The 59,974-nt window shown below is 41.7% G+C and overlaps 1 protein-coding gene across 2 annotated transcripts; it reads right to left on the bottom strand.

Moving 5' to 3' along the window:
• Positions 1-2,340: 2,340 nt before the first annotated feature.
• LOC135504971 (angiotensin-converting enzyme-like) lies at positions 2,341-33,553 on the bottom strand. Of its 2 annotated transcripts, XM_064923952.1 has the most exons (26): positions 33,168-33,257; positions 30,580-30,668; positions 24,830-24,997; positions 24,545-24,632; positions 21,698-21,841; positions 21,344-21,535; positions 20,697-20,794; positions 20,246-20,415; positions 19,926-20,149; positions 18,599-18,743; positions 18,378-18,476; positions 18,032-18,154; positions 17,563-17,774; positions 15,383-15,519; positions 15,001-15,159; positions 14,707-14,794; positions 13,881-14,024; positions 13,480-13,671; positions 13,076-13,173; positions 12,808-12,980; positions 12,342-12,565; positions 11,919-12,063; positions 11,455-11,553; positions 11,042-11,164; positions 10,683-10,867; positions 2,341-3,304 (listed from the first exon to the last, which is right to left on the bottom strand). In XM_064923952.1, exons 3-26 carry the CDS (start codon positions 24,980-24,982, stop codon positions 3,078-3,080), a joined length of 3,642 nt encoding a protein of 1,213 aa, XP_064780024.1. In that variant the 5' UTR covers positions 24,983-24,997; positions 30,580-30,668; positions 33,168-33,257; the 3' UTR covers positions 2,341-3,077. The 2 variants fall into 2 exon arrangements, with proteins under 2 accessions (XP_064780024.1, XP_064780023.1); XM_064923951.1 differs by lacking the exon at positions 30,580-30,668 and having other exon boundaries at positions 33,168-33,553.
• Between the last annotated feature and the right edge of the window lie 26,421 nt (positions 33,554-59,974).

Below are 59,974 nucleotides of genomic sequence, written 5' to 3'. Positions count from 1 at the left end.
GGAAAATGGTCCAATTCCCGCACTTGTCAACAGAACATCCCTGGTCATCCCTACTGCCTCTGATCTGGCAGACTCATTAAGCACACATGCTTCGTTTGTAAATTATGTCTAAATGTTGGAGTGTGCCCCTGGCTATCCGTAAATTTTAAAAACAAGAAAATGGTGCCATCTGGTTTGCTTAATATAAGGAATTTGAAATGATTTATACTTTTACTTTTAATACTTAGGTACATATTTGCGATGACAGTTACTTTTGATACTAAATTATATTGAAAACCAAACACTTTTAGACTTTTAGTCAAGTACTATTTTACTGGATGACTTTCACTTTTACTTGAGTCCTTTTTTATTAAGGTATCTTTACCTTTAATCAAGAATGACAATTAGGTACTTTTTCCATCACTGCTTATGGGCCCTTTTCAAAAGTAATGCAATAAATAGGAGATAGGGTGCCATTTGGTCTGCAGCAGACAGTTGTGTAACCACTCCAGTAGCCATCACCTGAGGCAGCAGAGATATTCTGCAAAGAGATTCTTTAACCGGTCATCTGTAGCCGTTGCTACAGACATTCCATTGACTCACAAAATGGCTGGGGACGGAGGGGGGATGTCAAATCAAACTTTATTTGTCACATGCGCCGAATACAACAAGTGTAGACCTTACCGTGAAATGCTTACTTACAAGCCCTGTATAGCGACAGTGGCGAACTGCTAGGGCCTACATAAAGCTGTCCCAACAGCAGTCCCAACGCCTTACCACTGCTACAACTGGCTATCAACGGAGCTTCATTTACTGCCTATTTTTAAAAAAAACATAGCTGATATGGCTGACTTGTTAAAAAATGTGGGTTCTACTGACAATTGAGATGTACAAACTATGGCATTAGGGGACGACAAGCGGATGAGACAATCCATAATTTCGATTAAGACATTAATGAGCGAGCTAGGACGTCCGTTGTCAATATAACTATTTGTTCAGCACTTTTGAAATGTACAACGACAGAATTTAGAACATGGGCTGTTCTTACAGTGTTCTCCCTGTACACCAAGTCAGAACCATAGGATAAATAAAGGGGACATATAAGCAGACGATGAAAGCGCTTACAATAGTCGATAATTACATTTCTCAAAAACAGGTTAAAGGCTACATGTGCACCACCAAGTCAGAACAGTAGGCGAAATTAAGAGGTGAAAATATACCAAATTATTAGGGTAAGGCACATGGCCTACTAACAGCTTACTGCACAACATACACTTAGTATTACTTTCTTAGCTACAGTATACATAGCTCCCTGGCATGTTACATAATTTATGCAGCAGCATACAATACATTTTTGGACACACCTTGTTTGCTGTGCTCACTTGAACAGGAAGGTGGCGAAGTAGTTTTCGTGGGCAAATTTTGTCATTAGTCTTTGTCATCAAAGTCTGTCATTCTCTGGATGTATAGTTCGTTCAAGACAACTGGAAAAATAAAAATGAAAGTAGAATCATGATGATGTCAGTGATCTTCAGGTCGTAGCTCTAGTAAGAGGCCCTAGTTCCGAATTTACAATTACGAGTTGGATGAAAGTTCAAAACTTACTTTCCCAGTCGTAGCTCATTTTTCCTGAGTTCCCCAGTTGTCTTGAACTTACTAAAAGTCAGATTTTGCAGTTGTTTTGAGCGCGGCACAAATCATGCTTCATTGACAGCACAGCCAATGTTGAATGTTTATCATTTTAAACTTGGAAAAGAGACTTGGGACCACACAGCCACTCCACTGAATAGCAGGCTAGTGATTGCTATGCAATGCTTGCAGTTACCGACTAATTCCTTCCAAACCGCTCATTGTTGAATTTCCGATTTCCTTCTTGTTGGATAATGTTTATGTCTAATGGCCGATGAGCACCGATACATTTTATCTATAATTTCTCATTATTTCTCTTCATATGACAAGGATTAAAAATGATTAGCCAGTAGATTGTCTACTTGATTCATGGGGATGACTGCTAAGATTTTGAAAGTCTGATGTTGACATGATCAGTCCAATCAAAACTACTGTAGATATAACGTGATTTGACGTAATTTTATCTATGGCCAATGACCTTGAGCCTTCTTGGATGGGCACTCCTAATGTAACTCTATGGCAGCACCCAAGGAGCTTGATTTTTCTTGCTCTACCTTTAGACTTGGAGGTGACGTAGTGTCCCCATGAGTGACAGAACACTTAGCCATTCACGGCGCAGCGCTCCATATTTTCTGCTGGCTTGCCCCACCACCACAGAAAGCACTGAGCTAGGCTGAAACACCTGCATTTGAGCTGCTTTACTCAAGAAAAAAATATATAAAAGAGACCATGTTTGCATGCAGCTTTATTAACACAATGATATATATATTTTTACAGTGTTTGGAAACTGATATGTGATACCTATTAATGCCAAAATAACATACAAAACAGGCAAGTCCCCTCCCAAAAATATATAAAAATATAATTATTTTTTTTTGCTTAAAATGTGGGACTCAAAACAGGTGGGGCTCTGCCTGAAAGACGGGTCGCCACTGCAATGTAGTGTTATTTTATACCATGCTGTGTCAATGGATTGTAATTAAACAGTTTTTACCCGTTATTAATACCCATTATTTGATTGAATATACAACTTGTTATTACCTGCTCGATTAAACACATTGCTATTAATTGTTTTATCCCATCTTGCCACACAGAACCTCATTGACCAATGAATAGAGAGCAAATGGACATTCTTCTCTTTATTCTCAAAAGGCAAAGTATTGAATGAAAAAAATCTAATATTTCCAAAAACAATGCATACACAATGACTTTACAAACAATCAATTGAAACATGTTCAGTGTTTCAACTATTACAAATAAATTACATAACTGTTAGATTCTTTGTTCTTTGCATAGTAAAAATGATTTTGATTCCAAATTTATACAATAAATATACAAGACATCCAACATGAGAGAAGCAGACCAAAATAAACAAAACCAATCAGGATGCATGGAACAAACAAACACTGATGATGACACTGCTGTTACCGGGGGAATGTGATTTTCCCAAGAGAGTAGTACGTGCAGCCTTACTTCAGCTCCAGCTCAGATGAGGACAGATTTCTTCGTTTTGATTTCTTGTACTTGTAGCCCAGGAGGATGGTGGCCACAAGGAGCATCAGGCCCAGGACCAGGAGGACCCACTGGCCTGCTGCAGCCGCTGCACCATCCAGACTCATGCCCAGAAAGTTCACTTTACCATTAACTAGAACTGGGATTGGGGTTGGGGCTGGGGGAGATGTTTCTGAGCCGTCACCTGGAAACACAGAGGTGAGTGATGCGAATCAGAAGACATACTCTTATCCTATTTCAATCTAGTACTAGGCTTAAATGAACGAACAAGAGACGGAATTAAATAAAATGATTATTTATTAAATAGTTTACTGATGAGGAGTTCCAATGACAGGCCTTAAAGGGAAAGATTCACCCATTTTGAACGTTATATCGTATTTGTGCATCTGAGTGAAATTCTATTGATTTCCAGGGTATTTTAATGTTTGTGTATCTGAGCTATTCGTTATTCAAGCAGGCAGCGATACAGCAGTTATGACGAGTTTTGCGTCACATGAAAATTACCACAGGAATGACAGAACGTCACTCAGATGAATAAATAATACTTAACATAAAAAAAGGTTCATCTTTTATTTTAAAAAAAGGTAGAAAACGATATGACATAGATGCGGAACGAAAACAGCATAGTGGGTACATTTTTCTGCAACAACTAAGAACGTTGAAGCGTGAGTCTCAATTTCTCTGCTGTTTGCTGCCCTGGCTACCACGCTGTGAACAGCATGAAGCGAACTCGTGCACATGCACAGCTCCTGTGTGGAAGTCTTGTATCTCGCTCATCTCAATATCTGCGGTGTTGCTCTTGGCAACGTCGTTTCGCTGAGTCAACCTTTAAGGTTATTATAGCTGGTGGTGGTTGTTGTTAACTTTTGTTGTAACACGCAAGTGAAATAACTTGTGTACGTTTGACATATAAATACATCCCAAGATGTATGCCCATTGGTTGAGAGAGGAAGGGGGTGATTGCAAGTGTACCCTTTTGTCATTAAACAACAAGCATAAGGAATATGCATTATTGTGCCGTGCTCATAGTCTAAAAAGGTAAATGGGGTAATGACATTCCACACATGGCAAAGTAGAAAAGAGAACATGAAACAAGACCCATGCTGATGATACCTTTGTATACATTCCCACTATGCCCGTAGAATAGGAAACAATGTGAATGACGTTGTACTTAATGGATAAAGTTTTTTTTAAAGAGCATTCAGACCAGCCTTACTGATTGAAAATTCAGAAACTACACTGAACAAAAATATAAAAACACAACATGCAATCATTTCAAAGATTTTACTGAGTTGCAGTTCATAAGGAAATCAGTCAATTAAAATAAATAAATGTGTGGTTTATGGTAGAGAAATGAACATTCAATTCTCTGGCAACAGCTATGGTGGATATTCCTGCAGTCAGCATGCAAATTGCACTCTCCCTCAAAACTTGATACATCTGTGGCATTGTATTGTGTAACAAAACTGCACATTTTAGAGTGGCCTTTTATTGGCCCCAGCACAAGGTGCACCTATGTAATGATCATGCCATTTAGGCTTCTTGATAATCCATACACCTGACAGGTGTGACATATCTTGACAAAGGACAAATGCTCACTAACAGGGATGTAACCAAATTTGTGCACAAAATTTGAGAGAAATAAGCTTTTTGTACGCATGGAAAATTTCTGGGATGTTTTATTTCAGCTCATAAAACATGGGACCAACACTTTATATTTTTTGTTCAGTGTACATTGCTTGTGTCAAAACTGAGAACATTGAGACCAAGTCTTAATCTCAGAAAAACGTGTTTAATGCATAATTAGAAAGGAAAGAATTGATCCTTTTTGCCATTTCATCTTTGTTCAGTCAGTGTGGTCAGAGAACAGAGGTCTCTTCTGCGCTCCCCCACTTTTTTGACATTCCAGTTCCCCTCTATCGTGTTCTTTCCCCCTGTCTTTGACATCCCAGTCCATCTCTCGCCATTGTTCTCCACCTGTCTCCTCACTCTAATCTCAAACTCCTCCTTTCAGCAGGAACTCATCATAAAGGATTGGAGGTATTGATTTCATTGCTAGGAGCCTCTAAACCCACTAAAAACAATGCTTCAGGCCTGACAGTTGTTTCTCTGCAGAGGGATTGGTTTCAGCTTAAGTACATTGGAATTTTAGTGGCTCTAATCATTGACCTATAAAAGAACTGGAGACACCGTCAAAAATGGCCGACTGTTGTTGTCAACGTAATCTACTCAAATTCGCATATGCAGTTTTGTGGTGGCTGCCATCTGCTTTACAGAGCCCATAACGCTTGCGCACCAGCACTTAGTGTGCACTGGAGGTCAGCATGAGCAGCGATGATGTCATCACAATTTCCAAAAACACGGCAGACATCAGTTGAATATAAAATGTTAATATCGTCGGCTATGAGTAAAATATCATTAAAAAAAAAAATGATAAACGGCCCCAGCACAATGGTGATAATGAAAGTGTATTTTTAGGAATGTTCTAATTGGACTTCTCTATGGGGCTGGGCTGTCTTTTTTTGGCTCGACTTCAGCTAAACTACAGTACTGAAACACTGCCCTCTGGGTACATTGGAAAGAGGGCTATTGGAAAAAAATATTTAAGGAAATGTGTACTTCCATCTTGTTATCATAATGCCAATATTGAGCTTTAGGTTCTTCTGGCTTTGGTCCCAAAACTGTGCTGAGTCAGCTGAACTGCTACTCTGATAAAGTGTCATTAAAAATAAGACGCTACAAGGTCATAGTAGTTGTTTTTTTTCACACAACACACGTCTCCAAGTCAAATCGTCAAGCTTAACTACGACTCGTAATTTAGTAATTCAGTTAAATTAATTAACCCAAAAAAGTGTCATTAGGGGTCCATTTTGACCAAGAGGTTAAACAATGTCCTAATTTCGAAAAGCTTTTCTGATCCTTCGGAAATGTTAGGAGTTTGCCAAGCAACTATATACACCAACAATAAAACATATCATAAATGTATTTATCCACTTTACCTTTATTTAACTAGGCACCGAAAGGACTCTCAGACCATGACAAATAAAATTCTCTGGTCTGATGAAACCAAGATTGAACTCTTTGGCCTGAATAACAAGCGTCACGTCTGGAGGAAACCTGGCACTATCCCTACGGTGAAGCATGGTGGTGGCAGCACCATGTTGTGGAGATGTTTTTCAGGGACTGGGAGACTTGTCAGGGTTGATGGAAAGATGAACGGAGCAAAGTACAGAGAGATCGTTGATGAAAACCTGCTCCAGAGCTCTCAGGACCTCAGCTTGGGGCGAAAGCTCACCTTCCAACAGGACAACGACACTAAGCACACAGCCAAGGCAACATAGGAGTGGCTTCGGGACAACTCTGAATGTCCTTCAGTGGACTTGCCAGAGCCCAGACTTGAACATCTTTGGAGAGACCTGAAAATAGCTGTGCAGCGACGCTCCCCATCAAACCTGAGAGAAACTCCCCAAATACAGCTGTGACAAGCTTGTAGCGTAAATTGCTGCCAAAGTTGCTTCAAAGTACTGAGGAAAGAGTCTGAATACTTACATAAATATATTTCAGTTTTGTATTTAATACATTTCCAAAAACCTGTTTTTGCTTTGTCATAATGGGTTATTGTGTGTAGATTGATGCACTGTATAATCTCTCTTTAGTATACTATTGGTGCACGCAAGTAGGAAAATGTGCTGAAAATGTGGAATCAATAGTCAACTGTACAAAATTTGGCACAAAGTACAGTTGAAGTCGGAAGTTTACATCCACTTAGGTTGGAGTCATTAAAACTCGTTTTTCAACAACGCCACAAATGTCTTGTTAACGAACTATAGTTTTGGCAAGTCATGACGCGAGTCATTTTTCCAACGATTGTTTACAGACAGATTATTTCACTGTATCATAATTCCAGTGGGTCAGAAGTTTACATCCACTAAGTTGACTGTGCCTTTAAACAGCTTGGGAAATTCCAGAAAATTATGTCATGGCTTTAGAAACTTCTGATAGGCTAATTGACATCATTTGAGTCAATTGGAGGTGTACCTGTAGATGTATTTCAAGGCCTGCCTTCAAACTCAGTGACTCTTTGCTTGACATCATGAGAAAATCAAAAGAAATCAGCCAAGACCACAGAAAAAAAATGTAGACCTCCACAAGTCTGGTTCATCCTTGGGAGCAATTTCCAAACTCCTGAAGGTACAAATATCGTACTTTTTGGAGAAATGTCCTCTGGTCTGATGAAACAAAAATAGAACTGTTTGGCCATAATGACCATCGTTATTTTTGGAGGAAAAAGGGTGAGGCTTGCAAGCCAAAGAACACCATCCCAACCATGAATCACGGGGGTGGCAGCACGTTGTGGGGGTGCTTTGGTACAGGAGGGCCTGGTGGCATCATGAGGAAAATTATGTGGATATATTGAAGCACCATCTCAAGACATCTGTTAGGAAGTTAAAGCTTGGTCGCAAATGGGTCTTCCAAATGGACAATGACCCCAAGCATACTTCCAAAGTTGTGGCAACATGGCTTAAGGACAACAAAGTCAAGGTATTGGAGTGGCCATCACAAAGCCCTGACCTCAATCCTATAGAAAATGTGGGCGGAACTGAAAAAGCATGTGCGTGCAAGGAGGCCTACAAACCCAACTCGGTTACACCAGCTCTGTCAGGAGGAATTGGCCAAAATTCACCCAACTTATTGTGGGAAGCTTGTGGAAGGCTACCTGAAACGTTTGACCAAAGTTAAACAATTTGAAGGTAATGCTACCAAATACTAATTGAGTGTATGTAAACTTCTGACCCACTGGGAATGTGGTGAAAGAAATAAAAGCTGAAATAAAGCTATTTTTTTTACATTTCACATTCTTAAAATAAAGTGGTGATCTAACTGACCTAAGGCAGGGGATTTTTACTTGGATTAAATGTCAGGAATTGTGAAACTGAGTTTAAATGTGTTTGGCTAAGGTGTATGTAAACTTCTGACTTCATACTGTAGATATCTTTTCAGGGTACATATATAGATCAACATCAGTTATGGCCCCTGGGGAGGGGGCGTGGCAACCACTATAAGTACAAAAGTTTGCCTCTCAGCTACAGATATTCCTCTTAGCTGTTGGAACCTCAGGATATTCCACCCTGAAACCATATAATTGTATGGAATTGATTAGAATGTATACAATTATAATCAATACATTTGTAGTTCTAGTCAGAATTAGGGTAAAACAAGGGGTAGCCTTCTGTGGTTGCCTCGATAAGCGCACAACCACAAATCCTACCTCCCCCCCCCCCTCTAACTGGACCTGTGATCATTGCCTCAACACTTCATTGTCTTGCAAAAGCCACAATGCATGGTAAGTTTCCTCACTAATTAGTGAACATCTAGAGCCTGGGTCTGTCCTCCATTACATGCTCCAGACACAGTTGGAGAAGGACCAGGCCTTCAGGGTGAAGTAGGCTGTGAAAGTGGCATTGTATTGCATTCAATGCATCTTTACTTATACCTTTTTCAAATGTGATTGTTACTTGTTTTTTTATTTGGGTCCAAAACAGTTTCATTATTCAACCCATTCCATATATGTATACTACTGTAGGTTGGTGGCAGCTTAATTGTGGAGGATGGGCTCATAGTAACGGCTGGAACAGAGTAAGTGGAGTGGTATTGAACTCAAACACATGGTTTCCATGTTTGATACCATTCCATTTACTCCATTCCAGACATTATTGTGAGCTTTCCTCTCCTCAGCAGCCTCCTGTGATGTACACATTACCATCAACTTCATCCTCAACAGTCAGTAGTTTATCTTGTCAATTTCAGAGAGTTCAAGTGTGTTGGCCATTGCTAGTAATTGGCCATACCTGATCTTAATTGGTTGAGCTCTTGAAAGGTGGTCTGTTTGAACAGTAGGAAAAGAAATACTTGGAAGAGGTAGACATGCTATATACTCTGCAGGAAAGGTTTTTGTTATCTTAATTAAGCTTTTAGCATGGCCTGTGTTTTAACCTCTGAACCCATCTGTTTTATAAGCCTAAAATATTTATTCAATTCTGACAATCTTCATCAGTTCAGTTATTATTTTAACATCTTGATGTGCACGGGATATGGCCAGCTCTGTCACAGGTGGGCATCATCAAAACTCTCTGCAGTAGGTAGGTCTGCACTCAGCAGCACAGCTCATTTATTTTCACCATTATCAATTTCATTAGCCTCAAAACATTCCAGCCTTTCAACGTACTCCTCCCAGGAGCTATCATTTTCATCAACAAACTCCACCATGATTGCAACGAAAGAGGAAACTCCACTTTGGCATTTTACTCATGAATCTTCTTCCATTCTAGTCCGTATCCACTTCGTCGCCAGTATTCTGTACGTGACATGAAAGTACAATCCAATAACGAGGAAGCAACAGGGTAAGTTTAGGTGATTTGCTAGATTGCAAACGTGGCTGCCATGTCGACAGGTGACTGAACTTCAACACCCACGGTGTGTGCACCCCTTAACGTGCCCATCAACACTAAATTTAATCCTTAAGAGTCTGATTCACCCGTCTGTCAATCTAAGTAACATAAAACCACCCCCATCAAAATCTGTCAGTTTAAAATAGGCGGATGCACCATGAAAAAATTATAATCTGTCAGCATTCTGCATCTGTGGTGGAAGGTGACATAGCGGTGGTCTAGCATCCAAATGGTTTGGCCTAAACTAATATGACGTGTCACGGGACTCGTCTGAGGGTAACCCATACAAATTAATGGAAGTATGGAGGTAGTTGTGCCAACGAAAATAAGGGGCGAAATGTGTCAAATCAAAATGAATTTCTGAACTTTCTTATCTGGCCATAATTTTTTGGGAGGATACCTCAAATTGTAAATCAAATACCAAATGATTCATGGCATGACCATCTTAAAACAATTCCATGTTAGCTTAGTAGACCCCCCCCAATTTTTTTTTTTTTTTAATAAAAAAAAAAGAAAAAAAATCAGCTGATGCGTTGATCAGCTGATTGACAGGTGTAATGTAGAACGATAAACTTATCGTCCCTGCTGTGGATGGCCCTTAACACAATTGATTGTGAGACAAATTACGACGAACTTGACATTCGAACACTTTACCTAACGCTCCACTCACTATTCATTTGAATCAGTAAAAAGTAACCTAACGTAGCAGGTTTAAAAGAAACGCCTGAAACCTTTGAGGAGGAGTTAAGATGGAGTGTCGCCTTAACGTCCAAAAGCAGAAGTCACGTTACAAGCTCTTTCTACTTACCCAGAAAACTGGATGCATCCGTTTTGGTTCAGCCCCGCTGAGGGTGGGTAAGAGACGTGTACTTCACGATAGGTCTAAAACCGTTCGTCATAATTACGAGTTGTATTTCATTTAACAATTCAATATTTTTGGAGGGTAATTTTATTTTAAATGGGCTAAAAATACATAGCTTAAGTGTCATAGTAACAACTGATTCAGTCATGCTAAATTGTATTTAACCATTTTATTTGGATAAAGGAGGTACGGTAGGGCAGGCACGGCCCCCTAAGCCCCCCCACAACACTGGGCCTGGCTATCAGACTTACTTGGTGGTTTCCAGTCATATTCCGGCCAGCCTCTGACCTCGCCATTCTTGTTGTTCTCTACCTCCAGCCAATCAGTGAGAGGTTTGAAGTACTGTACCAGTGGCTTGGCGGACATGGTAGGCTCTCCAGTGATCATAGCCATCGCTTCAGGCCAGGGCTTACTAAAACCCAGCTTCATCACATCACTGCAAAACACAGGAAATGGATGAAACAGTCATTCAAAAGTCTATGAGAAAGACACTTCCACATATCTGAACGACAACGAACACATTTACGTAAATAACATTATCACAAAAAAAGATTGACAGTGATTGTCATGGCGATAGAATGCTACTGGTTTGAGGGTGTACATTACTGACCCTAGAAGTTTCCCTGCCTCTTTGGAGCGGTAGATATCACATTGGTGGAGAGGGCCTACATGCCCGGCGGTGTTACACAGAGCCTGATGAAACTGGAACTGGATGATGAAGCTCACGAAGTACCTGATAGGAAGACACTCCGTCACATGACGTTCCCACCGCATCCCACATACAAAACGCTCTGTTTTTATGAATGCCATCTAAATCTACTGATCGACACGGTAAGAGTATCAGTAAACGCAATGTAGGCCCACTTGTGTTTTTATGAACAAGACAAAAAAGTGATCAAATGAAAGTTCGGTGGTTTACAGTTGAATGTTTGGTTCACTTTTCTGCAAGTGCGTTGCGCCACTGATTTCATCAAACGTTCCTTGAGATTCCTCTAGTTAAAGAGTAATAAACGTCAGACACACCTGACATAGGGCACATTAGCAGGGATGTGGAACTTTGCACCTGGGTCAAAGTCCTGCTCAGTACGGGCCACAGGTGGACACACGCCCTGGTACTTCACTCTGGAAGGGACAGACAGTATAAAGAAATTGTATTTGTTACTTTTACATAGCTGGAAAATAACCCCCTTCTCCATCCTCCCCTAAAAGTTTTTTTTGTAGCAGTCAAATCAAATTGTATTTGTCACATACACATGGTTAGCAGATGTTAATGCGAGTGTGGCAAAATGCTTGTGTCTCTAGTTCCAACAATGCAGTAATAACCAACGAGTAATCTAAGAATTTCACAACTACTACCATATACACACACACACGTGATGGTACAGAACGGCGTAGGCAAGATGCAGTAGATGGTATCGAGTGCAGTATATACATATGAGATGAGTAATGTAGGGTATGTAAACATAAGTGACAAAAGTGGTCTTTACCTCATGTTCCACCATTCCTTGTTGTACTCCCCCTGAGAGATGCGTCCATCAAACACTTTCCACCTCCACTGGTCCATCAAGTAGCCGAAGGGCAGGAAGGCAATTTTGTCCAGGGCGATGCTCATGAGGTAATTGATCGTACTCTCTGGAAATGAACAGACACATTCATGTTTAGAGTGGTATAGTGCAATCACAGCATATAGCTAGTTCATTTATGTTCATCACACAGCTTGCTTTAAAATAAATGTTTTGTTAATGCTATGGCTGAAGCTGCACTGTCACCACATAACCCTTTTTGTCCTGTTTGGCAGAAGGTCTTAGTAGTGAATTGAAAATTGTCAAAAAAAAAAGTTGTTATTTTCCTCATTTATAAGAGCGAAAAAATCTGGCCAGAGTCAAAACGAATCATTAGTATGCGCTCACCTGGGTTGTCCTCCACCACATCCAGTAAACCAATCTCCTTTAGATGCTTGGGAGTGGCGACGGACAGGGCCAGCACATCACCAATGGCCTCGTGGAAGCCCGGGTTGGCGCCGTCGCGGAAGGAGATAGGTTGGTCCTTGTACTGCAGGAAGTACTGCACATGACCCATCTCATGGTGCACTGTGATGAGGTCATCCATCGTTATCACGGTGCACTGTTTGATCCTGGAAATGAAGGATAAGAATTCATCATTTTAATGGCCAAAAGGGGCTGTCATCTTTATTTTTCATAGAAAATGTAAACATCTTGGAAGGTAAAAAAACAAAGACTACGGGTGTGTGTGGGGGGGGGGTAGCTTGGTTGGGACTCAAACCTGCAGCCAAGTACATGAGCTCCAAAGCCCTTGACAAGGTTTCTGGCGTTGTAATGTTCTGAGGAAGCTAGACTCTACGTCCCTCCAAAGTACCTGACGTCTTTGCGGTTGTAGAAGTCCCAGGCGGAGGCATGGCATACCACATTGCGTCCATCATTGGGTTTCTCTAGCATGGACTTGACCCAGAACTCTGGAGGCATGGGCAATAGCCCCAGAGAAGTGAAGAAGTTGTCTGACTCTTGGAACATCCTGGTGGCATTCCAGCCCTGTGGAGAAAACCCCAAAAAGGTTTTCCTGGTCACATGGAGACTCAACATACAGCCCTTTAAAAAAACACCTGCAGTGGTGACGGTCTTCTTACCTTGGCTATCATGGCTGGTGTCGCGTCTACTTGAGTGGCATCGGGGTACGGAATGGCCAAGTCCATGATGCCAGACCAGGTCTGCGCCCACATGTTGCCTGATAGGACAAGAGAAACATGGCTGTGCTGTTTTATCCATAACTAAACGAAATGTTCAGAAACTACTGTATATTCCAGCCTTGCACCACCAACAGAGCTCAAACCAGTGGATTTAGATTCAAAGCCAGGTCAATCTCTAGCCTGTCACTGTCACGTGCAATGCTTCTGAAAGCAAATGAAATCCAGTTGATTCCCAAAAAAAACATCCACAAATCAGCAGAACATCAATGTGCAGTGGTCATGCAGAACGTAAAAGGAGTTTTGGCCTTTGGTGCTGAATCCATGCTGGATTCTGACAGTCTCACCTAGAAGATGTGCAGGGATGGGTCCCTTCAGATTGATGCGTTTGCCTCCATACTTCCTGTAAAGAGACCTGCGCACATAGGCGTGCACATTGAGATAGAGGGGCTCCAGCTCCTTCCACAGATGCTCCAGATCCTCTTCAAAGGAGTGGGTCTCGTACATGGAGCGCCAGAACGCCCCATTGTCAGAATGTCCTACAGTATGAACAGACAGCATTAGGGTGAGGGTAATTCAGTGCCTGAATAGCACACAAGTAATTTGCGGAAACTGACAAGGCTTCCCATCACTTATTTTATTTGTGTTAGCACTTGAAACCGGCCTGCACCAATTAGAAGACAGATGCTGGCAGTTGGGGAGGTTGAAATGTCTTTAGGAATGGGTCTGTAATTTTTAAAGACCTTACCGTTAAGAGCGGCAGCTTTGTTGGCCAGTTGCACATATCGCTTGTAGTCCTGTCGCAGTTCTCTGCCAGAGGCATTTCTCCAGCCCTGCCAGGCGAACAACAGCTCATTGTAGTCTCTGGACTCAGCCATGATCTTCTGGAGGTCTGAAACGAGAGAAACCAGAGATGGAGTCAAGACCAGAGCACGGTTTCCCAAAATTATCTTAAGACTAAGTTTATTGCAAGAACCTTCATAGGAGCATCATTAAATCTCAGAGATATTTCCCAAAACCCTCGTTATTACACTTAAACACTTGTAGAACAGCGTCATTAGATACATCTTTGCCTTTATGTAATTTTATACAGAGAAGATCTCCATTAAAAATAAAATCAAGTTTTGTCTGTGACCGCTGATAATTTCAGAACGAAGTTGACTACAAATACAAAGTTGCCAATGTCAAGACCTGGACCAACTATTTTTTTTAAATGTTCTTGCATCTTGACTACATGAGTTAAGACTATAGAAACTATGGTTTTGTCTGAGACCAAGACCCAGTGTATTGGGACCGGGACCAGGCAAGATCAAGACTCCATCTGATTCAAATCCCCTGGGAAAGTGGAATTCCTTATGAGTTAGTCATGTCACCTCGTCAAATTTTTCTCCAGATAGTTTTTATATTGGATGTAAATAAAATAAAAAATAATCACATTGACTAATAATACAAACCAGTTATATATATATATATATATATATATATAAAAACGACAGATGGACCTTTCAATTAGGTAAGTGTTTTAGGGCCCTGAACCAGGCATGGGATTGGGCAAATATATTGTGGGATCTTACCTGGGTCCAGTGGATGGCAGGTCCCATTGGCTCTGCACACCTCAGCCACACTGTACTTGGTGTCCATGTTGGCCAGCAAATTGTTGTACTAAGCAAAAAACAATGACCAACGGCATAAGAATTTGCAACTGCCCAATGCAGATTCAAGTTGTTAAATAGGCCTACTTATTAAATCGCTTTAGAATAATTTAATTAAAGGTCAATATAATATGTGATTTTTGCTCTTGTTTTGGTGTGTGAATAGGAGATTATTTGAAGGTCTTGTGTCAATAAAAGCATTCAGCTAATTCTTACCTCTTTCAGTTCCTCGTCGGGAAGTCCGGCCCTTTCAATGTCACCGAGTTTATTCAAGATACGCTTCAAGGCCCCATCCTGGAAGTCTGTGGTGTCATACTTGCGGGCTTCCTTTCCGTAGGTCAGTGTGTGGTTAGACATGTCCAAATTCTTCTGCAGCTGGAGACAGAGTAAACACACTTGTCAAAATTGGTTTGTCCAAGTGCAAGAAAAGATGCAGGTTGAGCTGTAGAATCAAGTGTGTTAGTGGTGGGCTAGAACAAAAGCCTGCTCATCCTGTAGCTCCTCTGAACCATGTTTCAGAAATACAGAGAGGAATTTGTGGGTTAGTTGCCTGTGTACAGTATAAATATGAGAGATGCTCCATTCAGACAACTGTTACCATGTTCTGCCTGTTCTTCTCATTGATATCGGTGTTGAAGGCCCATGATGCCTCAGTGTAGGCATTCCAGACCACTTCCGCAGTGCTGTTGTACTCCTCCAGGAAATTCTTCGCCTGCACCTCATCTGCAATCATGTCTAGGTATAGAAAGAAAGGTACAAGTAAAGTAGAATAGCTTTCATAGCTCAAGCTACAGTGGGGCAAAAAAGTATTTAGTCAGCCACCAATTGTGCAAGTTCTCCCACTTAAAAATATGAGAGGCCTGTAATCTAGCATTATTTAGGTACACTTCAACTATGCCAGACAAAATAAGAAAAAAAATCCAGAAAAATCACATTGTAGGATTTTTTATGAATTTATTTGCAAATTATGGTGGAAAATAAGTATTTGGTCACCTACAAACAAGATTTCTGGCTCTCACAGACCTGTAACAACTTCTTTAAGAGGCTCCTCTGTCCTCCACTCGTTACCTGTATTAATGTCACCTGTTTGAACTTGTTATCAGTATAAAAGACACCTGTCCACAACCGCAAACAGTCACACTCCAAACTCCACTATGGCCAAGACCAAAGAGCTGTCAAAGGACACCAGAAACAAAATTGTAAACCTGCACCAGGCTGGGAAGACTGAATCTGCAATAGGTAAGTAGCTTGGTTTGAAGAAATCAACTGTGGGAGCAATTATTAGGAAATAGAAGACATACAAGACCACTGATAATCTCCCTCGATCTGGGGCTCCACGCAAGATCTCACCCCGTGGGGTCAAAATGATCACAAGAACGGTGAGCAAAAATCCCAGAACCACACAGGGGGGACCTAGTGAATGACCTGCAGAGAGCTGGGACCAAAGTAACAAAGCCTACCATCAGTAACACACTACGCTGCCAGGGACTCAAATCCTGCTGTGCCAGACGTGTCCCCCTGCTTCAGCCAGTACATGTCCAGGCCCGTCTGAAGTTTGCTAGAGAGCATTTGGATGATCCAGAAGATTGGGAGAATGTCATATGGTCAGATGAAACCAAAATAGACCTTTTTGTAAAAACTCAACTCATCGTGTTTGGAGGACAAAGAATGCTGAGTTGCAGCCAAAGAACACCATACCTACTGTGAAGCATGGGGGTGGAAACATCATGCTTTGGGGCTGTTTTTCTGCAAAGGGACCCGGACGACTGATCCTTGTAAAGGAAAGAATGAATGGGGCCATGTATCGTGAGATTTTGAGTGAAAACCTCCTTCCATCAGCAAGGGCATTGAAGATGAAACATGGCTGGGTCTTTCAGCATGACAATGATCCCAAACACAACACCCGGGCAACGAAGGAGTGGCTTCGTAAGAAGTATTTCAAGGTCCTGGAATGGCCTAGCATGTCTCCAGATCTCAACCCCATAGAAAATCTTTGGAGGGAGTTGAAAGTCCATGTTGCCCAGCAACAGCCCCAAAACATCACTGTTCTAGAGGAGATCTGCGTGTAGGAATGGGCCAAAATACCAGCAACAGTGTGAAAACCTCGTGAAGACTTACAGAAAACGTTTGACCTCTGTCATTGCCAACAAAGGGTATATAACAAAGTATTGAGATAAGCAAGTTCATCTTTCAATGTCACCATACACAATTTAAGAGAGAAGTACATATATTTGTATTGATTTTTCCCATGTTTCAATGCACATTTATAACAATGAGTTCTAAATGTAATGTCCAAACAAGGGAAAAAAAAATACCCATCACTAATAATAATGATTACAACAATCACAAGAATTGCAGTCTACAATTTCATCAAATTTAAGTGGATTCAATCAACAAAGACATTCATGACCAACAATTAAGTGTTCATATTATCATTACAGATTTTTGTAATGCCATAATTAGTCAGAAAAGGAAGATTTAATGAAAAATGAACAAAATGAATTCATAAATACGTTTTTTTTTAAAGATTAACGTACAAACAGAACAAAAATTAATAGATTTAAGACGGGTTTTCCTGAATTTGTCCTGCAAATTCTAAGCTGAATTGGATATTTTCTTGTTTAAAGTGGATACATTATTTTTTTAAATCCATTTGCCAAAAGTAGGGGGACAGACATTCAATGCAAAAGAACCATGTTGAAAATTATTATTGAAATATCCATTATTTTATTGAAATATCATCCTCCTTCAGTTAAACCCGTTTGTTTACTGGCTCACCAATATCCTCGGGGTAGCCCTCTGGTATGGGTGGAACCCAGTTAAAGTCAGGCCAGCCCAAGGTCTCATTCATTGCTGCATTCTGTTCCTTCAACCATGTGATGATGGGACCAAAGTATTCCATCAGGGAGCTGGCGTCAATCTTGTTTGTCCCTACTGCTTCCTGGAGCACCTGTTCCCAGGGCTTGGATTCTCCGGATTTAAGGACTGTCCTGTAAAAGTCAACAGAGGCACTTAGTAAATTGTGCATGACACATTTCCCTATAACTTTGTATAGTTTAGCAAGTCTAGAGACAATGCTTGATGGTTGATTCAGGTAGGGGGGAAAATACCACAGTTCAAATTAGTCTAAAATGTGAAAAGATCAACTTATTTCTTAGGGTCACTAAGAGATTCAAAGGCCATATTTTGTGTTCCATCTCACTTGATCAGGTAACACCATAGTGTAGGTGACTAACAGTGTACATACTCTAAAATTTGTCCAGCCTCCTTGGACTGGTAGATGTCACATGTGTGCAGGGGTCCTGTCTGATTGGCTGCCTGACACAGCTTCTTGTGGAACTGGAACTGCAGAATGAAGCTCACAAAGTACCTGCAGGAGAGAAAAACGACTGTTAATCAAAGATGTTGTCAAATTGATTTTGATGGTGTTTGAGGATTGATTTTGTATTGATGTGTATTTGAAATATTAATATTCCCTCAGTGTCCTTTATTCTTTGTGTTTTTTTTGAGAAATGACTATCCATCGCCCATTATAATACTGCTGTATATGGATTTGAGAAAAAGTAGTGAGATGGTTTGAAAGAGAATTCTACCTGATGTATGGGGTGTTTCCTGGAATGTGATATTTGGCTCCAGCGTCCATGTGCTCCTCTGTGCGTTTGGTGGGTGGACATATACCCTGGTATTTTGTCCTTGAAAAGTGAACAAGGGAAGGCAAATTGACAGTGTTTTCTGAAACAGTGCATTTTATATAATGAAACTTATTTTGGATATTAACAATTTCCCTCATGTTAAATATTTTCGTGCCACTCACCTGAGGTGCCACCAGTCTGCGTTGTATCGCTCTGGGGGGGTGCGCCCACTAAACACACTCCATCTCCACTGGTCAATGAGATAGCCAAAGGGAAGGAAGGCCATCTTGTCCAGAGCCATCTTCAGCAGGTAGTTGATGTCACTCTCTAAAATCAACAAGCCAATTAACAAAACAAAAAAAATCACACACAAAAGAATAACCACAACAATAAGTAACTAAGCACCTTAGTTACTAACACGCTGACAAAACTGGACACGGGCACACTTTGATTTTGTTCACCCAAACCAGAAGCATTCAGGACACTCAGGTTGAAATATCAAAACAAACTGAACCAATTATATTCATTTGGGGACAGGTCAAAAACAATGAAACATTTATGGCAATTTAGCTAGCTAGCTTGCTGTTGCTAGCTAATTTGTCCCGGTATATAAACATTGGGTTGTTATTTTACCTGAAATGCACAAGGTTGACAGTTTTTACTCCAACAATTAATCCACAGATAAGACACTAATTCAGTTTACTGTTCTCTCCTTCCATCAGGCTTTCTTACTTTGGACTTTGTGGCGGTTGGCAACCAACTTCACAACATTACTACAACCAACCTGAGTGTGGACCTAAATTCCTCTTCCAATCACCCACGTGGGTATGTGCTCCTAAAAACCAATGAGGAGATGGGAGAGGCCGGACTTGCAGCGCATTGAGCGTCACAAATAGAACCAATTTCTATTTTACCGCCTGACCATGCAGACGCTCGCTAGGAGTGTGGGTGCAATGATTGAATAACATGCATGTGTACATTTATTTTGCAACACGAGCGGTGTGGCCAGCATGTAAGAAATTAACTAACTTACTCAGTTACATAATAACTTAAGCTACTTACTTATGAACTTTCTTACACTCCTAATGTGAGAGAGAAATGACGTATTTACCCGATTTCTTTGATATTAATAGTTAACAGATAAGACATTTCTGTTCTACTAATGCTGTGTCTTTATGGTCTCCACTCTAGCTCCCTGCAGCTAGTCTGGGTGTATAAGAAGCAGGATTCCTCTGTAAAGGTCAGGCTCAAAAGTGCAGGGTCAACCAGCCTCATTATTGAAGAGCACTCACTCTATTCACTTGTGTTTGTGACCTGCTTCTTATTAATACGTTTTGAATGAAGTAACATCCTGATAGGTGATTACCCTGGTCTCTCCTCATTATTCATTAGAATTTCTGTGACAAATTTTATTTACTTAGAAACACTACCGACTAACCACAAAAGGAAATTGTTTTATGAATTGTATTATACACTTCAAAACAAGGTAGCAAATAAATTGGAGCATACCGTTGTCATTGGTTGCGTTAGACAATAGGCCGATGCTGGCCAGATGCTTAGGTGTGGACACAGAGAGGGACATGACATCACCAATGGCCTCGTGGAAGCCTGGGTTAGCACCGCGGCGGAAGTTTATAGGTTGTTCCTTGTACTGCAGGTAATATTCAACATGGCCCATCTCGTGGTGCACTGTGAAAAGCTGCTGCATGTTGACTGTGGTGCACTGTTTGATCCTGAATGTGAGGAGACATCACATATGAAGACACCGGAACCTTCTTTTGCATCCCCTCTCTTTTCTCCACTCCTTGAGTTCATTTCCACTTGCTCACCTGAAGTCCTTTCTATTGTAGAAGTCCCAGGCAGATGCATGACACACCACCTCGCGACCTTCTGGCTTCTCAAACATAGACTTGTCCCAGAACTCTTGGGGCATTTTGATGAGGCCGAGGGAGGTGAAGAACTCCTCAGCCACCCGGAACATGTGAGTAGCATTCCAGTTCTATGAGGAAAATCGTTGTATTTCAGGTATATACGGCCAAGCTAATGTTAACAGACCTCCAATGGACGAACTTGGACTTTTACCTGAGTTAAAGTGATTAGGAATAATTTGGGTAAAGGGAGTTCAACTAGGCTAGATAAAAATAAAATCCCAAAGTTAAGAGTTTTTGGATGTAGTTTGATATACAGTAATGTAATTCCTTAACTTCCAACTAACAATTTCTCACAGTTCTACATGTAAACTGATCTACAGTAATAAAATCTCATATTTCACCAGCTTACTTTGGCCACCATTTCATCGGTCACGTCCACATTGGGTTTGCCGGGGAAGGGGATCATCATGCCATAGATGTTGTTCCAGGTTTGCGACCACATGTTTCCTGAGGAAATGAAGCCCAGGCACTTAGCATTAGCCAGAGGCTTGATACATCTATTGGTTGAGCCTTCCTAGTCACAGACACTGAGCAAATACCGCTATTGCATTATAGCTAGCAGGGGGGGGTTCCTGGCGCACGTTTCTGTTTATTGTCATGAATCTTGCCCTGGAGGCAGAACTGAGAGATTTCTGCTAGATGGGCTGGCTGCAATGTAAAAATTGTAAAAATTCATGAAAAAAGTGGATTTTTGGTCTTCATTTTAGGTTAGGGTTAGCACTAGCAGTGTGGTTAAGGTTAGGTTAAAAATCAGATTTTATGACTTTGTGGCTGTGCCAGCTAGTGACCACTCTGCAGAGCTGCCTCCAGGGCAGGATTCATGACAATAAATGCCAACCTACCCCCAGATCAGGGGTCAAGTAATAATGAAAAACTCAGGGCCCTAGCTAAAGCTAAGCTACGATGGAATGAGTTAGTTTGAAAAATGGCTGATAAATCAGTGACTGGACATCGTGCATTGGCTATAAGTTAACAGACTTGTAAAGGTAAACTCACCTAGCAGGTGAGCAGGGATAGGTCCTTTAAGATTGATGTATTTCGGTCCGTAATGGTCGTAGAGCTTGCGGCGCACAAAGGCGTGAAGATTCTGGTAGAGCGGTTGCACCTGTTTGTAAATAGCCTCCAGGTCATTCGCAAAAGTCTTTGACTTGTACAACGAACGCCAGTATGCTCCCGTGTCATCGAAACCTATAGAGGACATAACCATAATATTTATCAACAATGACATTTCACCTCGTCCACTTCTCCTCTTTCACTACAGCCATAACTTACAATACCTGTGAAACACTGTGTTAGAAATGGTGACATTCACAGTGATACACATATGTAAGGTGAACGTGACATTCTTACCATCAGCTTTATAGGCCTTGTTGCTAAGCTCCACAAACTTTGTATACTCTGCCCTGAGTGGCACACCCGATGCATTGTGCCAACCCTCCCAAGCATACAGCAGTGTCTTGTAGCTCCGTGAGTTGGCCATGATCTCTGTCAGCTCTGTGGAGCCAAAGTCAAACACCCTCAGTTAGAATACAGAAACTGCTAGAGCACGTAGGGGACTACTGGTTTTCCAAACGTTGCCAACGAAGAGAGAACAATAGTTGTAACTTTCCTAAAACAATGAGGCATTTAAGTGTTCAAATGACTTCCTGATCTCCTCTCCGTTTGACAGGTGGGTTACAGATACATTTAAGAGATTAGCCTTGAGTTATGATGACGCAACAGCGGCAGTGGCCAAAAAACACACATATGCCTTCAGAAAGTATTCACACACTTTTTGCACATTTTGTTGTGTTACAGCCTAAGTTAAAAATGGATTCAATTGAGATTGTGTGACTGGTCTACATTTTACACACACAACCCCAGAATGTCAATGTGGAAGTATTCATAAGTATTTCAAAAATTAAGTATTCAACCCCTTTGTTCGGGAGTAAAATTTGCTTAACAATTCACATAATAAGTTGCATGGACTCACTCTGTGTTCAATAATAGTGGTTAACATACTTGTTGAATGACTACCCCATCTCTGTACCCCACACATACAGATAATTGTAAGGTCTCTCAATCGACCAGGGAGGTTTTTTAATGCCTTCCAAAGAAGGGCACCGATTGGTAGATGTATAAAAATATATATATTTTACAAAGTCGACATTGAATTTCCCTTTGAGCATTGTGAAGATATTAAATAGGCTTTGGATTGTGTATCAATACACCCAGTCACTACAAAGATACAGGCATCCTTCCTAACTCAGTTGCCGGAGAGGAAGGAAACTGCTCAGGGATTTCACCATGAGGCCAATGGTGATTTTAAAACAGTTAAAGAGTTTAATGATTCTGATATGAGAACTGAGGATGGATCAACGACATTGTAAATACTCCACAATACTAACCTAAATGACAAAGTGGAAAGAAGGAAGCCTGTATAGAATATGAATATTCCATAACATGCATCGGTTTTGCAACAAGGCACTTAAGTAATGTGGCAAAGAAATGAACTTTTTGTCCTGAATTCAAAGTGTTATATTTGGGGCAAATCACTGAGTACCACTTTTCATATTTTCAAGCATGGTGGTGGCTGCATCATGTTATGGGTATGCTTGTCCTTAGGATCAAAATAAACAGAATACAGATAAGCACAGACTAAATCCTAGAGGAAAACCTGGTTCAGTCTGCTTTGACACTGGGAAACAAATTCACCTTTCAGCAGGACAATAATCTAAACCCCCAAGCCAAATCTACACTGGAGTTGCTTACCAAGACGACATTGAATGTTTGAGTGGCCAAGTTACAGTTTTGACTTAATCGTCTTGAAAAGCTATGGTAAGGCTTGAAAATGGCTTTCTAGCAATGATCAACAACAAACTTGACAGAGCTTGAAGAATTGTAAAATTAATAAATGGGCAAATATTGTACAATCCAGGTGTGCAAAGCTCTTAGTGACTTACCCAAAAGGTGTTTCTAACATGCACTATCTAATCATAGTGTTTTACTTTTTATGAATGTTAGATGTTTTCTTCCACTTTGACATTAAAATATTTTGTGTACTGTAGATTTCAATTTTCATCCCACTTTGTAGCACAAAATGTGGAAGAAGTCAAGGCACTGCATTTTACAGGCTGAGCATAGGAAGTGAAGGGTGAAGGTGAGGAAAGTTGAAGGCCACTGAATAAAATGAGTTTGGTGGGGGGGGGGAGCAATGATCCAATGGCTGGGGTCCCTGTTTGTTATTATAATACAACCTAAAGTGTTGTTTTGCGACACTCAACACCGGTCAGATTCTTTAGTTACCCAGGACCACCCAATGTTTACTTTAGTAGATTGTGAAATGAGGAATCATCTGGGGTGGAAGTGGACTCTCATTTTGGAGTGTAAACACATTAGCAGAAACCGTTTCCATGAACTGGGTTTGAAATGTATATTAGGGCGTCAAAATGTACACAGTGTAGCAGGCCTGTAAGAGAGTTTTTGTTGACGTTTGATTTACGTCCACTACACTGTATAACATTGCACTTACTGTAAGTAATTTGCAAAGGGGATTGTTTGGGTGCATTACTGAATGTTGCATTGGAAATGGCTCTCACACAATCTTCTCACACATCTACTGTCTTTTGGCAATCATGATAGTTCACAATTATTTTTTGGGCGGGCACAGCACACAAAGCACAGGCCAGGGTTTAAACCAACACGTAGATAATTGGGAATGACTGATGAAGTCGACGTGCTCTGCACTGTAGTCTGATGACCAGTAGCAGGACGTTTCAACGTTCCTAAAGAGCTGAAATTTAACCACTTCCCCCAGAGACCTCTTCAAAGTAATTGCCCTCATCCTGTTGCTTTTTCTAACTTGATATATTTACCGCTTCTCTTGTCTTTCTTATTTTGGACAACTATACCCCTCTTTGTTAATACGTTTCCCTACTTTAAAAACAAAAATGTTTTACTTTTTGTCTTAGAGATTCTCTGGTACTTTTGTAGTTCTGAAAGCAGCACTCACTAGCCAAAAGTATAGTCCGTCTGTCGCTATAATGACACCTTGTCTCATGCAAGCCATTGCTAATTGAGGTAAGACAGTAAATCTGCTCATAGATTATGCATGTAAGAACTACACATGGACACATTCGGCCCAAAGCGGGAGGTTTCTTAGTCGCCAAAGTACCAGAGCATGTCTTTAACTGTAATTACATGAAGACAGCCACTCACCTGGCTCAATAGACCAGCATTCATTAGTCTTTGGACACACTTTGGCGGTAGAGTATATTTCAGACATCTTGCTTAGTATGACGTTGTACTGGGGAAATAAGGAGATTGTGAAAAGACTCAATTACTCTGACTTCATTCAGACCTTGCTGACGCCGTCCTTCAACAGCTGAAATAAACGTATTATGTTTTATAACATCTGATACAGAGTCTGACATTTCAGTATCACATTATACACCACATCTGAGTCGGACTCATCTGATAAGATGTAGACAATAGGAGACTGACCTCATTTCTTTCTCCTGCAGGTAGGTTAGCCGCTCCCAGGATGTTGATCTTCTTGAGACGCCTCTGCAGAGTCGTGTTGAAGGTGGCCAACACAGTAGGAGAGAAGTTATCTTTGGCCTTCTTCCCCCAGGCTTCTATGAAGGCCTGCTTCATCCCATCAGATTCCACCTGTAGACACAGACCGGTGATCAGGTTATATAATCTAGCTGCCCAACAGCCCTCGCTTCACAGCATCCCGTAAGTAGCACACGTAACTAGTAGTCACAGTCCAAGGTGAAAATAGTACACACAGGTACCATTGACATCAAAACATATCAATGTCCCAAATGATTGGTTCAGAAAACGATTAATAACCCTACCAAAACGACTTGCCAGACTCAAGGAACCCATTAACTGTAGTTGCCCTTTTTATACAATGGCCAATCACAATCATTTTCCTACTGTATTTTTTTCTTATTCCCTACTTCTGGTCTAGTGTTGTTAGACTGATTGCACCAATCACAGGCAAAGGCCCACAGCATATTGAATGTTAATGTGGATGGTGGCAATTAGCTGTGGGGCCAGAAGGCCCTCATTCTGGTAACAGTTAAAGCACAGGGGTTGAGTGGGAGAACAAAGCTAGAGAACCCTGACCGCCGGATCAACAAATAATACATAAGTAGTGAAGACGACTACTGCACTGGGAAAGCACCATCGCTCACAGTTCAAGGATGGCATACACACATATTGTTCTCTTACTACTGAATTATAACGATGACAAAAATGGGTGACACTGGAAGGCAAGGCCGCTCAGAATGTCACACACAGTACATAACATGTTATCCTTTCAGTTCTGACACAGACTGAAGCACATTGAAGATGTATCAAAGGGTTGAGAAGCTCTAGCTAAGCCGCCTCAGCTTCCTGCTTCTGACAGCTGATTTTTACCAATACTGACAAAAACTAGACTGTCACAAACATATTAAATAGGGTTGTTTTTATTATCAGTTTAGGGTGTTTTTACAGTATAGTGAACTTCGCCTAATGCACACAGTCACACATGCTAAAATTACAATGTTTCCCTTACTGTGAATATGCCACCAGCTACAGTAGTTTGGGGTTTCTGAATAGTCTACCCAGTAGTCTATTATCACATTTGGGGAAAACAAAGCCACTCCTTTCCCTCTTGTTTGTTCCTAAACTGAGTAGACGGACCTTAGGTAACTTGCCTTTGTGTACTTTTGGGTGCTCTCAATGCATTGTTAATTTAACCCATTTGGGTACCCTTGTTTTTTTTGTGCTATTAAAAACAAATCACCTATTGCCTTTCTCACTTTGTTTTCCTACAGGGAATCTGTCTACATCCACTGTGTTAGGGGTTGAAGAAGGTCCAGTAGTTGTGTTCTTAACCACAGAACAGAGCCACTGTCAGGACACTGACTACACTGGGGCTGTCTGCAGTCACAGCCCAGGACATAGACATCCTGTCAGGAAAGTAGCTTCTGTTACTGTGATGTTTTCATTGAGTTCCAGCTTAGCTGATGTGTATCTAACACCACTGATTAACAATGGGCTGAACGGAAAACTGGTAACAGTGTTGAGGCCTTAACTCTGACCTTTCTCCTCCCTATTTTTCTCCTCTGTCTCTTAACCTCGGTTTTGCTATACCACACCCAACTACAGTGGGGCAAAAAAGTATTAAGTCAGCTACCAATTGTGCAAGTTCTCCCACTTAAAGAGATGAGAGGCCTGTAATTATCATAGATATGACAGACAAAATGAGAAAAGAAAAATCCAGAAAATCACATTGTAGGATTTTTAATGAATTTATTTGCAAATTATGGTGGAAAATAAGTATTTGGTCACCTACAAACAAGCAAGATTTCTGGCTCTTCTTTAAGAGGCTCCTCTGTCCTCCACTCGTTACCTGTATTAATAGCACCTGTTTGAACTTGTTATCAGTATAAAAGACAGCTGTCCACAACCTCAAACAGTCACACTCCAAACTCCACCATGGCTAAGACCAAAGAGCTGTCAAAGGACACCAGAAACAAAATTGTAGACCTGCACCATGCTGGGAAGACTGAATCTGCATTAAGTAAGCAGCTTGGTTTGAAGAAATCAACTGTGGGAGCAATTATTAGGAAATGGAAGACATACAAGACCACTGATAATCTCCCTCGATCTGGGGCTCCACGCAAGATCTCACCCCGTGGGGTCAAAATGATCACAAGAACGGTGAGCAAAAATACCAGAACATGGGGGACCTAGTGAATAACCTGCAGAGAGCTGGGACCAAAGTAACAAAGCCAACCATCAGTAACACATTACGCCAACAGGGACTCAAATCCTGCAGTGCCAGACGTGTCCCCCTGCTTAAGCCAGTACATGTCCTGGCCCTTCTGAAGTTTGCTAGAGAGAATTTGGATGATCCAGAAGATTGGGAGAATGTCATATGATCAGATGAAACCAAAAATATAAATTTTTGGTAAAAACTCACCTCATCGTGTTTGGAGGACAAAGAATGCTGAGTTGCATCCAAAGAACACCATACCTACTGTGAAACATGGGGTGGAAACATCCTGCTTTGGGGCTGTTTTTTTGCAAAGGGACCAGGACGACTGATCTGTGTAAAGGAAAGAATGGGGCCATGTATCGTGAGATTGAGTGAAAACCTCCTTCCATCAGCAAGAGCATTGAAGATGAAACGTGGCTGGGTCTTTCAGCATGACAATGATCCCAAACACACCGCCTGGGCAACGAAGGAGTGGCTTCGTAAGAAGCATTTCAAGGTCCTGGAGTGGCCTAGCCAGTCTCCAGATCTCAACCCCATAGAAAATCTTTGGAGGGAGTTGAAAGTCCGTGTTGCCCAGCAACAGTCCCAAAACATCACTGCTCTATAGGAGCTCTACATGGAGGAATGGGCCAAAATACCAGCAACAGTGTGTGAAAACCTTGTGAAGACTTACAGAAAACGTTTGACCTCTGTCATTGCCAACAAAGGGTATATAAAGTATTGAGATAAACTTTTGTTATTGACCAAATACTTATTTTCCACCATAATTTGCAAATCAATTAATTAAAAATCCTACAATGTGATTTTCTTTCTCATTTTGTCTGTCATAGTTGAAGTGTACCTATGATGAAAATTACAAGCCTCATCATCTTTAAGTGGGAGAACTTGCACAATTGGTGGCTGACTAAATACTTGTTTGCCCCACTGTATATTTCTATTTTTTTCTATAGGATAATAAAGATAAGGTGAAAAGCTGTTGACTGCCCTCCTCTCTCTCTCAAGGCCATTGAATGTGTTCACTCGCTTATGAAAGTTGGCCTCTAATTCGAAGGCCCTGACTGTATAGTGTATCCAGCAAACAGGGGATGTCCTAAGGCAATTCGGCGACGTTTCCACCAGGTACCTTAACGGTTTTGGCACTACGTTATCCCTCTGACACTGAGAACGTTTTAAGAACATTGCATAAGGGTTCCAAGGAAATGTTATGAAAGGGATCTTTGTCTAGTTCCCTGTAAGTTCCCAGGATGACATAGAGGACTGTGTCAGGACCTTTTTGTAGGACATTCTCAGGAAGTTTACATTTTACTGTCCTTGGGACGTCGCGTGAAGTTGGGAACGTTCTCTGGGGGACCTTTTTTCTAGTTCCCTTTGACATTTGAAGACGTTTTTTAGGACGTTCTTGGGACGTTGTATCATGGTCCTCTGGAGGTTTTGTCTAATTCCTTGTGTGTCCCTTGGACATCCCTTAGGATGTTTTTAGGACAGTCTTGTTACGTTGTGTTATTGTCTCAAAGCTCCCCTGATTGTCCCAAACCATTATAAGTAAAGTAAAAATGGTATCAGGGTTGTAAGGTACTACGCTGTTCAGCTAAAAATAGTGTAAAGATATTGAAGCAATGACAATATAATTGATTACATTTGAAATAATCACTTAGTCAGTACTATGTACCCCAATATGATATGCTGATCTGCTGTGCCACAAAGTCCTACCTATATTAAATAATTGCACTTAACAAAAGAATGCCATCTGCACTGCTATTTAAATGATCAGTTCATCTGACTATTCTCTCATTGACTTATTTCAACAATGATGGTGGGCCATATTCTTTATTAAATGTTAATCCTGAATCACTATGTAAATATAATAGTTTGTATTCCGTGTATTTTTAACATAGCCGAGATTTACTTTTAAGTGCAAAGTGTAGGAATTGGCCGATAGGTGAAATCAGTCATTGATATCAGTCATTGATACAGATGGTGTAGCAGCCAAGAGGTTGTGAGGACGTCACAACACCATGGATTTGGACCTGCTTTGACAGCCGTGGGTGCACACGCTTCATGTACTTTCTGGGTAGTTGATATTCCATCGGCGTTTCAAAGTAACTGATGGTTGCCCAAAACCAGCGGTGCTCTTTGAGAGTTTCGTTTTCAGAGCCTAATTGAGATTTGTCCGAAGGCTTAATATATCCCCCGTTTGATCCTTTGCTCTCCTCGGCTAATTTGCACTGAGATTGAATAATGTGTTCTGAGACTGCGAGGTTATCATAGGTGTGTGCATGCGTGCGTCCCTACGTGTGTCTACATAGAGATGAGGGGGGGGATATCTACCCAAATTCAACTACCTAACACGCTTTACTATGGAACAGTACAGGAGTAGATTTCGCCTCAGATTCTGCACATCAGCCTAATCCACTAGGACAAAGCTCATGTCTGAGACAAGGACTGGGACAAAGATGAACTCAGTGACGCGGTAATCCCAGCCCAAGTTGAATGGAATGTTGGGGTTAACTCTTCAGTACATCCCCCGCCAGTCAATGTGACGGTCATGCCAATTCAGTGTCGGGGCCTGTGGGGAGGAGACTCGGAGAGAGACCTGGCAGGCTCCCCTCTGCCTGCCAGATCTTATAGAACGCAAAGCCCCTGATTCCCTTTGATCCCATCTTTGATGTGTAAGGAAGAATAGCGCTCATAACTGGCAACCTACCAGTCAGACCAGAGCTTGCTTTTCTTTCACCTCACATCCTCGGCTCGCTGTTGGATAGAGGAAAGCAGCAGGCATTGTGTAAGTTGACACTGGTGACACGGGCTGGGTTCCGGAGAGGTTACACCTGTTGTGGCCAACATGGGGTGGAGCCATCGTTCCATTCTAAGCCTGGCTAGTGGAGGAAAACCCTGTTGAGACAGCCGTCTGGCTAGGGAGAATAACTTTGAGGCATAGACACTCAACGCCTGGTGTTGTGTGTGTGCTTTTGTCTCTCAGCGCTACATAAAAGTGCCTCACACCTCTGCAGTTTCATTGATCCCTCCAAATGCCTGTGTGGCTCTACTTTCTCATTTTTCAGTCTCCAGCAAACATAACCAGCCCATACGATTATGCAAATGTTCTCCTGCTATCATATGGTGAGACGGGAGGAGCAGTAAAAGATAAGCTGGTGGCAGTAGCATGCAAATGTCTCATTACTCCACTCTGAAAAGTCCCATTTAAACCGCACTACAGTCTTTTATTGTTTATCTTTGGAAATCCATGTTATAAAATGTCAAGTGCATCAACCTGTGAAATTGCATTTTGTACAATGCTTGGAAAATAAGCAGGCTTCTGAACTTAATAAAAATAACTTGGCCAATCCCCCCCCCCCAGGCTGTCTGGCTGGTGTTGGTTAGCTAGGAGAGGCAGGAAGTAGAATATCCAATACATGGTTTTTATTTTAAAGGGATAGTTCACCCACATTACAAAATGACTTGTTGGTTTCCTTACCCTGTAAGCAGTCCATGTACAAGGTATGACAGCAATCCATCCATTGGTTTAGCTTCCCTGGCAGTGGCTGGAACTGTGGCACAAATCCCCTTCAAGCCATAGGACTGATATTAGGATTTTTTTGCGCATAATGTTTAAATAATCTTTGAGTGACATTGGTAAGCTTCACAATACAAAGGAGATCATTTCGGATTATTTGGACATGATGCACGAAACATTTAAATATCAGTCTGATTACTTGAATGGGATTTGGTCCACAAATGCTAAACATTAGCATTTGGAAGCAATGCCAGGGAAACTAGACCAAATCATGGTTTTCGGTCATTCCTTGTCCATAGACTGCTTACAGAGTAAGGAAGCCAATATCTAATTTGGGTGAACCATCCCTTTAAAGCTCTTGGAGCAAGTGCAGGTATTTACTAAAGGTTCAATTCATCCAACAAGATGCTGGACCAGGCTCAAAGTAAAGTAATGAAACTGATAGAAACTAGTCAAAAGAAGATGACTGATCGATTGTCAGGCTGGGACTAGCCCTAGGACTCACAGCAGAGACAGACGGACATTTTGAATTCAATCTCTCAAAGGCCTACACCTGAGCATTTATACTTTCCAGCCACTGGAAACAGTTGGGTTAATAAGACAATGTTTTAAAAAGTTATTCCTTTCCATTTTATTCACTTGTAAGAAAGCCTGTCCCTTTAAGAGTGACTGTTGTCACAGCTAACGGTGTTAATTAGCCTTACTCCCAAATTCAGTTTGCCACCTGTGGTTATGCAGAGAATCTCTGGTTTGCTAACATTATTATATTATCTGTTTTATCCTTTACTGTGTGTGAATGCAAGAACTGTGAGTACATCATTTGTTTCCTGACGAAGTTGTCAATGTTTTAGTCATATTTTCATCATTGTACAGAATTGTATGCTAACTAAGAAACAACTGTTCGCCACATTTTGACTGTTATTAGACGAGTTGGAGCCATGTGTATTTTTGAGTCACTGGATTGTTATCTCAGAGGATAAATGTTCTCTTGTTTGTCATTGCTAAATAAAGTAGATGTGCCTTTTATAGGCAAGTCAACCCCGTTTTCATGATTTCTGGTAGCTCATCAAAATCACGTTTTTGGACTCATACAGCAGTTTTGAGCAGTTTTTAACTAGGTAGAATGCTATTGGAAATGAATGTTGAAAGTTCTATTCTAAAACATGCTGTAAGTTAAATGATACTGTTGCTGCTTCCCATTGACAATAACTTTTGATAAATAGCCCAGTGTCAAAACACCGTTGTGAAGTGTCTGAATCAATAACCGTTTGTGAGATCTTAAACATAAAATGTACTACATACACGTGCCACAATAGTAATCATATTTATTTTTACGAGCACCTTAATATGCATATGCACCACTCATATTGATTAGGGGGAAAATCAAGTTATATGCGCTGTTGAAATTAACAATTCAACAACCACATGGAACTGGAAATATTGTGTATCACTCGTTAGAGGACAACATGCCGAAGACAACCAGCATGTATGACAAAATCTAAAGGGTAAAAAAATGATATTGATCTGTTTTAAGCAATCGATTTTATGTCATTAATCACTATAAAACGTACATACTTAACATCACTGACCAGAGGTAAAAAGGATGTGGTCAAAACATGAGGTTATGTAACGTAGTAACACGTACTGTCCAAATAAATCAACATTTCAATTTAGGCGGATTGTGTACACACGTCTCACCAGTTTAACCATTCACAGAGTTAAAACATACTCTTCATGCACAATTTTAACCAGGCGCTCTAGAAAGAGCTCCCATAGTGAGCGTGCAGCAAGCCTGTTCAGTCGTCCTGCTTACTTTATTAGAACCCATAGTATTCTATTCATTGTTATTTCAGACCACAATTGGATACATACAGCTTTATTGGACAATCTCACAGCTAAATATTGCACAGAAACCTGCACATTTATGTTCAACTGTAATCAAGGTTAAAGACCAGCAAACTGAAGAACAGCCCCTCTCCTGTGTCTCCAGAGCACAATCTCCATATATTTGCCTACTCCCACCAGTGATGGTTCCCTGAGGTTCTCACACACCATCGTAATATTGGAGGGATTCCAGGCTGCAAGTTAATTTGCAGTGTGACCAACTGAGAAATCCTATCAGATTTTGGATCCAGTCCTAATGGACTCCTATGCGATTCTAACCTATAGAATTGTATTTTATAGGATTCCAATCATTATAATCCAATATAAATCTGATAGCATTTTCTATAGGATTTTTTTGACTAGGGTTGAGCCATGGGATAAGTTAAGCAAATTTAAAGTGTTTTCTTCAATGTTCAGGAACGATTTAGTTTAGATTATAGGTATAACCTACTCAACCAAAATGAATGTTTGGTGAGGTGACCAAGCAATATCAACATGTGTAATGCGACTAGTGAGGAAGCACAGTTAGCTTTCACAGTTACTCACAACAAAACATGGCCATAGTGGTTAGTTTTGGACTGAAGAGGCCAACAACTAAGTAATTAAACAACTGTCAACATTTAATTCAAACACCTCTGTGTGCTGAGTGGGGGGAAGGGTCCTACCTTTTTCTCTGCGTTGTGGGGCGTAATGTTGGTTTGGTATGTCCAGCTTGCCTCTTGGTTTTGGTAGATGACCAGCTCAGCGGCGGTATTGTAGGCAGTGACAAAGTCGTTGGCCCCGGCCTCTGTTGCAGGGAAGGTCCCTGGCCCCCACTCGGGCGGCAGGACAAAATGACAGAGTCCCAAGAGTGGCAGTAGCACCACCACCGCTCCCCAAAGCATTCTGGCCATTCCGACCCTAGAGAGAAGTAGAGAAGGCTAAAAATACACTTGTTGCTGTGAGAGTAGAGTAACTAACACCTTCCCTGGGTTTTTCTCATCCAAGTCTCCCTCCTGCTTCTCTTCTCCTACTGCCTCTGTCGGTTCCTTAAATGCTGAGCCGCCACAGCCGGCTCCTTTTTAAGTGGCTAGCAGTCTAACCCAGCCCACACTTTTCTGCAGCCTTCCCCTTTCCACTTTCCAGCACTGCCTGCCTGCACACTTACTTTACTAACAGTGGGGGAGAGTGGGGTAAGTTAGGCCAAAGGGTTAGTTGAGCCACCCCTTGGGAAGATCTCAATCACATACTCCTCGCATGCTCTCGCCTTGTCTCCTTCTCAAAACCCATTGGAGGAGAAGGTCAGAGGGAAGGGACCTCTGGTGCTCTCACCCAATGGGTTTTGAGAAGGAGACAAGGAGAGAGGATGCGAGGAGTATGGAATTGAGATCTTCCCCTACTTTCTAGGAAACCATACACATGTTTTCATGTGATATTTAGGAAGAGGTCATCATGTAATGGAGTCTGTGAAGGAAGAAACCACATGGAAAAATGTGTTATAGGTTTCATGATGCTTGTATCTAAACCAAAGTATATAGATCGTTTTAAGATTGTTTTATACATCTGTTGGGGGTCTCTATAAGCTACAATAAACCTAGGATGAAAGTGTGTCCTTGTGGCTGTGTGGGCAAATATAGTCAAAATGTTTGCATTGGGGTTGAGCCATTGGCCACCATACCCCATACAAATGATGAGTACATTGTCAGTTTTATGCAGTTATTTTAGTATTTTTTGATTTCTGCATATGAACACAATCATGCCCCTTAAAAAATAAAAAGTAAAACAAGCAGGGATCTAGCCCCCCTTGAGCTTCTTGAGAGCGGCCAAGGAAGAATTCCATTTGAGCATCAGCAAGGGGTGAAAAAATGTGACTGAATGACACTGAAGAGGTACATTGATAACAAAAGAGCCAATGTTCCTGTGTGAAAGAGAAGCTATGACAGAGTAGCAGAGGCACACAAGATCTCATCTGATGACATGGAGTCTGAGCTTGCTGAACATATCAAGAATCTTGCAAACCAGTATCATGCGTAGCCTCAAATGCTGAGAACTCACAAATTGGCACATCGAAACAAAATCCCTGTCCCAGACAACTGGTCAAGAAATGGAAAATGAACAGAGGGCTCTATATCTGAAGGTAAGCATACATACCACATCCCCGTTCCATGAATTCAACCTTGACCAACCAGCACATTCACCCACTTACCCCAAGGTGGCTTAACTTTAGCCTGACGACTCCCAGTAAATTCTTCCCCTGCTCTTTCATTTGCTCCATACTGAAGTCTGAGAGTGCCATAATTGAACTAGTTTGTGGTCACGAGGGGCATTGTAAAAAAGAAAGTCATCAGTAATTGGATCATCTCTAAGCAATAGAAGAATCAAAGCCAATGATTCATTTTTTAACTGCCAATTTACCCATGTGTGTTCCCGCTCTGGCCCAAAACATTGGTTTCTGGACCAATCAGACAGCCCAAATGTGTTCATGTTCCAGAGATACTCAGATCCAGACTTATTACGGAGAAGAAACTAACGTCTGTGGGCGTGGCGTAGCGTTTGGCCAGAGCAAGGAATCTGGGTAGCCAGGCAAGCTAACTTACTCTGTCCCTATGCTCAATTTACTCCATACCCGGTGGGCAATGTTTTCAGATTTTTCAGATTATTTCCAGGGATACATAATAGCATGAAATACACTGAACTAAAATATTAATACAACATGTAAAGTGTTGGTAACATGTTTCATGAGTTGTGGGGCGACGCGCAATTGGCCTAGTGTCATTCCAGGTTAGGGAGGGCTTGACCGGTAGGGATGTCCTTGTCTCATCACGCACCAGCGACTCCTGTGGCGGGCCGGGCGCAGTGCGAGCTAACCAAGGTTGCCAGGTGCACGGTGTTTCCTCCGACACTTTGGTGCGGCTGGCTTCCGGGTTGGATGCGCACTGTGTTAAGAAGCAGTACGGCTTGGTTGGGTTGTTTATCGGAGGACACATGACTTTCAACCTTCGTCTCTCCCGAGCCCGTACAGGAGTTGTAGCGATGAGACAAGATAGTAGCTACCAAAACAATTGGATACCACGAAATTGGGGAGAAAAAGTGTAAAAAAAAAAAATAGAATAATAAAAAAAAAAAAGCTTATTTCTCTCAAATGTTGTACACAAACTTGTTTACATCACTGTTAGTGAACATTTCTCTTTTGCCAAGATAATCCATCCACCTGATAAGGTGTGGCATACCAAGAAGCTGATTAAACACAGGTGCAACTTGTGCTGGGGACAATAAGGCCACTCTAAGTTTTGTCTACCATAAGTAGCCTCTAAAATAATTTTAGAGAATTTGGCCTTGTGGCCTCAGACCACGTTTAACCACGCTATCCCAGGACCTCCACATCCGGCTTCTTCACCTGTGGGATCATCTGAGGCCAGCCACCCGGACAGCTGATGAAACTGTGAGTTTGCACAACTGAATAATTTCTGCACAAACTGTCTCAAGGAGGCTCATCTGCATGCTTGTCATCCTCACCAGGGTCTTGACCTGACTACAGTTTGGCGTCGCAACCGACATCAGTTGGAAAATGCTCACCTTCGATGGCCACTGGCACACTGGAGAAGTGTGCTCTTCATGGATGAATCCCTGTTTTAACTGTACCGAGCAGTATGGCGTTGTGTGGGCGAGTGGTTTGCTTATGTCAACGTTGTGAACAGAGTGCCCCATAGTGGCGGTGGGGTTGTGGCATGGGCAGGCATAAGCTACGGACAATGAACACAATTGCATTTTATCGATGGCAATTTGAATTCAGAGCGATACCATGACTAGATCTTGAGGCCCATTGTCATGCCGTTCATCCACCGCCATCACCTCATGTTTCAGCATGATAATGCACGGCCACACGTCGCAAGGATATGTACACAGCTCATGGAAGCTGAGCATGTCCCAATTCTTCCATGGCTTGCATACTCACCGGACATGTCACCCATAGAGCATGTTTGGGTTGCTCTGGATCAACATGTATGACAGTTCCAGTTCCCACCAAAATTCAGCAACTTCGCACAGCCATTGAAGATGAGTGGGACAACATCTCACAGGCCACAATCAACAGCCTGATGAACTCTATGAGAAGGAGATGTCGTGCTGCATGAGGCAAATGGTGGTCACACTGACTGGTTACTGACTGGTTTTCTGATCCACTCCCCTACCTTTAAAAAAAAGTATCTGTGACCAACAGATGCATATCTGTATTCCCAGTCATGTGAAATCCATAGTTAGGGGCTTAATGCGTTTATTTCCATTGAATGATTTCCTTATATGAAGTGTAACTTAGTAAAGTCTTTGAAATTGTTGCATGTTCATTTATATTTGTGTTCAGTGTACTTGTTCGCAGTTTTGGGGAAGCTACTATGAAAACCTAGTTGGCCAATTACCTCACACTGGAAGAATGTATGCTACACTAAAGCCACCCTTAAGAAATATGTAGTTTACATAAAAACCTCTACGGGATCGGTGTCACCCCCCCTCTTATATGGGCAGAAAGCATAAATTCTTGTTAAACTAACTGCACTGTCCAATTTACAGTAGCTATTACAATGAAAAAATACCATGCTATTGTTTGAGGAGAGTGCACAACAAAGCACTTCTAACTGCTACTGGTTTGCAACATTCACCTCTGAAGGTAAATAATGTACAGTCGTGGCCAAAACTTGAGAATGACACAAATATTCATTTTCACAAAGTCTGCTGCCTCGGTTTGTATGATGGAAATTTGCATATACTCCAGAATGTTATGAAGAGTGATCAGATCCCTATTTGCCATGCAAATGAACTGAATCACCCAAAAAACATTTCCACTGCATTTCAGCCCTGCCACAAAAGGACCAGCCGACATCATGTCAGTGATTCTCTCCTTAACACAGGTGTGAGTGTTGACGAGGACAAGGCTGGAAATCACTCTGTTATGCTGATTGAGTTCGAATAACAGACTGGAAGCTTCGAAAGGAGGGTGGTGCTTGGAAGCATTGTTCTTCCTCTATCAAACATGGTTACCTCCAAGGAAACACGTGCTGTCATCATTGCTTTGCACAAAAATGGCTTCAAAGGCAAGGATATTGCTGCCAGTAAGATTGCACCTAAATCAACCATTTATCGGATCATCAAGAACTTCAAGGAGAGCGGTTCAATTGTTGTGAAGAAGGCTTTAGGTCGCCCAAGAAAGTCCAGCAAGCGCCAGGACCGTCTCCTAAAGTTGATTCAGCTGCAGGATCCGGAAACCACCAGTACAGAGCTTGCTCAGGAATGGCAGCAGGCAGGTGTGAGTGCATCTGCACGCACAGTGAGGCGAAGACTTTTGGAGGATGGCCTGGTGTCAAGTAGGGCAGCAAAGAAGCCACTTCTTTCCAGAAAAAACATCAGGGACAGACTGATATCCTGCAAAAGCTACAGGGAATGGACTGCTGAGGACTGGGGTAAAGTCATTTTCTCTGATGAATCCCCTTTCCGATTGTTTGGGGCATCCGGAAAAAAGCTTGTCCGGAGAAGACAAGGTGAGCGCCACCATCAGTCCTGTGTCATGCCAACAGTAAAGCATCCTGAGACCATTCATGAGCTTCTCAGCCAGGGAGTGAGCTCACTCCCAATTTTGCCTAAGAACACAGCCATGAATAAAGAATGGTACCAACACATCCTCCGAGAGCATCTTCTCCCAACCATCCAGGAACAGTTTGGTGACAAAAAAATGCATGATGGAGCACCTTGCCATAAGGGAAAAGTGATAACTAAATTTCTCGGGGAACAAAACTTTGATATTTTGGGTCCATGGCCAGGAAACTCCCCAGACCTTAATCTCACTGAGAACTTGTGGTCAATCCTCAAGAGGCGGGTGGATAAACAAAAAAAAAAACAATTCTGACAAACTCCAAGCATTGATTATGCAAGAATGGGCTGCCATCAGTCAGGATGTGGCCCAGAAGTTAATTGACAGCATGCCAGGGCGGATTGCAGAGGTCTTGAAAAATAAGGGTCAACACTGCAAATATTGACTCTGCATCAACTTCATGTTATTGTCAATAAAAGCCTTTGACACTTATGAAATGCTTGTAATTATACTTCAGTATTCCATAGTAACATCTGACAAAAATACCTAAAAAGACACTGAACCGGCAAACTTTGGAAATTAATATTTGTGTCATTCTCAAAACTTTTGGCCACGACTGTACTTACATTCAGTAATCTTTGTCATCCTGTGGGTCCCAGAGATAAAATGTAGCTTAGTTTTGTTTGATAAAACCCATTTTATATTCAAATATTGGAACTGGGTTCAACAGTTTGAACCTCTGTGGTGAAAGGTGACAGAGGTAGAGTGATGTTAGTCAGACCATGAGACATCCCGAAAATCGGTCTTCTCACAAACAATTTGGCCTACACAATATTATGAGCCCTCAATGGAAAGATGAGACTCTCATGAGCACGATGGTGCTCTCCGTTTTGGTCTACAACAAGCGTCTTGGGACACGTCTGAAGTTTGTACAGCCGATCTGCCAACATCTGTCTGTATAGTAGCGTCCGAACAGTGGCCTACACACTAATATGACCCCTCTGTGGAAAGGTGAGACTACAAATACCGACATCTCGGTTTTGCTCTAAGATGCCCACAGGCCTCACAAGACTCGTCTGAAGTTCCCGTGACACCAGTTGAAAAAATGTATGGAAGTATATATGAAGACTGTTTAGTGACAAAAATAAGGGGTTAAATAAATGTAAAAAAAAAAAAAAAAAGGTTTCCTTTCTAATATCTGACAGATATAGGACAGACACTCCAGAACAAACTTCATTTAGATTTCTTTGGAACAACTACATGTTGTTCCAAAGCCAAAACCAAAAAAAATTGAATTCAAGATGTCTTAATTCAGATTCATAAAGCTAAATGGTCTTTGGTATGACCTTCATAAAACAATTCCATATAGCTCAGTAGAACCCCCCCCCCTATCTATCTATCTATCTATCTATCTATCTATCTATCTATCTATCTATCTATCTATCTATCTATCTATCTATCTATCTATCTATCTATCTATCTATCTATCTATCTATCTATAAAACTGTCCATTTTATATAAATTGACAGTTATGATGGAAGCCTGGAGGGTTTTTTTCTAGGCATGAAGACACAGGTATTTCAACAAATCAGGGCGATAACTGGCTACACTGATAACTCGACCTTGGTTCCCAAGTTTGTAAACCATCTTTGGAATAGTGTCGCCATCATTTTTTAATTGAGGAAGTGATATGATATTTTAGCGGTCCGCAGTTTAAGACGTCCTAAAAGCCCCCCAACCTTCAGATGTGAGCTCAACAGCTCATTTGAACTTCATATACATTTTCAGGCTATGAATGAGAAAGTGAACTTGTCATTTCCAAGCGTTTAGCTCAGTTGTGTACTGCTTTGTGGTCTATTAACAGCAAGGGTTGCATTAAATAGGCGCAATATTTGTTTTATGATGCATTTGGCGATGTTCAATTCATTCGCACACAAAATGTATAAACAAAAGCATACGCTGAGAAAGTTGATACACGTAGGCCCCAGTCAGGGCTTTATGGTAGAGTGGGCAGACGGAAGCCACTCCTCACTAAAAGGTAAATGACAGTCTGCTTGGAGTTTGCCAAAAGGCACCTAAAGGACTTTCAGACCATGAGAAACATGATTATCTGGTCTGGTCTAAATGCCATGCGTCACATCTGGAGGAAACCTGGCACCATCCCTACGGTGAAGCATGGTGATGGCAGCATGATGCTGTGGGGATGTTTTTCAGAGGCAGGGACTGGGAGACTCGTCAGGGTTGAGGGAAAGATGAACAGAGCACAGAGAGATCCTTAATTAAAATCTGCTCCAGATTGCTCAGGACCTCAGACTGGGGCGAAGGTTCACCTTCTAACAGGACAATGACCTTAAGCACACAGCCAAGACAATGCAGGAGTGGCTTCAGGACAAGTCTCTGACTCTCCTTGAGTGGCCTAGCCTGAGCCCGGACTTGAACCCGATTGAACATCTCTGGAGAGACCTGAAAGTAACTGTGCAGCAGCGCTCCCCATCCTACCGGACAGAGCTTGAAAGTATCTGCAGAGAAGAATAGGAGGAACTCCCCAAATACAAGTGTGCCAAGCTAAGAATACTTGAGGCTGTAATCGCTGCCAAGGTGCTTCAACAAAGTACTGAGCAAAGAGTCTGAATACTGAATACTGTATGTAAATGTGATATTTCAGTTTACATTTTTTTATACATTTGCAAAATATTCTAAAAACCTGATTTTGCTTTGTCATTATGGGGTATTGTGTGTAGATTGGGGGGGGACAATTTCATCCATTTTAGAATAATGCTGTATGTAACGTAACAAAATGTGGAAAAGTCAAGGGTTCTGAATACTTTCCGGATGCACTGTCTGTTTCAAGTGAGAATTCGGCAGGTCTGATACCAAAGAAGAAGTGTAAAGTTGGCAAGAATTTCCTGTGTTTTATTTTCATTTTGCAAAAATAGTGTGCAGTTCCAGTAGTTAGCTATACCACTACATGGCAGAAAAGTTATTCACAACAGAAAACACAACCAAGATTTGACTTTAAACTACCACCAAGCTACAGAAAAATGTAATTCAATTACTAGTTGAACTACATGAAGTTCACTACTCCTCAACACTGTTAGAACGAATACTATATTTCCCTTGGCGTAGTGTTGCTGAATGTAAAAAAAAATGGCTCAACATACCCCACTCTCCCCCATCTCTTTTTCGTTTTATCTATCCCTTTCCACCCCCTCTTTTCTTCTCTCCCTCCCACCCTTCTTTCTGTCTCTCTCTTTCTTTATTCAACTCTTCCTGGTTTGTCAGCAATAGTAATGATTGGAATGGAAAGCACTCACTCCTTTGCCCAAAGCCAAATCCTGCACCACTGCTGTTGCAGATAGCTCAATAACCTACTGCACAGCGAGCTCGAGGTCTGTAAGGCACTCCACACACTTCTCTCTCTCTTTATCTCTTCTGCTTCCTCTTTCTCTCTACAGTAAGCTGGGGATGGGGAAAGAGAGAAAGGAGAGGGGAGCAGAGGAAGGGGAAAGAGAGAGGGAAGAAAGCAGTGGAGGCTCTTGAGAGGAGGAAGGGGTCTACAGTAGCCTCAACAGCACTGTGTAGGGCAGCAACATGGTATAGCCGGAGGACAGCTAGTTTCCGTCCTCCTCTGGGTACATTGACTTCAATACAAAACCTAGGAGGCTCATGGTTCTCACCCTCTTCCATAGACTTACACAGTAATTATGACAACTTCCGGAGGATGCCCTCTAACCTAGCAGAGCTCTTGCAGCATGAACTGACATGTTATCCACCTAAACAAAGAATCAGAGAATGAATCTAGTACTGAAAGCATAAGCTACATCTAGCTAGCACTGCAGTGCATAAATTATGGTGAGTAGTTGACTCAAAGTGAGAGAAAGACAATAGTTCAACAGTTTTGAACAAATTAATTTCTTCAAAAATTAAGGAGAAGCAAGAGAGAGAGCTATATTTTCTATTTCACTTTCACTTACTTAGCAAATGCATCTAGCTAGTTTAGCCTACTCAAACAGAGAGGGATGGTATATTACCTAGCTGGCTATGGCTATCCAAAATGTGAACTCTTCCAAGTCAAGGTAAGCTTTTGGTTTGATTAATTAATTGCCAACAAGGCCCATCTGTGTAACTGATAAACTGCTTCCTAACTGTACACTGCACTGCATGATTGCAGTGGGTTTACTAACACGTTAGTTGTAGTAGCTATATTGACTTAACATTAGCTAATACGGTGACAAACATGTAGGCTTGGTGTAGTGGTTATGATATGAAGATTTGGTCTGGAAAGTTTTTTTCGCCTGGTCACAGACAGCTGATGTTGTGCACTGAACTCCACAAGTGAAGGGAAAAGGTGAGAGGAGGAGAGAGCATAGATGTTGATAGTCGAATCGGATGATACTCATGATCAGAACAAACTGTGTTTTAACAGGCTTAAAATAGATGTTGGCAAAATACCTCCCTGCATGTTCTCACTGCAAAGAAAGTTGTAGATTAGGAGAAGCGCCAAGGGTCGGGTGTGTATGTGCGCTCCTCTGTGTCTGTGTGTCCTCAACTTTCCCTACCCTTGCTCCACCTGTTAGATATTATGCACATTGTTAGCTTGATACATCAAATCAAATTGTTTTGGTCACATGCAATACCATCTGCTAACCATGTGTGAGTGTAGTGAAACGCTTGTGCTTCTAGTTCGAACAGTGCAGTAATATCTAACAAGTCATTTAACAATTCCACAACAACTACCTAATACACACAAATCTGTAAAGGGATGGAATAATAATATATAAATATATGGATGAGTGATGACCGAGTGGCATAGGCAAGATGCAATAGATGGAAGTAAAATACAGTATATACATGTGAGATGAGTGATGCAAGATATGTAAACATTATAAAAGTGGCATTATTAAAGTAACTAGTGACCTATTTTTTCAAGTGGCCAATGATTTCAAGTCTGTATGTAGGCAGCAGCCTCTGTGTTAGTGATGGCTGTTAAACAGTCTGATGGCCTTGAGATAGAAGCTATTTTTCAGTCTCTCTCAGGCCCCAGCTTTGATGCATGTGACCTGGACTTCTGGATGGTAGCGGGGTGAACAGGCAGTGGCTTGGGTGGTTGTTGTCCTTGAGGATCTTTTTGGCCTTCCAGTGACAACGGGTGCTGTAGATATCCTGGAGGGCAGGTAGTTTGCCCCCTGTGATGCATTGCGCAGATCGCACCACCCTCTGGAGAGCCCTGCGGTTGTGGGCGGTGCAGTTGCCGTACCAGGCAGTGATACAGCCCGACAGAATGCTCTCAATTGTGTATCTGTAAAAGTTGCACCTTCTTCACCACACTGTTTATGTGGATGGACCAATTCAGTTTGTCCGTGATGTGTACGCCGAGGAACTTAAAACCTTCCACTTTCTCCACTGCTGTCCCGTCGATGTGAATATGGGGTGGTGCTCCCTCTGCTGTTTCCTGAAGTCCACTATCATCTCCTTTGTTTTGTTGACATTGAGTGAGAGGTTGTTTTTCTGACACCACACTCCGAGTCCCCTCATCACCTCCCTATAGGCTGTCTAGTCGTTGTTGGTGATCAAGCCTACTACTGTTGTGTCGTCTGCAAACTTGATGATTGCGTTGGAGGCGTGCATGGCCACGCAGTCATGGGTGAACAGGGAGTACCGGAGGGGGCTGAGCACGCACCCTTGTGGAGCCTCAATGTTGAGGATCAGCGAAGTGGAGATTGTTTCCTACCTTCACCACCTGGGGGCGGCAACATGAGGAAGTCCAGGTCCCAATTGCACAGGGCGGGGTTGAGACCCAGGGCCTCAAGCTTAATGATGAGCTTGGAGGGTACTATGGTGTTGAATGCTGAGCTGTCGTCAATGAACAGCATTCTTACATAGGTATTCCTCTTGAACAATGGTGGCCATCTTGAAGCATGTGGGGACAGCAGACTGGGATAGGGAGAGATTGAATATGTCTGTAAACACACCAGCCAGCTGGTCTGCGCATGCTCTGAGGACGTGGCTAGCGAGGCTTAACACATTTAAATGTCTTACTCACGTCGGCCACTGAGAAGGAGATCCCGCAGTCCTTGGTAGAGGGCCGCGTCGGTGGCACCGCATTATCCTCAAAGCAGGCAAAGTAGGTGTTTCGTTTGTCTGGAAGCAAGACGTCGGTGTCCATGACATGGCTGGTTTTCTTTTTGTAGTCTGCAATTGCCTGTAGACCCTGCCTCAAACACGTCTCGTGTCTAAGCCTTTGAATTGCGACGTTGATAGCCATGTCCTTGCCATGTGATTTATCATGGAAGCAGGCTGCAGCAATCTAAATGATCAAACCCGAAAACATGCGAAGAAAAGGGATCAGGTGAAATGATGAAGCGATATAGAGATAAATACAGCTTCACTCTATCCAATCAAAACAACGGGATCAATGTACGGTTGAGTTATTTATACCGCACATGTCTGACTCAAAGACAGTACAGTATGGTTTAACAACCCTGTGACTGACTGACATGAGAAAGATGCTTGCTGACACTCAAAAATTACTTTTTTTCCCGATCACAGATAATTCCAAATAATACTCTGACCATAATCATATCTAGAGAATTGCCCATATCAGTTACGATACTTGTTTTGTCCGACTACTCGGCACACGCTATATGAAAGCAAACTGTGTTTAATTCCGCCATTTCTGTTGAAAAACATTTCTTAAATGGAAGCAAACGGATCGAAACAGGGATAAACATACCTGAATAGAAACTCTCCTTTGCAGCTGTTGGACTAATGATTACACCCTATATCAGCTAAATGCAGGCAAGAGTGTGCAAGGCAGTATTGAATGTGTCAATGTCTGTCACCTTGATTACTCAAATTTCTCTCAACCTGTGCACCTACGTTATAAACTTTCATTCATAGGCTAGGTTGTAGCAACCTCATGATGGGTATAGGGAACATTAGAGTATCATGTAGTAGCCTAAACCTATTGATTTTACATTGAGCTGGGTGAATGGAATATGAATGACACTCATCCAACATGCTGTAATAGATATAAGGCCATACTCGTAAAAAAATAATCGTCCTCCATTATTTTAAACGGTACCAACCGCCACTGGAAGAGAGAAGGGGGAAACGCAGACAAGAGAGAGAAACCCAGACAAAAATATACCACAATTTGGGGGATTTTCACAAAATGTCATCCATAGATTGGTCCTTTGGAGGAAGGATTGTTGACATACTGTATGTTTCACATTTGTATCTTGAAACATCATTGAGAAATGATTGATCAAAGTTGTCATATTTATGACATTTTGACCTTACCCAGGCCTCCCGTTTCATCTGTAGGTGCTACAAAGCAAACGTTGGTGTCATGTAAAGCTTTACTGCATATCTTAAATAATTATCAAAATATCAACATTTTGATTTGGCTAAATGTTGAATATATTGTTGAACATACACTGAACAGAATATAAACACAACATGCAACAATTTCTAAGAGTTTACTGAGTTACAGTTCATATAAGGAAATCAGTCAATTTAAATCAATTAATTCGGCCTTAATCTATGGATTTCACATGACTGGGAATATGGGTATGCATCTGTTGGTACCGGGTACCTTAATAAAAAGGTAGGGGCGTGGATCAGAAAACCAGTCAGTATCTGGTGTGACCACCATTTGCCTCATGTAGTGCAACACATCTCCTTCTTGATCAGGCTGTTGATTGTGGCCCTTTAGTGGAATGTTGTCCCATTCCTCTTCAATGGCTGTGCAAAGTTGCTGGATATTGGCAGGAATTGGCAGGAAGCTGTCGTACAAGTCGATCCAGAGATGCTCAATGTCTGGTGAGTATGCAGGTCATGGAAGAACTGGGACATTTTCAGCTTCCAAGAATTATGTCCAGATCCTTGCGACGTGGGGATGTGTATTATTATGCTGAATGAAACTTGACGCAATGGCAGCGGATGAATGACACAACAATGGTCCTCAGGATCTCGTCACGGTATCACTGTGCATTCAAATTGCCATCAATAAAATTGAATTGTGTTTGTTGTCCATAGCTTATGCCTGCCTGCCCATACCATAACCCCACCGCCACCATGGAGCACTCTGTTCACAACGTTGACATCAGCAAACCGCTCGCCCACACAATGTCATACACGCTGTCTGCCATCTGCCCGGTACAGTTGAAACCGGGATTCATCTGTGAAGAGCACACTTCTCCAGTGTGCCAGTGGCCATTGAAGGTGAGCATTTCACACTGAAGACTGTTACGACGCTTAACTGTAGTCAGGTCAAGACCCTGGCGAGGACGACGAGCACGCAGATGAGCTTCCCTGAGACTGTCTGCACAAACATTCTTTGGTTGTGCAAACCCAGTTTCATCAGCTGTCCGGTTGGCTGGTCTCAGACAAGCCTGCAGGTGAGGAAGCCAGATGTGGAGGTCCTGGGCTGGCGTGGTTACACATGGTCTGCGGTTCTGAAGTTTGGACATACTGCCATATTCTCTAAAATGTTGTTGGAGGCGGGTTATGGTAGAGAAATTAACATTACATTCTCTGGCAACAGCTGTGGTGGACATTCCTGCAGTCAACATGCCAATTACACACGCCCTCAAAACTTGAGACAGCTGTGGCATTGTGTTGTGTGATAAAACTGCACATTTTAGAGTGGCCTTATAGTCCCCAGCACAAGCATGATCATTACGTGTGTAATGATCATGCTGTTTCATCAGCTTCTTGATATGCCACACATGTCAGATGGATGAATTATCTTGACAAAGGAGAAATGCTCACTAAAATGAATGTAAACAAATTTGTGCACAACATTTGAGAGAAATAAGCTTTTCACAGAACCTCATCCCTCCCTATATAGGAGGAAGTAGCTTGGACAAACCTCTATGCATCGATATACAGTGAGTAATGGTGTTTTCTTCATGACATGAGCAAGGAGATGGTGCTTATCTTTGCGATTTGATAGCATTTGGTCTCATGTGGCCGCTAATTCGTTTAGTGGAGCAATCAATATTGATAGTAGCTATTATGTGTTATGCAGTTCACAAGATTCTGGAACCTTCCATTACATGTTTAGCTAGGAACGCATTCAATTTAACATACAGACTGGTCTGGAGTAGTGTGCTTGTATAGCTACAATTGCTGTTCTGCTCTGAGCTAACCAGAGTATCGCAAGCTCATTAGTGCACGCTGTTGCAAGGAGTCAGACTATTAGCATACATGTTAACGTTATCTTTCAGTCATGCTAGTCATCTTATCTGCTGCAGTAGGTTTAGGCCCTGTGTTTATTAGCCATGTTAAATCACATGTCATATATTACACATAGGTAGTCCCTACCTTTCGGGTCCATCTTGTAGTTTCCAGTGACAGCATAGTGACAACTATTCTACTATGTGCTATTGTACTGTATACTAATTGTAGTGATCGCTTCATTCAAGTATCATGTTTTAGCACCTGTTATTAATTCATCTTCTGTTGCATGTTGTTATCATGTCTTTCACACTGGTTCTATCATGTTATGCTGCAACTCTTAATGCTGTGGTGGTACTTGCACATTCACTAGTATATATATTCTGCTTTAAGAGTTAATGTATTGTGTGTTTATGGTGTATCATTGTGATTTATGCATTGGTTGGTACAATCAATTTTATTGTCTGGTTGATCCCATATTGCTCCCTTACAGGATCAACAGGCATTCTTTCAGTTGTCAATGAATTACTTCTGTCATCTTCATTCTCGCTGCAGTGCTCATGAAGCAACAGGTTAGGCATATTTTAGGAGTGTACTATTTGTAGGATAGTCGTAGCCACTCACACGAGTCATCGTGCATGCTTGTTCATTGTGCGTATGCAGGCACCTAATACCCTGACACAGCTCCCTCTGCTAGTCATTTGTGTAGCTGCGCGTGCTTCATATCTACCACCATCGTGCTGGCCCAAATAATGTGGGCTGCTACGTGCCCTGTCCAGCAGTCAAGCAGCGTGATATTTTGTGATACTCGGAGGGCGATATTTTGTGATACTCGGAGGGCGTTAGTCGATTGCCGGCTAAACATTCCCTGGTCTTTCATCGTTTTAGCACATATTTCACAGAAGTACATCTCATTTTAAAATTATTACTACTACCAACCCTAATCATTTTTTTGTTATCATCTTGGAAAGCTGGCGCAGTGTGATGACCAATCAAGGCTCGCTATAGCTTCCAGCCGTGTTGGATTGGCTTTTGATACTATAATTTACCTAGCATGCCATAGGCTTGCTACACACCCACATGACAATCAGATGTTGGCGATCAAGAGTTTATCGCCCTTAATGGAAACCTCTGTTATGAGCTTATTTCAGACACTCTAATATGCAGGCATATTTCAGTATCAATGGGGTCTACCTATTCTTGGCTAGCAGGTCATCATCTATATTCTCTCATGGTTTACCGGCATATACGCTCAGGTAGACTCTATATTGTAGGCCTAGGTTTGAGATTATCATGTTACTCTCACTGTGCATGCTCGTGCATGCTGCAGAAGCCTCGGCTACTGCTGAGTGTATCAGGTATATTAGGCAAATTAGATAATACAGGTGGTTTTGGGAGTGTTGTTAGTATACTGTACTTTTTTATGCTCTGTGATGCTATGTCATTAGCTCATGCGACACATAGTGTTTACACACAGGCCTAGTAGACAGTCATGTAATGGTAGAATGACCTTCACTGGTCTATTGAGCACTCCTACCTGGCGATGAGTTTACCTGCCAGTACCATGCCTCTTTAAGTGTGCTATGATGGTGTCAGCCGTGGTCAATGGTCTACATGTTGCCATCTTCGCTGGCTACATGATATAAAGTACATTGCATATAGCTACAGGTGGTTGGCTGGGTCACATTGCTTAAGGTTTTTGTTAGATATGTTTTTTTTTAATGTAAACCCACCAGATGATGACTCATTTAGTTTCAGTGGGAACACCCGGTGGTGCGTCTCCAGGGCACCTGGGTTAGTACTGCTTACGGTTGCTCGTTAGGTCAAATATTCTCCATCTACCAAGATGACAGCTCATCTTGCCTCAAGCGAGGGTACCCGGCGGTTTGTCATATGAGAAATATAAGAAACACGTTGCACAGCTCACGCCACACATGGTTAATATTCATACATAGTATACAGTCTTGTGATGGTAGGATGACTTTAGCTGGTCTATTTGATAATATTGAAGCAGCGCTTTCTGCCGTAGCTACATACAGTCCATTCGGGAAAGTATTCAGACCCATTTACTATTTCCATATTTTGTTATGTTACAGCTTTACTCTAAAATATATTAAAATAAATGTATTTCCTCATCAATCTACACACAATACCCCATAATGACAAAGTGAAAAACATTTTTAGAAATGTTTGCAAATGTATTAAAGACAAAACACAGAAATACCTTGTTTACATAAGTATTCAGACTCTTGAGACTCAAAATTGAGATCAGGTGCATCCTGTTTCCATTGATCATCCTTGAGATGTTTCTACAACTTGACTGAAGTCCACCTGTGGTAAATTCAATTGATTGGAAAGGCACACACCTGTCTATATAAGATCCCACAGTTGACGGGGCATGTCAGAGCAAACACCAAGCCATGAGGTTGAAGGAATATGACTGTAGAGCTCCAAGGCGGGAATGTGTTGAGGCATAGACCTTGGGAAGGGTACCAAAACATTTCAGCAGTATTGAAGGTTCCCAACGAACAGCGGCCTCCATCATTCTTAAATGGAAGAAGTTTGGAACCACCAAGACTCTTTTTTTAGAGCTGGCCGCCTGGCTATACTGAGCAATCTGGGGAGAATGGCCTTGGTCAGGGAGGTAACCAAAAACCTGATGGTCACTCTGACAGAGCTCCAGAGTTCCTCTGTGGAGGTGGCTTCCGTCTGGCCACTCTACCATAAAGGCCTGATTGGTGGAGTGCTGCAGCGATGGTTGTCCTTCTGGATGGTTCTCCCATCTCCACAGAGGAACTCTGGAGCTCTGCCAGAGTGACCATCGGATTCTTAGTCACCTCCCTGACCAAAGCCAATCGCCCCCGATTACTCAGTTTGGCCCAAGTGGCTAGCTCTAGGAAGACTATCTAGGGGATTCCAAACTTCCTCCATTTAAGAATGATGGAGGCCACTGTGTTCTTGGGGACCTTCAATGCTGCAGAAATGTTTTGCTACCCTTCCCAAGGTCAGTTCCTCAACACAATTCTGTCTCGGAGCTCTACGGACAATTCCTTCAACCTCATGGCTTGGTTTTTGCACTGACATGCACCGTCAACTGTGGGACCTTAAATAGAGAGGTGTGTACCTTTCCAAATCATGTCCAATCAATTGAATGTACCACAGGTGGACTCCAATCAAGTTGTCGAAACATCTCAAGGATGATAAAAGGAAACAGGATGCACCTGAGTTAAATTTCAAGTCACATAGCAAAGGGTCTGAATACTTTCCAAATGCACTGTACATCACCAAGATTTACATTATTAATTTCTTAATAAATGGTTAAACCTATTTCTACGTGGTGTTTCCTTTCTGAAACCAGCTACTCTTTCTGGCGTCTAGCAAAATGAAGGCAGTTATTTACAATTAACAACATATTACATTTCACAACAGATTTCACAGCACATTGTGTTCCCTCAGGCCACTACTCGGATGTTATCATGTGTATATTTGCCTGTGTCTATACCCCTGTGTTTGTGTGGGTGTTTCTTCACAGTCCCAGCTGTTCCATAAGGTGTATTTTCATATTTTTTTATATATTTTTTTTAATTTTACTGCTGGCATGAGTTACTTGATGTGGAATAGAGTTCCATGTAGTCATGGCTCTATGAAGTACTATGTACCTCCCATAGGCTGTTCTGGATTTGGGAACTGTGGACAGACCTCTGGTGGCATGTCTTGTGGAGTATGCATGGGTGTCTGGGCTGTGTGATAGTAGTTTAAGCAGACAGCTTGGTTCATTCAACATGGCAATACTTCCCACAAATACAAATAGGGAAGAAGTCAATTTCTCCTCTACTTCGAGCCAGGATAGATTGACATGTATATTATGAATGTTAACTCTCGTGTACTGCCCTGTTCTGAGACAATTGTAATATTCCTAAATCCCTCTTTGTGACACCTGATCACACGACTTGACAGTAGTCCAAGTGTGACAAAACTGAGGACCTGCCTGTAGGATCTGCCTTGTTCATAGCGTTCTTAAGAAGGTAGAGCAGCACTTTATTATGGACAGACCTCATCCCATTTTAGCTACTGTTGCATCAATTTGTTTTGACCATGATAGTTTACAATCCAGGTTTAATCCAATCATTCAGGTTCTGTTTAAGGGATTGGCATACATATATGTAGTTTATCGCTCTCACTGCTTGTATGCAATTGTATGTATTGATGCTTTGCTTGGACAGTGAGCTAAACTGAAGGAGCAGAGGCTATATCACAAGACTTGAATTATTCATTTGTGGATAAATGGTTAAACATTTCTATGTGGTGTTTCCTTTCTGAAGTATTGTAAGATGACACGTGTCTGCAACTAGTCAGCCTCAACCACCTTTAGATTTTTCTTGAAGGTAGGGTTACTTTGAAAAATGTATTGTTATATCATGAACATTTGCAAACCCCCTGCACTTGGGAAACATAACCCCCTGCAGGACTTTCACTGCATCAAATACCCTAGGTACAGACTCCTAATTATCCTTTGTAACGGATGTGAAACGGCTAGCTTAGTCACTTGCTCTGAGACCTTGAAGTAGTAGTTCCCCTTGCTCTGCAAGGGCCGCGGCTTTTGTGGAGCGATGGGTAACGATGCTTCGGAGGGTGACTGTTGTTGATGTGTGCAGAGGGTCCCTGGTTTGCGCCCGGGTATGGGCGAGGGGACGGTCTAAAATAATACTTACACCTCTGAAGACTCTAACCACGTCCATGCCAGTCGGAAGAACTTAAGTGTTTTATCTCTGAACCCGCAAAAGTTGGTTTCTCCACCTGCTGGATAAGGGGAACCATGCGGTGTTAACAACACTCGGTGGAGACTAGAGATCCTGACTGCCAATGTGTCCAGCCTGAGACATGCCATTAAGTTATCCTGACACTCACACCTCACCTCTCCCTTTCTCACAGCCCCAATCAATGAGAGAAGAAATAGACAAGATGATGGTGTACACATAGTTGGATTACTTCAAGGAGCGAAAAATGTATATTTTAATAACAAAGCATTTTCTACATTCAAACTGACCCCTGCAACTGGGCAAGGACATTTTATGAGACTCCTGTTTATAGTACCTAACCTGTAACTACCAGTATAATGAATACAAATTCATGATATTCGCACACCTATTTCATGTAACGTATTTCAGAATGCTAAGAACCATCATAAAACAACAACCAACCCTGATTTCTTGGTTGGACTTTTGCCCCCCAAAACAAATGTGGCCTCACTTTTCGTGCGGCTTAGATTTGTCCTCCTTGCCGGCATTAATGTGTAGGTCCCTTACTGCCCACTATTAAAACAGAAAAGACCATCATTACATTACCAAATTAACAGGACTCAAATATTCAACGTTAGCTACCACCAATGTGCAAGTTGTAAAAGTAAACATTGAACTTATGGATAGTTCATTCTGTCTTGCTCGACGAACGCCCCTTTCCGGGGCAGTCGCTGGAGGAGTGCTCTGCTGTAGCTGCTGCTATTGTTGTTGGAATAGTTGAGTTACTTGTGTCATCAGCCTTCCGTTCATATCAGCCACTGTGTTGTAGTCCGGCATTTAAATCAGAATGGCCACGAATTGTTGGATGGAAATCCATGCCCTCGTTTGGTGATGCATCGTTCCCTCGCACTAAAATAATCATGGCAGGCCCGCGGGTCCCACAAACCTATTGTATCAATAAAAAAATAGAGTCAATATTGCCGCTTGTCTCCTTTGTTGTATTTTACCAGGCTTCGTTGGTGGAACAATAGATAGTTTGGTAGCTAGCTACCTAATGTTAGCTAGCTACCAAACTATATATTGTTCCACCAATGTTGGGTAGCTAACGTTCACCAACTAACATTTGGTAGCTAGCTAACTTTGCTTGCCAGCAAAGGTTGTGCGCGATGACGTAGTGCACATAAAAATACCTTTTGTGGTTAAATTCCCATGTACCAAAAAAAAAAAAGTTAAATGGGTTTCAGTCGCATTTTAAACTCTACTGATGGTTTTCACACAAAACAATGTGCATTATATAGCGAGTGTGCCTCTCTTGTACTGGCACGTGCGCTCTAGCCAACAGCGCTATGTGCACGTATAGCCTACACGATGAGAGTACCATAACCAAAGATAGGGAAAATTGCAGGAAAGAGACGTTTTGTTTAATGGCATTATCATAAAACATTTTCCACTGAAAACATTTTTTTGCATCCATTTGCAATTCATTTGCTCTGCGCATTTTGAAATGATTTCCTTGCAATGATTTTAGTTTTTCTATCAATACTTTGGGGTTTGTCACACCCTGACCATAGTTTGCTTTGTATGTTTCTATGTTTTGTTTGGTCAGGGTGTGTGATATGAGTGGACATTCTATGTTTCATGTCTAGTTTGTCTAGTTCTATGTTTGGCCTGATATGGTTCTCAATCAGAGGCAGGTGTGAGTCATTGTCTCTGATTGGGAACCATATTTAGGTAGCCTGTTTGGTGTTGGGTTTTGTGGGTGATTGTTCCTGTTCCTTTGTTAGTTTGCACCAGTTTAGGCTGGTTTGGTTTTCACGTTACGTTTATTGGTTTTGTATTGATTCGTGTTTCCTTTGTTTTATTAAACATTAATCTAAATAGCCACGCCGCATTTTGGTCCGACTCTCATTCACATAAAGAAAGCCGTTACAGGGTTTGTTTTGCTTTCAACATTATTATTTTTGTTTTGAGGCTATACAGTGTTTGTTTCCATTTACTTTTATAACCAACATTGGAGTCAACCAAGATTATATTTGGGGTTCTGATGGGGCACGACAGTTGAACTAAACTCATGAGGCATTTACGTTATATTCTTCAAGAATCAATGGGTACATTCATTTATACGTTTAAAAAATTGATGTAGCAACTAAGGATTGCCCTTTTAACAGGCAGCGACCTGTTACAACAGAATAACTATGTCGCCCTTTGAACATTATCCATTAGCCTCCCGCCGCCCGAAAATGATTCTGTCCACTGTTTTGCGAATGTTCAACGAAATCATTGGGCTTTTTAGATGTGGTCACCCTAATTCCGCTGGTGGAAACATTGCTACTGCAACATGTTAACACCATCTTTTCACATGTGAGGAGAATAACAATGATTCCACATGTGAAAGTGAGATTTTCATGTGAATGTTTTTCACATGTAAAACTGCATATCCGATTTATACACGTGAAACTGCAATTCACATGTGAGGTGAAAACATGTTATTAACCTTACATGTGAAAATATTGCTTCACTTGTCAAATTTAAAGGTGCTACACACAGGATATATTTTAGATTTTTGCATTGATGTTTCAGAAATATATCTGCTGTAATAGTGGAATGATTTTGTTTCACAGGGAGATTTGTTTTTAATGCAAATCTCCCCCTCCCCTGTACACCCTTTCCTGTAACATGTGGAGTCTAGTGCTTGAGCCTTTCGGTTTTGGTCCACCAGCTTTTTGTTAGTGAAAAGATATTTCACAGCGATTTCAGATGTTACAATGAGTCCCTACACTTTTCAACTAACTACAAAAATCTCTGAAACTGGAAACACTTATCTCCCTCACTAGCTTTAAGCACCAGCTGTCAGAGCAGCTCACAGATTACTGCACCTGTACATAGCCCATCTATAATTTAGCCCAAACAACCCCTCACCCTACTGTATTTATTTATTTATTTATTTATTTTGCTCCTTTGCACCCCATTATTTTTATTTCTACTTTGCACATTCTTCCACTGCAAATCTACCATTCCAGTGTTTTACTTGCTATATTGTATTTACTTTGCCACCATGGCCTTTTTTTTGCCTTTACCTCCCTTATCTCACCTCATTTGCTCACATTGCATGTAGACTTATTTTTGTACTGTATTATTGACTGTATGTTTGTTTTACTCCATGTGTATCTCTGTGTTGTTGTATATGTCGAACTGCCTTGCTTTATCTTAAAGGTTAAATATAATATACAGAGGGTACCGGTACATAGTCACCAGTTAGTCGAGGTAATTGAGGTAATATGTACATGTAGGTAGAGTTACTAAAGTGACTATGCATAGATAATAACAGAAAGCAGCAGCGGCAATGCAAATACTCTGAGTAGCCATTTGATTAAATGTTCAGGAGTCTTATGGCTTGGGGGTAGAAGCTGTTTAGAAGCCTCTTGGACCACTGGTGTTGATGTCAGCCATGACCAACCTTTCAAAGCACTTCATGGCTACAGACGGGAGTGCTGCGGGTTGGTAGTCATTTAGGCAGGTTACCTTAGTGTTCTTGGGCACAGGGACTATGGTGGTCTGCTTAAAACATGTTGGTATTACAGACTCGGAAAAGGAGAGGTTGAAAATGTCAGCGAAGACACTTGCCAGCTGGTCAGCGCACCCTGTGGCCTTGTGAATATTAACCTGTTTAAAAGTCTTACTCACATCGGCTGCATAGTCACTTTAGTAACTCTACCTACATGTACATATTACCTCAATTACCTCGACTAACTGGTGACTATGTACCGGTACCCTCTGTATATTATATTTAACCTTTAAGATAAAGCAAGGCAGTTCGACATATACAACAACACAGAGTTACACATGGAGTAAAACAAACATACAGTCAATAATACAGTACAAAAATAAGTCAGTGCAGCCTGTGCTCTCATGCATGTTTCAGTGTTATTTGCCTCGAGTGAGCATAGAAGTTGTTTAGCTCGTCTGGTAGGCACGTGTCACTGGGCCGCTCTCGGCCGTGCTACTTCCCTTTGTAGTCTGTAATGGTTTGCAAGCCCTGACACATTCAACGAGCGACGGAGCCAGTGTAGTACCATTCGATCTTCGTCCTGTATTGACGCTTTCCTGTTTGATGGTTTGTTGGAGGGCATAGTGAGATTTCTTATAAGATTCCAGGTTAGAGTCCCGCTCCTTGAAAGCGGCAGCTAGAGCCTTTAGCTCAGTGTGGATGTTGCCTATAGTCCATGGCTTCTGGTTGGGGTATGTACGTACAGTCTTTGTGGGGACGACATCATAGATGCACTTATTGATGAAGCCAATGACTGATATGGTGTACTCCTCAATGCCATCGGAAGAATCCTGGAACATATTCCAGTCTTTTCTAGCAAAACAGTCCTGTAGCTTAGCTTCTGCTTCATCTGACCACTTTTTTTATTGACCGAGTCACTGGTGCTTCCTGCTTTAATTTTTACATGTAAGCGGGAATCAGGAGGATAGAATTATGGTCAGTTTTGCCAAATGAAGGGAAAGGGAGAGCTTTGTACGCATCTCTGTGTGTGGAGTAAAGGTGGTCTAGAGATTTTTTCCCATCTTGTTGCACATTTAGCATGCTGATAGAAATTTGGTAAAACAGATTTATGTTTCCCTGCATTAAAATGTCCGGCCACTAGGAGTGCCGCCTCTGGATATCCTGTTTGCTTATGGTGGAATATAGCTCATTGAGTGCGGTCATAGTGCCAGCATCGGTTTGTGGTGGTTTGTAAGACAGCAACGAAAAATACAGGTGAAATCTCTAGGTAGATAGTGTGGTCTACAGCTTATCATCAGATACTCTACCTCAGGCGAGCAAAATCTTGAGACTTTCTTAGATATTGTGCACCAGCTATTGTTTACAAATATACATAGTCCGCCACCCCTTGTCTTACCAGACGTTGCTGTTCTATCCTGCCGATACAGCGTATAACCAGCCAGCTGTATGTTGATAATGTTGTCATTCAGCCACGACTTCGTGAAGCATAAGATATTACAGTTTTTAATGTCCGGTTGGTAGTTTAATCTTCCTCGTAGCTCGTCAATTTTATTTTCCAATGATTGCATGTTAGCTAGTAGAACGGAAGGCAGTGGGGGTTTATTCAATTGCCTACAAGTTCTCAGAAGGCAGCCCGACCTCCGCCCTCTTTTTCTTCTCTTCACGCAAATGACAGAGATTTGGGCCTGTTCCCGGGAAAGCAATATGTCCTTCACATTGGGCTCGTCAGACTCGTTAAAGGAAAAAAAAAAGCTTCTGCCAGTTCGTGGTGAGTAATCGCTGTTCTAATGTCCAAAAGTTATTTTCGGTCATAATGACAGAGCGATATTCACATGACAACACAGCCACAAAGTCGGAACAACTTTGACAACAGATGCCGCTCCATCAGGAGAAATCAAGAGGCGAATATCACAGCCAATCACAACACTGGTGGGTAAGTAATACTGTGAAACGTTCATTCCACTATTACTGCAGATATATTATGGACATTTTCTTAAATTGCAATTCCAATGTGTAGCACCTTGAAACTCAACATGGGAAAACAGCCATTTCTTTTATTTTGTAAGGGTACAAACCCCAAGCTGATCAACAACCGTTCTTTTTTACTAAACTGAGTGGAGAAAAATAAGCCTTGTTGGTCTTCAGCACTGTAAATTTGATGCTGATAATCCCAGCCAGTTCACCCCTGATACAAGCCAGTATTGGGCATCCATCCATGTCCTCAGACGTTGGGAGATGACGTGGGAACCGGTCACTAGGGGCAACAGTAAGCGTTGTTACCTTTAAGTAGGTTTCAACGTGGGGTAGGGGATGAGGGAGTTAACACCTAAACTTAACCTTAAACACTTTAAAATGTTATGTTTAGGCAATCATTTTGAAATTTGACATTTGAAAAACATGGATGAACATCTAATTCTGGATAATCCATCAGAATTGGATCTAAGGTCAATGTTACTGGGGACAAAAAAAAAGTGTCCTGGGCCAATAGTGTCAGACAGTAAGCTGGCTGTAATGATCGTGTCTGTCTACTACCGTCCATGCAAGGCAACCCCAGTCAATCCTCCCTCCAGACTCAGGACTATAATTGAATTGAGAAGCTGTAATGGAACTCTGTGAAGCGTGACGAAGCCGTGATAGCCCTGGGCATCCAATCACTACAAATAAAAGAGGCATAGGCTTATTGGATATGGATTGTCTGTGTGTGGGGGGGGTCTGAGAACCCAGTGTACATGGTTCACTCATCGACTCTTTTGTGGATTGTGTCTTGTTTCTCTGCCCATATTGTGAGGCTATAGCAGGGATTGGAGTTAACAGAGATGTTGTCACTGTGTTTATGTTGCGGTCCCCTACACTTTTTTCACTCAATTCGCTATCTTCATTGTTCCGGTGGATTGTGATCACACAATACCATGGTGCACGTTGAAATAATTTTCTGACAGTGTCATCTTAGAAAACATCCAAATACCATCGGTGTCTTTTGGTATGGTTATAGTATAGTAGTACCGTAGATGATAGATGTCACGACTCCGACTGAAGGTGGCTCCCCTTCCTGTTTGGTGGCGCTCGGCGGTCGTCGTCGCGCCGGCCTACTAGCTGCCACTGATTATTTCCTCCCCCTCCTTATGTGTTTATTGATTACACCTGTTTTGAGTTGGTTGTAATTAGTTGGGCTTTATTAGTCAGCCGGCCCGCCCGTTTCTTTGTGCGGGATTGATTATTGTAACCCTGGTGTTTCTTACAGACGAACGTGTTGGTGTATGTTCGTATATAGTGCTGGACTGTTTTCATTCCCCGTGTCTGGGGCATTTTGGTTTTGAGCACCCAGTGTTTAGTGGGGTGGCCGTGGTTCACAGTGTGTGCATTACAATAGCACTATATTGAACTCTCTTGTTTTCCCCCTGCCTGACTTTCATACACACGATACCCAGTACGTTACAATAGAAAATAGAAGTGCAACTCACTTCAATAAGTGTACTGTGATCAATTCCTTATAACGGAAGTTTCAGGCTCCCTGGCCCTCATCATAAAATAATTACCAAATGTGTTGAGGAAGTTTAATGTCTTGGGAACATTTTGTGATGCACTTTGTTTGCATTTAAGGTTTAACCCAAATAAATATCCATGGATGGCTGAATTTAGATGGAATGTACATGGCGTATAGGTTCTATAATGACTATTCCCAATGAGTAATATTATATCCTAGCCTCTTGGCTGTAGAAGAAACACATGCATGGGACACTGCTGTGAAACAGATTCTGGAAAAAAATAATTGGTTGCCTTGTGGTGGCTATGGGGTTACTGAACATAGCAATGTCTGGGTACTATTTAACTTCACTTTCGCCTCGATATAAGCAGAACAATTTTTGTCAAATCAAATGTGAAACTGCACCTTATTCACAAGCCAGGAGATGATCTTATCATAACACGTGGAACCTTCCGGAACACACAGAACAACTGTATGCGATCTTAAAAGCAATCTTTCGTAACATAGCAGCTAGAAAGTGCTTCGTCATAGCAAAGTAATCAGTGTTCAGCATAATCATAAAACAGGGCATTAACGGTTCCAAAAGGCCCTTCTGCACTCATCAAGCTCAGAGAGCTACTGATGTAATGACTGGAGGTCAATGGGAACACAGTGAGAGGAACATTGAAGAGAGCAACCTTGAGGTCTCATTTCATTCTCTATGGTGCATCGGTGTGGTCTCTCTATAGACTGTCCCCGTCATAACAACAAGGGCTTGGTATTATAATGAGTGTTTAAGCATTCATATTTCATCACAATTCACCATTCACAATATGAATAATTGCTTAATTTATTCTAAATGTAGTCAGTGTTATCGTAGTGTAACAAGCTCTCTGTGGGTATCCATTGCAGGGCTTATTAAACGAAGCAGAAGAACAAACACTTGCTATGAAATAACAGACATTAGTCAATGTCAGACTGTGGGGAAGAACGCTTAGTGCTGCACAAAACACTCCCAT

The sequence above is a fragment of the Oncorhynchus masou genome, chromosome 18 (genome assembly GCF_036934945.1).
Source record: "Oncorhynchus masou masou isolate Uvic2021 chromosome 18, UVic_Omas_1.1, whole genome shotgun sequence".
NCBI lineage: Eukaryota > Metazoa > Chordata > Actinopteri > Salmoniformes > Salmonidae > Oncorhynchus > Oncorhynchus masou.
The sequence above is the reverse complement of the archived record's forward strand: the minus strand, read 5'-3'. Positions and strand labels throughout refer to the sequence as shown.

Bases quoted from the DNA above. Each gene is read 5' to 3' on its own strand.
- LOC135504971 (XM_064923951.1), bottom strand. From the start codon at position 33,395: ATGGCCAGAATGCTTTGGGGAGCGGTGGTGGTGCTACTGCCACTCTTG. The intron at 20,416-20,696 runs GTAAGCTGGTGA...TTTTCCTCATAG, and splicing joins CCGATGAAATGGTGGCCAAA to AACTGGAATGCTACTCACAT. The intron at 18,477-18,598 runs GTGAGTGGCACG...TCACTTTTCAAG, and splicing joins GCAGACTGGTGGCACCTCAG to GACAAAATACCAGGGTATAT.